Source organism: Antechinus flavipes, chromosome 2, assembly GCF_016432865.1.
Source record: "Antechinus flavipes isolate AdamAnt ecotype Samford, QLD, Australia chromosome 2, AdamAnt_v2, whole genome shotgun sequence".
Taxonomy (NCBI): Eukaryota; Metazoa; Chordata; class Mammalia; order Dasyuromorphia; family Dasyuridae; genus Antechinus; species Antechinus flavipes.
In genome coordinates, this window is record NC_067399.1 from 20,793,085 (window position 1) to 20,853,076 (window position 59,992).

The following is a 59,992-nucleotide window of genomic DNA, read 5'->3' on the forward strand; positions in this document are numbered from 1 at the left end:
TGACCTGGCTATAGGCCCAGAGTAGGGATTAGAACAGAAACCCATGTGTCTGTAACAGACACAAAGTTTGTCTAATCCCTGGCCCGGTTCCTGTAGCAGGGCCCACCTGTGATTAAAGTCTGCGCAGGAACATGCTACAGAAGTCTGCCCGTCTTAGACGCAGGAAGGAGATATCTGGGCTCCCAGACCCCGGCACAGGGATGATGCCTTCTTAGCATGCATGAGCCACGTTCACACAAAGTCTGTGAGGGTGTCTGTGAAGGCATTTGTTCTTTCAAAAAAAGAACTATGTTTACTATGGATTTAACCACCGCTTAATAAAAATTATATAACTATTAATAATAAAAAGAAAAGAAAATGTATTTAAAGAAATCAAATCAAAGAAGAACAGCTATTGTTTTTCTTACTGTCTTTGCCTCCTTAGTGTCCAGCACTGGCCCTTGCTCATGGTGGGGTTTTGATGGCTCCATAGAGTGGAGAGGTTGTTGAATTAAATTGGAACTATCTATAGGTTGCAACAAAATAAGAAAAGAAATACACATCTATACATCTATTTTTATAAAACTTTAACAAAATATGAACTTCAACAAACATTAAGTAGATACCATTTGTAAGATATTATACTTAGCCCTAGAGGAAAGAGGGGAAAAGGTCCCTTCTTTCAAAGGACATTCTGTTGTTGAATTCAAGTGACAAATGGTCCTCCAGTTTGGTTGGGATGTAGAATGCAAGAAGAAGTAAATGAGGCAAAGTGAAATCCATCTGGAATTGTAATTTGGAGTCATTTTAGAGGGCCTTGAATGCCAGAAGGAGGATTTGTAATTACCCTGAAGGCAAGAGTAAAGCCTTTCCTAGGTTCCTGGACTAGCTCCTCTAGTATGAGGGCTACTGCTTCTCTACCTTTGGTGTCCATTTGTCTCCTAGCTCACCAGCGGCTCCCAGAAGCTGTAGCATGTGCAGCAGCCACACCGTGGTGAACTATCTCGGCAGAGGTTTTAGGCTAAACCAGATCGAGGGTAGCCAACAGACCTTACACCCATCAGAGAGTTAAGGAGATGCTCTCGAGCACGTGAAGCCTTCCTCCAGTGGAATGAGTGGATAAGAACAATTTGTTCCAACACCATGATGGTGATGGAAGCAGGTGTTATGGAGTAAATGCTTCACTTAAATCCAATGCACAATTGAGAAAAGACAGCTTCCAGTAAGGTCATTGGTCTTCTTCAATAACTAAGAATGGGCAAGAGGAAGAACAAAAACTCTTAAAGGTTCTCCTATGAGTTTGATCTTAACCCTGGTATCCATTAGGAGGAACTTCACAACTGTCATGGACCTCAGGCCTGGACTTTGCTGGCTTTCTCTCCCGATTCATTTTCCTTGATGCTGGAGAAAATCCCAGAAATTGGCTTTCTGCCCTCCCTTAGTTCCCTGTCATTATTATTACTGTGACTATGAAAATCATCCCAAATGTCAACTTTTCTCCACCCCAGACAAATTCTACACTGCAATTCTTGTGATGGCATCAGATTAAATTTCAATTTTTAAAAAGAGAACAGTAATGAAGGTATATGCGGGATCACGGGCAGCAGCTCACTGGGGGTGCTTCCTGGGCAGAATAAGGTGTTAAAGTCCGCTTTTTTTTGTTCAAAATCTCCCCTTACTGCCTGAGTTCAGGCCTGTAACTTGGTTTTTTCTTTGTCTTGGCTCTAATGCCAACATGGGGCTGACAGAGGCCTCCCTGTACTATCCTGGCCCACCTGGAACGTTGCTATGGACTCCAGAGGAAACCCAAGGAAGCCTCCTCCAATTGTCTCTGGAGAAAAGAATGGATTCTCTTCTGGAGAGAGATAGGACAGGATTTAGAAATCTCTCAACTGGCTTGGTTCCTCTGAGTCTATCCCTTAGCACAGGCCAGTTCTCTGCAGCAGTGGCTGAGGAAGTGAAGGGACAATGCTTCCAATAGCTAACCCATTTCTTTCTTTTAGGTCAAATTGCTCCTCAAATAAGTGTCTGCTATCTTTCTTCCTCGATCCTGTGACTTGGGTATGACTGAAAGGCAGACCAAAGCCACTTCCGTCTTCCTGAGGCTCTGGCCTGGACACTAGGAGAAGCCAGCTGTCACAGCCTGGAGGGCCTCCACTTACAACTCTCTGGTTGGATAGGAGTGGGTGAGAGGGTACTCGCCTCGTTTGGTCCTGGCACCTGCTGGACCATGGAGGGAGGGGGAACAAAGCTTTTGCATTTCTGGATCTTTAGGTCGAAGCTGAAAAGAGGTCAACAACAACCTGGAATATGTGTGTGTGTGTGTGTGTGTGAATGTGTGTGTGTGTGTGTGTGTTTGTGTGTGTGCTTGAGGGCTCACATGTCAAAGTGAGCAGAGTTTCCTGTGTGCATGGCTGTGGGAGCGACTGGAATGATGGAACTGAGGGTATATGTCCAGAGGAAGTAAATGAAGATCTATTGAGGTAAATACATGAGTGAAGAACAAATAGTCCAGAGCTTTCTCTTCTGTCTCAATTTATAGGACAGGTGGAACAAGACTCTCTGGCTCCAGGTCCTTGTGAAAAGTGGGGCCCCGGCTCTGTCCCCACCTCAGGCTCTGGGAATATCTCTGCCCAAGGGGGAAAGAGCTTGAACACTCACTCTGAGCCTTGGTCCTGGTGCCTCTGACCTTGGGGCTTCAGTCTGACCCGGGAATCGTCCTGACACTTGTCGTGCCTCTGGGAAAGGGCAACAAGAGTATAAAGGCTTAGGTTATAATTAATTTGGAGACTAGAATGTCAGCTCCTTGTGTGCAAGGATTGTTTCATTCTTTGTTTTTCTATCCTTAGAAACTAGTACAGGACCTGACACAACAATAAAGGCCAGCATCTATGTAATACTTGAAAAGTTTGCAAAGTACTTTATAAACATTATCCATTTGACCCTCACAAAAGCTCTGGGAAATAGGTGATATTATTACCCTATTTTACAAATAAGGAGGTTGAGGCAAACATATCTTAAGGGACTTGCTCAGTCACATGGCTCTTAAGTGCATGATTTAAATTCAGGTCTTCTCAACTCTAGGTCCAGCGCTCTATCCACTAGACCACTGGCAATACACACTTGCTGATAATTAAACTCTTTATTTTGAGTCCATGTATACTTTTATATATGTTCTCCTTCTCCACTAGAACATAAGGACTTGTTGATTGATGTTGAATGTAAAAGTTGTGCACTCTATGCACAGACTCTGTGGGCACAAAAGTCATTTCCACTCAAGAAGGACGTATTAAATGCCAACTGTGTACCAGACAAAAGGCAGTATGGTGCAGTGGATATAAGATGAGACCAGAATGCTCTAGGCAATTCAAGTCACAGGTTCAAACAGAAAAAAAAAGTATGGCCCACATTGGAGGTTTGGTGTTGTAGGTACCAGATGAAAAAGGAAATAGCTCTAGCTTCAAAGGGGCTTATATTTTAGAGAGAGACCACACATGCACAAATAATTAGACACAAATATATGCAAAGCTGTGGGCTTCAGGGAAGAGGTGGCACAAGGAAGCTTGTTCAGTCTTGTTTTTAGCTCCACAACGTCTCTCACATTTGTCCCCCTCTCTCCGCCCAGCCAGCCTCTACCATGGGGTCTATCCCTCATCACTTCTTTTTTATTTTTTATTTTTTTTAATTTTTATTTAATAATTACTTTATATTGACAGAATCCATGCCAGGGTAATTTTTTTACAACATTATCCCTTGCACTCGTTTCTATTCCGATTTTTTCCCCTCCCTCCCTCCACCCCCTCCCCTAGATGGCAAGCAGTCCTTTATATGTTGGATATGTTGCAGCATCACTTCTTTTTTAATTATTTTTTTTCTGGTAACACACATACATTCATTTTTTAAACACATTTCCTTCGGAATCATCTCGGGTCCCTCATCACTTCCCACCTGGATTGTTGCAACAAGTTCTTTTCTGGTGTCCTTGACTCGGTTCCCTTCTCTCTCCAATCAATCCCTTACTTTCTTGTATTTCATTTTAGTCTTTTCGAGTCAAGTGCCACAGTAGACTAATCGCTGCTTGTTAAGAGAATTTATTGTGCGGAGGCTAACCTTGGGGCACTTCAGAGTGTTAATGGAATAAGTTGACCTATGCCTTTCCTGTAGTCTTTGAATGGTCACCCAAAGGCATCATGGGTAGGAGGAAGCCTTAGGATTTCCTTCTGGAGGAAGAGGAAGAGGAGCCCCAGCAGGAGGGAAACTTCTAAGTTGACTTATGCCTTTCCTGTAGTCTTTGAATGGTCATCCAAAGGCATCATGGGTAGAAGGAAGCCTTGGGATTTCTTTTTGGAGGAAGAGGAAGAGGAGCCCCAGCAGGAGGGAAACATCTAAGGGGGCCTGAGGGAAGAGAGAGAGAAGGCTGCCCGTCAGAATCCACTCTCTCCTCACCCACCCAGACTGACAGCTCTCCAGCTCTCCAAGCTAGACAAGAGCGAGGTTCCCCTGTCAGGGAGGCATCGCCCCTTTTTTTTCCCATGCCCTTCCTCCCCCCATCCAGGCAACCAAGTCTATGAAACTCCCAACTTCGAACAAGTGATGATCATTTTCTCCTGGAACTTCCTGGACCATATCCCGGGGAGGGGGCGGGGAAGAGAGGGCGGGGTGAGAATTATAAAAAGACGAAATATTTTAAAAATCCCAAAGCCAAGAGGCAGAACACTACCTCAGGGTGTGAACAGACGCGAACACACACTCTCAGGGGGCCAGGGTGCAAACGGAGACGCTCCGCCACGGAGGAAAAGCGAGAGCCCCAGGAGGCCGCCTGAGAGCCATCGGGGTGGCCCCCGGGGAGAGATGCGCACACAGGTGCGCACTCAGGGAAGCACATCCTTGCGCCTGCCGGTCCGGAGGCTCAGACTCACCTGGGCATCCCCTCCGATCGCTCTCATCTTCCCTCCCCCCAAAGCGCCAATGTAAAGGTTTGGACGTGTACACACACACACACACACACACACACACACACACACACACAGAGCCAGCTCTGGGCGGGCTACGTCACCCAGCGAGCTTTCCTTATCGGGACTCCCTGGCCCACATCCTGTGTCCATATTTGGGCATTTACGTCACAGCGCCCGGGCCGGGGACTCCAGAAATGGAAGCGGCCCCGGGAGGCGGAAGATCCGCGCCAGCCCAGCAGCCAGTATATAAGTGGGGGCTGCGGGCTGGGGGAGCCGCGCTGCACCTCACTAAACGCAAGGAGCCGGAGCCCGGACCCCTAGCAGCCGCTCCAGGGGGGGATCTCCAGAGCCCCCAAGCCCCACCACCTAGCACATCTCGATTCCCCAAAGCGCAAGGCTGGGAGGCAGGATCTCTCCGGCTGCAGGGTACTTGGGGGGAGCCCGGATCGTCAGTCCCCTACCTCCCAGAAGCGGGGTCCCTAGGGCCCCTGCTGAGCGCTTTCCCGTCCTTGAGGCCGGGGCCCCCATTCCGCCATGCTGAACATGAGCGAATTCTGCCCAGAAGCGCTTTTGGCCAAGTACCCCGAGGGATGCGTTGAGACCAGCCAGGAGACTTTGCGACAGGGAAGAGACCCCTCCCTCGCTGCCTTCCCAGGAGGTAAGGATACCCCCCAAAAAATAGAGATAGATAAGCTCCAGAAAGACGAGAAAGCCCTCTTTTCTCAGTGCGGGGCAGTGTGGGGGAGAGCCAGGTCTCGCAGGTGGCGGTAGCGGGGTGGCTGGCTGCACGGGTGGATGGCTGGTGCACGGGTGGCTAATGGATGGATGTGCGTATGCGTTAGCAACCGGGGAACCGAAGCATTGCTATGCACAGTGGTGCGGGAAAGCGGGGGAGGGCAGGTGGAGGCCGGCGGGGGTGGCAGTGGAGGATGGTCCCTTCCCCCCCCCGAACCCCGAGATCGGCAATGCTGCCATCTCTGCGGGCGCCCTTGCGCCTCTCGGGCTGCATCTGCGTGGGCATGCTTGTGCGTGTGAGAAATGTGTGTGCGCGTGGCCATCGTGTGCTTGCATCTGTGTCCGGGCCCGGAGGCTCGCTCCCACCCGGCCACGGGGCTGCAGACATGTCTTGGTGTGGCGAGCTTTCGCGTGACCGCCCGGAGGCACAAGCTTTTCGCGCAGGAGGGTGGGAGGGCAGCAGGAGTGGGACCTCGGGCTCAAATGCTGGCGGGGGCGACGCGGCGCAGCCGGGAGGGGCGTCAAGTCGGAGATGGGGGTCCCGAGCTCAGGAATCTGCGTAGCGGGCCCCTCCCTCCCCCTTCCCAGCTCTCCTCTAAAGTCCTCGGCCTTCGCTGCTCTCTCCCGGCAGGTGACTTCCTGAGCTCCACGCTGAGCGGCGCCTGTGACACGTCCGATTATTTCTTCTTAGAGGGTCCCTCTCCCTCACCCCAACCCGGCCTCAGTTACACCGGCAGCTTCTTCATCCAGGCCATCCCTGAGCACCCCCACGATCAGGAGGCTCTGTTCAACCTCATGTCGGGGATCCTCGGCCTGGCTCCTTTCCCCGGGCCAGACGGCGCGGTCCCTCGGGCCCCGCTGGACGCCCTGTACGCTGCTAGCCCGGACACTTCCCTGGCTGGGCCCCTGGATCTCTTCCCGACCGAGCTGGGCCCCGCCACCCCGTTTCCGGAGACGCCGTGGGACACCTCGCCGCCTGCGGGCACCTCCCCGCAGTGCCTCTACGAGCCCCAGCCGTCCCCGCCCGACGTCAAGCCGGGCCTCCGAGCCCCTCCGGTCTCGCCCGCCCTAGACGCCGCCCCGGCCTTCAAAGCCCCCTATGGGCCTTGGGACCTCTTGTCCGCTCCGAGCTATCTGCCCCAGGGCGGGTACCAGACCAGCCCCGAGGCTGGCTTCCCCCCGCTGGGCTCCAAGATCGAGGATCTGCTGCAAATCAGCTGCCCGGCGGACCTGCCCGGCCCGGCCAACAGAATCTACGGCGGCACCTACGATGCCTTCTCCCTGTCCGGCTCCAGTCAGCTGCCCTCGGGCGACTTCGGGGAAGGGGGCGAGGGCCTCCAGTCGGGGCTCAGCCTGAGCCCCTCCGGGGAGGGCGGCGGCGGCGGCGGGGACCTCCTAGCCCGAGCGCAGTCTTCCCCACTCAGCCTCACCCTCCCGGGCCCCGCCTCAGACTTCTCGGCAGCGCCACCGACTACAAACGATTTCCCCGGGGCTTCGCAACTCCCACCCCCGACGGCGGCCCAGTCGCAGCCACAGCCGCCGCCGCAGCCGCCGCAGCCCGCCCAGGCCGAGCCCCGGCGGAAGGGGCGGCGGGGCGGCAAGTGCAGCCCCCGCTGTTTTTGTCCTCGGCCCCACGCCAAGGCCTTCGCGTGCCCCGTGGAGAGCTGCGTCCGCAGCTTCGCCCGCTCGGACGAGCTGAACCGCCACCTGCGCATCCACACCGGCCACAAGCCTTTCCAGTGCCGGATCTGCCTGCGCAACTTCAGCCGCAGTGACCACCTCACCACGCACGTGCGCACCCACACGGGGGAGAAGCCCTTCGCCTGCGACGTGTGTGGCCGCCGCTTCGCGCGCAGCGACGAGAAGAAGCGTCACGGCAAGGTGCACCTGAAGCAGAAGGCCCGGGCGGAGGAGAGACTCAAGGGGCTGGGCTTCTACGCCCTGGGCCTTTCCTTCGCAGCCCTCTAGGCTCGGCTCGGGCAGCCCTACAGCGTCCTGGATGAGCGCGGAGCTCCGCACTCCGAACGGAGACAGCCTGATGTCAAGGGGTCAGATCCGCGACTAGCTTCGTCCTCGCCCCCCACTTTGAGCTGAGGACCAGAACCCCAAGGGTCCTCCAATCCCGTTCCTCTAATGGGTCCCGCCGCCCCCTCTCCCCTCCCCCTCTCCTCTCCGGACCAACGCCAGGAGGCGATCCGAATTTTGTTGGCTTTGGCCAGGGTCGCCACGAGTTGGTTTTAGCGAGCGTGCCCAGCCGAGGCCGGAGAGTTCAGCACCAGGCGGGAGGACAGCTCCTGGAGCTCCCAGCCCGGGAGCCCAGGCTCTCCTGCCAGGCACTTTCTTTACACAGACTCAGGACACGGACGATTGTCTTTTCTACTCCGGGCCCCACAATCCTTTACACCCCACCCACCCAGATGCGGGGAGCTGGCGGAGGGAGAACCTTCGAGCCTCCACTGGACGGCGTAGGGAGGGCGTTTCTTTGTACAGACCTGTCTGAGCTACCATCGGGTACGGCGTTCGGTTTTCTGGCTATTATTTATTTATCGATTTTGTAAAGCAGATGCTGCTCTCAGGCAGGTGATAAAGCTGTGTTTATTTTTGCAATTAAAGCGTTTGTGCAAAAAAAAAATCGTCCAGTTGTTGCTTCTTTCAATTAGCTGCAACCTGGCTCCTTCCCGACCATTCAGTCCTAAGACCCCGGATCCATTTCTGCCCAATAAAGGGGGAACTGTGGTCTGATAGGGATTTATCGAGAGCTCCCTCCCTCAAGGACTCAGGGAATCGGATAGCTTCCACAGCAGTCCACGGACTGCTGGTGGGAGCAGAAATGTAATAAAATGTACCAGCTCTTATGTAACTTATCATGGACCAACCTCATGAGGAATGGGTCGAGTGCTCTGCGAATTGGATCCCACATGTCCATCCCCTCTACATATATCAGAATGACATAGAACAATATGGCCTAGGAACTAGACTAATGGCTTGGGAGGCAGGACTTACGTTCAAATCTTCCCCAGGGATTATGCAAGTCACTTCATTTCTCTGAACCTCAGTTTCCCTATAAGCAAAATGAGAATAATAACAGCATCTACTCATAGAGTTGGTGTGAAGATGAGCTCTTTGGTTGTACATGAAGCAAAAGAATTTGCAAACCTTAACCTGAACTAGAAGTTGTCAGCCATTATTATTGTTACATAATAGCACATCCAGTCAGAGTGGTAGAAGAAAGGAGATTTTCTTCTTTCTTTTTTTTTTTAACTTTAGGAGAGATTGGAGCAACATGACATCATAGGGTGGAGTTAGTCTGGGAAGGTTTCCAAAAGGAGGTGAGCGCTGGAGTTGAGTTTGGAAGGAATCCAAAAACAAGATTTGGCAGCAGAGAAACAAGGAAAGCTGGTTTTCAAAGCCTTGCCAGGGCAGCTGGACACAGTGATGACAATATACCCTAAATGTAGTCTCTGCCACAGCCTTCCTGGGTATGTCAACAAATCAGGGGTCCTTGAAATGATATAAACGAAACCCCTCGATTTATGGACAATAAAATGCACGTATTTATTGCAGATAATAATGGTGACGATAACAAGAACTCCTTTATACGGCACTTGACCATTTACAAAGTTCTTTCCCAAAATGCAGTGTGTATTGTACCATATCATTAACCCCGTTTTGCAGATTTAGAAGCCTGGGGTATAGTATATATATATATATGACATATATTTAATACTTTATGATTAGAGTGTAGGGTTTTGAATGAGTGATCGGACAATACTTACCTGAGTATATATAAATGTTATAATATATACATAAAACATAAAAAGACAGTTCCTTTTTCTGGTTGTTTATCATTAAGATTCCAAGTGAATTTCCTATTTAATGTTTGGTTCTGTATTCCTGAAACCTTTCCGTCTCCTAGCCTTATGGTAATGCTGCTAGCTGACAACCTTTCCAGGGGTTTTAAGATTTGCAAAGCAGGAGAAGCGTGGAATAGATGTTGAGCTTGGAATCCAATAAAGTTCAAGTAGCAAAACTGCAACTTATTTCTTGGCTTTTCATCTGTAAAATGGGGATAATAGTAGCTGCATTGCTTGTCTCATAGAGAGTTGTAGGAAAAATGCTGTCTCAACTGAAAAGTGCCACATAGAGCTGTTTATATAATTTTTAAGAAGAGGGAATGTGGGGCAGCTGGGTGGTCCAATGAATAGAGCCCCACCTTGAAGTCAGGAGGACCTGAATTCAAATTTGGCCTCAGAAACTTAATACTTCCTATCTGTGTGACTCTGGGCAAGTCACTTAACCCCAATTATCTCAGCAAAAAGCAAAAAAAAAAAAAATTAGGGAATGGGAAGACTAGACCCATGGTTCCATAAGGCTATAAGGAACTCTCAGATGAGGAAAATCCCTCTCCCATTGCAGGTTGGCACTTCTCTACAACTTAAAGTCTTGGAGTTGTTCAAGGTCATATAGCATATATCATGGATGAGATTTCAACCTAAGTCTTCCTGGCTTCAAGTCTCTCTGTCCATTGTTATTTGTTATCTCTATCATTATCATTTTGTCTTCTGTAAAAATGAAGGGATTGAATTATAGCTTCAAAAGTCTCTTCCAGCCCTGACATTTTATAAGACAGATGAGATACTGGTCACTGGGAAAGATGGGCCATAGAAATAGGCCATAGGTTTGGGATACACTCTTGATCTCTCTTTCAAAGAGTTCCCTTAAGAATAATGTTTTTAAGCATCTGTTCTTCCTCTAAGCTTTACATTCAACAATCTTACAGGGATATAACAGGTGTTTAACATGATAGGGGTGGGAGGGCTGTTTCCCACAAATAGGAAGCCCCCCACCCTTCAGCTCTGATTCCTTATTACACAACTTCCATAAGTTCAAGAGTTTGTATTATTTGCCTTTCCATTCTGGTGCCAAACCTAACACACACACACATACACACACACACACACACATTCATTAACAACCACTAATAGAATGAATAGTTCACATTTATATATTTAAAGGTGCTTTAAAGGTGTGAAGAGAGCAGTGTGAATATTATTCTCATTTTACTAATGAAGCAATTGAAGCAACTGACTTGCCCAGAGTCACAGCTAAATATTGTTTAGTGCCAGATTCTAAAATCAGTGCTTCCTCCACTTTACCAGGCTGCCTCAGGCCTGATGAATTCTACAGTTACAGATAATCTACAGCTAATTAGTCACCAGAGACTAATTTCTATCAAAAAAAATACAGTCTCTTAAGATTCAAGGGAACTGGATGCTTGGCCCCTCCTGATGCGTTCCATGTTTTGTAATTTCTGGTGACACGTGTGTTTGCTAAATAAAGGCCATGAACAACCAGAATCTAGAGAGGTTTGGGGCCGGTCCCCTAGTCGCCATGACAAAGAGACTGTGTCAAAGAGGATTGGCCACTGAGCAAAGAGGCCCCCTACTAAGGAGGCTTATAGGAAGAGACAAAGCACCTACCACTCACTCTCTTTTCCCTCATCTTCCAAAACCTGGTTTGGGATTCGATCCGTCCTTACCTGGACTTCTAGGAGGTTACAAGAGGATTTTCCCTTCTTTTCCCCTCTTTATGAACAGTAGTGGCTATATGATAGAGAGAGAATGTTTTACTAAATGGAGCCAGGACTGGATCTCATCTTTCACTGCTTCTTCTGTTTCCTATATTTTCCCCGAGCACAAATAACCCAGCATCAATCCTGAAAAGGATATTCCTAGACTTTGTAGCTACCTCATGAGTTGAAGAGATCTAAATCCATTGAGAGATCTAGCCAAGACACTAGTGCCCAGTGGGAGGTGCTTCCCATACCTTTGTCTTGAGGAAAAGCTCATCATCACCCCCTCTACAAGAATGAGCCCTGGCTGGGCAGGAGCAATGGGTTTTGAATGAATGATCGGACAATACTTACCTGAGGAAACTGTCTGGTGACTTCAAAACTCTCTTGGAAATCTTTGCCTCCCAGAAAAGCATGAAAGTGTGTTTTAACTACTTGTCAATAAATATATTTGAGTCTTCTTTACTTTAAGCACTTACTATGTGGTAGAGGAAATAAAAAGCTATTCTATAGTGACTTGATATCTACTCAGAGAAAGATTAGTCCTCTAAATGGGTATCTGAAGAACTCAGAATCATATTCAGAAAGGGACTTCAGAGATCATGTAGCCTAATCTATACTGAACTCAGAAGCCTTTCAAGATATTTTTCGTATTTTTCTTTCATTCTTTCTTCTTTTTTTTTTTCTGCTGAGGAAGTTGGTTTAAGTGACTTGCCCAGGGTCACACAGCTAGGAAGGGTTAAGTGTCTGAGACTAAATTTGAACTCAGGTCCTCCTGATTCAGGACTGGTGCTCTATCTACTGCGCCACCTCGCTGCCCCACAACCTTCTTTTAAAAAACATATATGTAGATATATCTGTGCATGTATGTGTGTATATATATTTACATATATATGTATTCCTGAACTTATTCCCCATGCTAGAATAGCCTGTTCTCTCATCTCTAATAGAATTCTAAGCCATCCTGCAAAATCCAATTCAAATGCCCTTTCTTCTAACAAGCTCCCTCCAGTCCCCCCTCGATTTGTGATACAGTCGCCATTTTATCCCTCTTTCCCAGATACTTATTAATATTAATAATGCATTAATATAATAATATATTAATAACAACATATTAATATTATTAATGGTCACATTACCATTACCGACATGCATCAGTTAGCCCAGATCTATGAGCTCCATGTCTAATCGATACTACATATCACCACCAGTGCTCTCCCACCGAACCCTGGCCTCCATACACAGAAGGCACCTAATTCATGTTTGTTGAATTAAATGAAATCACAGAATTTCAAAATGGAAAAAACCTTGGAAACCCACCTAGTTCAACCTGTACCTGACCTAGGCACCTCTGAAAAAAACGGTCCTCAGATCTTGCAGTGGGACCCTTTGCAACCCATTCCACTTTCAGATAGCTCTATAAAGTTTTTTTTTTTTTGAGCCTAAATCAAAAACACTTCAGCTTAGTGGCTGCTTAGTGTTGCCTTTGGAGTCAAACAGACCAGGTTTAAATCTCCATCACTAGCTAACAGTTATACAGATTTGAGGTTTACAAAGCACTTGGCATGTATTATCTCATTTAATCCCCACAACAACCTTGTGAGCCGGATGCTGTTCTTCCACCTGCTTTTGGAGGAGGAAGATGCTCAGGTGATTCATTTACAAGGACTGAGATAAGGATGCAGACAAGCTTTTGTGACACCTAGTGGCCACTGGAAGCCATGTAGCTTCACATCCTCGGGGGTACCAGCCAAAACTAAGGTGGAGAGAGTGCAGCTGCAGGATTTTGTGTTTGCAGACCACCGTGAGCTCAGTGCGGCCCCGAAGCTGAGATGCACCCAAGTTTTGATCGATTATCTGCTCCTCGTGCTGATGTCGGTCCGACAATTAGCACCAAGAAAACACAGACGTTCCATCAGCCGGCACCGTGCCAGCGGAACCACTGGAGAAGTTCTGAGCGCTGTGGATAAGTTCACTTACCGTGGCAGTCTATTTTCCAGGGATGTCCACGTTGGCAATGAGGTTGAGACATGTATTACCAGAGCTAGCTCAGTGTTGGGGAGGCTCCAAGGGAAAGTGTGGCAGAGGAGAGGCGGTAGACTGACTATCAGACTAAAGGGCTATGATTGTTGTTTGCCTGTGAAACCTGTGAAACCTGGACCAGATCTGTGGCAGGAAATAGAACTGTTTCCTTTTCAATTTTTAAGGAAGATTCTGACAGGATAAGATACCAGATATTGAGGTCCTGTCTCGAACGAACCCGCCAAGCATTCAAACTCCACTGCGAGGAGCGCGACTCCGTTGGGCCGGCCACATCGTTTGAATGCCAAATGGACACTTGCCAAAGAGACGATTTTATGGAAAACTCATATGGGGAAAGCACCCACAACGTGGTCAGTAAAAGCAATACGAGGACGCTCTCCAGGTTTCTTGAGAATTCTAAAATTGACAGTATGACACGGCAGACACTGGCACAGGACCGCCCAGCGTGGCGTGCCCTCTTCAGAGGGCTCTATGGGCAAAGCAGAATGGAATTAGCCCAAAGCAAACATGAGATGCACAAAATTAGAGAAGCCCTGCCAATGTTCATGGGGGCTATTTGTGTCCAAACTGTGGCAGAGCACTCCAAGCTCTAGTTAGTCCGATCTGCCAGTCGGGCATTCCATGACTCTACAGTGATGTCATTTTGGAGAATGAAGGACCAATCTTTGCATGCTTGAAGATAATGATTAATTCCCCGTCCTGACCCTACAACCTCCAGTTTTCTGTTCTGTCGGGATTGCTCATATGCTACTTTTCCATACTGTAGAATTTCATGCAAGCATATCTTACATCGTGTGTGTGTGTGTGTATGTATATATATATATGTAATTTTTGACACTAAACCTAAGAAGTCACTGAGATGGGGAACCCCCTGGCACCTGCTCAGCAGTTTACTTACAGTCTTAGAGAGTTGTGTGGGTCACTGAGAAGTAAGTTCAGTGGTTTACTCAGAGTCACAGAGACAGGACCTGAACCCAGCATCTTACACAGTCAAGATCCTCAGGCTCACCCCTGTCACATATAAATGCATATACCTGGAAATTAACCAATATTATAGAATATGAAAATGTCCATTTTATAGAAATTAATAAAGGAACCATGTGATATAATCGAGTTCTGTGCTTAAGTTCAGGAAAGCCCAGATTCCTATCCTAACTCTCCCCATGAAAACCCTGGACAAATCACTTACCTTCTCCATTTCTTAGAATTCAGTTTCTAAGTCATTGAAGAAATCCCATTTGCTTTGCATAGATTACAGCACAGAATAGCTTACATTTGCACAGATCGTAACACACTAGACTTAGCCCTGGAAGGGATCTCATATAGGTTTTAGTCCAGTGCTCTCATTTTGCAAAACTCAATATACGTGTAGGAAAAAAGCATCCCTGGTCGGGTTGATAGAAAGGCAGGCTTGGTCAGAAAGACCTGGCTTCAAGGCCTGACCCTTACTCAGGTCCTGTGGCAAATCATTTCACCTCTCTATTTATGCAGGTAATCTCTAGGACGAGTGTTGTGATTTGCATTGATAGGGGGACTTCCATATAAATCACTGGTCCAGAGGGACAAAAAAAGCATCTGTATATGAATGCAAATGGGTATTGTCTCTTATTAAACTCTCTAGGGTTGGCTTCTGGATGTCAAAGTACTCCAAGACTTCCAAGATCCATGAGGTGGTCAACACACATGAGCTCAGGTTTTCAGGACAAGAAGTTCATCATAGAGCTAGGAGTCTCATAAAAATATCAAGTCACCCCCTTCCCCATTTGAACCCAAGTCTTTTGTAGTCAGAACCAGGGAATGTTTTTTCCGGTGTGTTATTTAATGCCCTTGTCATATGAGCAAATTATTAACGATCCTCCCAAATTTTGATGGGCTGGTCCTTAGCGTCAGCTTTCTGGGAAGAATCTAAGTTTTTCTATTTCCTATTTTCTATTTCTATTTTCTATTTCCACAGAAATGGTGTTCAAGTGATGGAGCCTCAAACAGGTCAGGTTCAGGTTCCGAGCTTCGGTGAGACATAAGGTTAGTCTTTGTTAGAAGTCTACCACTCAGGGGGCACCTCACAGCTATTTAACTGGAGAGGGTTAGAAGGGGGATGAAGGATTGGAGAAAGAGGATTCATTAGGAGGTGGGAAGGAGGGAGAAGAAAAAGAATTCAGAAGAAAAAGAGGGAAGGAAGAGGAGGAAGGAGGAGGAGGGTGAAAGTGACCGAGAAAATGGCAGTGGAGCTGGCCAAAGCTGAAGTGGGGGAAAATATAGGGGGGGGAAGAAGGAGGGGCCAAGGACAAGGAGAAATGGGAGGAGGAAGAGGAGAAGGAGGAAGAAGAATGCAGCTGAGAGCCCAGGAGGCAAAAGAGACAGCTGCTGAGGTTTGTAAAGAGCACAGCTCAGGATAGCTGGGTCTCTGTGGTTCTCTTTGTCCGCCTGTCTCTGTCTCCAGCTTTATATTTCTCTTTGTCTCAGCTATTTCTTTCTGTGGATGTGTAAAATGTCTCTCTGTCTCTGCATCTCTCTCTCTTCCTTCTCTGGCTTTATTTCTCGGTGTCTCTGGCTCTCTGGCACACACTAGGTAGGTTTTAAGATAAACACTTTTAGAGCCAGAGTTTCCATAACAACCAAGCGAAAGCTGCTTGTCTGTGAGACATGGCGTGGGCATGCAAACAAACACACACACACACACACACACACACACACACTGCACACAAATACGTAAACACTGTGAAATACACACAAAAATACATACAGTGAAAACACACAAAAATAGATACACGGACACACAAACACACCCAGAGTTCACAGGGACACCAAGCCCAGTTACACACAAATCAAATGCACACAGATGTGGCCATATGGAACCTTGCAAACCCACTTAAGGCACATACAGAGACACAAAGACACACCAATTGTGCACAAATACAGGCACACAGGTATACACTGATAAACCTGGCAGAGATACACAGATACCAAGAAACACAGCAATTCACAGGAACATGTAGATCCAAGACAACCGAGGGAAGGTAGACAAACAGGATGAATTATAAACAAAGAACCAATTCGACAAACGTTTATTTGACAAACATTTAAATAAGATATAAATCAGTATCAGATCAATCAGTTGATTGATTTGACCAATCAAAACTGGCCTTTACATTACAGCCAAGATAAGGGTAAATATTTTCGGAGAAATCAAATTTAGACAGGACCTTTACTTTTGGAAACCATGAGGCCCTTGAAGCTATTTCTTTTTCAACTAGTCCAGGGACACTTCTTAGAGGAAGGTAAAAATATCAGTTTGAGAGACAAGGGGCCATTATCCTTGGGTGTACACTATGTGGATCCTAGGACCTAAGCCAGGGTAACTAGGAATTAAAATGTCCCAATGGGCCAGAGGTAGCCAGATCTTATGGCAGTCAGATGTAATGATGGAAACAGAAATTCTCTTGTCTCCAAATCCTGGCAAGATCTAAGCCTTGGGTTTACTTGGCAGGAGGAAGAAGTGTTTATTGCATGAAAGCAAAAACCAGGAGTGAGCATGTCCGGTCATTGAGTGAAATCAGTGAAGAACACAAGGGAGTGGGAGATGGGGTGGGGAGGAAAGGGATCAAGTACAAACTGCCATGTTTAGTGTGTGAGGAAGGAAGGCCGTGTGGATGTGGCTTCTCAGAGCTCATTCAGTGTTAGACACGGGGCAGAGGGGATTTGACGGCCAGTTAGGAGCTGGCTTCCTCTTACGGTGGAATTGGCTGGACAGATTATGGGAGCCTTGCCTTCCAAAGCCGATCCCCACTTGGAGAACACAATAAGGAAAGAGCTCCAGGCGTCTCCAAGTGGGAAAGGAGCACTCAAGGAAAAATCAATGTCCCCACTCTGGACGTGAAAGCCATTGGCAACAAGTGGCACCTACCTGTATAAGTGTGTACATGCACATACATATTTGATGGGGAGAATTGCAGAACATCAGAAAGAATCTGCAGATCTAAGTTCAAATCCTGCCTGGGTGATCTCGGGGCAGATGATCTCAAAGGTCCTGTGTCTAGCCCTAAATTGATCATCTGAAAAAGCAGAACTTCCCAGCCTTTTGAGGATCCTGATCCCCCTTAGTAGTGGCTGGAAAAGCCCATAAACCGTGTTTTTAACTGCATAGCAAAATGCCTAGGATTATAATTGAAATACAACTATCAATTTTTTAAAACTCATTTTCCTGGAGGGACCCCAAATTAAGAATCCCTGCTGTAAAGAAGGGCAACAAAAGAGGATAAAATTAAAAGGTTGGCCTCATACTGGAAGGATAGGATCAAGAAGACTAAAGCTATGAATGAGTTGAGGATGGCAATCTAAGGACAAAACAAAACAAAGAGGGAATCCTTTTATCTAGACTCCCGGGAGGAGGGGGGAAAGCAGTAAATAAAGGATGATGGGAAGAAGATAGAATCACTGGATTCTTATTCGCTTCCACTTTCTCTACCAAAAAGATCAGTCTTTGGACTGGAAAGGACAGAACAAAGATGGTAGTTGGGGAGACAAAACCCAAGATAAGAAGAGTAAGAAGAGAATCTCTATCTATGTCCTTGAAGAATTCTAATCCTTTGTCCAAGATAAATCTTCTTTATAATTCATAAATGTCTGTTGAACAAAAGTGCCTACTAGGTCCAGAATCCATATTTAATATTAGAAAGAAAAGGCATTTAGAAAGAGTACACAATCCTTGACCATGGAGCTTGGATAGTAATGAAAGCTGACATTGATATAGCACATTGAGTTGAGAAAACGCCTTACTTGCATTTTCACTTGATCCTCAGATCCAAACATAGTCTTTCTTACTTAGGAAGCTCCAGTGGGCTCCCAATTGCCTCCAAGATAGATGAGAGAGAGTGAGAGAGAGAGAGAGAGAGAGAGAGAGAGGGAGGAAGGAGAAAGAGACAGAGACAGAGACAGAGAGAAATAGAGAGACAGAGAGACAGAGGGGGAGAATATATTATGAATAAATGAATATACAAACAGAACAAATGAATGGTTAAATGAACTAGTAAATAAGTGAATGAATAGGTGAATCAGTAAATAGATGAATGAATAACTAAATAAATAAATAATCGAATGGATAGCTAAATGAATAAATGATTTAATTAACTAACTAGTTAATTAATAAACCAAGCTCCTCTGTTTGGCGCTTAGAGCCCATCAGAATTGACCTCCAGAGCACCTCCCAGATTTGAAACACCTTCACCACTTTCCATGTATCCTGGCCTCTTTGTGTTATTCCTAATAGTCCATCTCTAGTCTCCATATCTATAGTCAAATTGTTATCACTCATTCCAGCCTGAAATGCCCTCACCCCATCTGGGCTGCTTAGAATCCCCCATTTCCTCCATGATTCTGCTCCCATGCCACGACACACACATACAGGTCTGGCCTACTTTCTCCCCATTCCAAATTATGCTGTATTTACACTGAGTTTATTTCTCTGGTTCACATTGTTTCCCATTTAGAATATAAACAACTTGCAGACAGGACTTATGATGGTTCTGCCTTTATATTTTCAGCACCTGGCACGTGACTAGCATATAATGGGTGCTCAATAAATTCTTTGACTGAATCGAATGTATAAAGAATAATAAAAATCAAATTTCTATCACACTTTCGGCTTTGAAAAACACTTTTCTTAAAATTCAGTGAGTTGGTTTACATGAGAATTAGTATTTTTATACAGGTGAGGAGAGAGGATTTGGAGGACTTATTTGCTATTCATTTTTTTGGCTGCCTTTCTGGAAGAATTAGGGGCAGGTGTCATTGCTGAGCCACTGTTAGTGAGTTTTGGAAGAATCTATAAAATGGGAAGAAGGGCTCGAAAACTGGAAAAGGGCAAACATCCCTGGCTTCAAAAGCAAAAAGGGTAGAACCTGTAACTTGAGCTGGATTTAAACTCCTGCTAAAATTCTAGAACATCTTATTAGAGGAAAGAAATGTGAGCATCTAGAAGCAGTGACCACAAAGAGCTAAGATGGCTCCATCAAGAGTAAGTCATGCAAAATTCACCTTGGTTCCTTTCCTGATAGGGTAACTAGACTGGCAGATGAGGGTAATCCTATAAATAGAATGTGCCTGCTATTTAGCAAAGTATGTTGATCTTTAAATTTTTTCAATTTAAAAATTTAAATTTTTTTAATTGATGAAAATCTATTTTCTCTCTCTCCCACTGAAAATAAGAAAGAAAAACAAAAAGCAATTGGTCTGTAATTGCTCTTAGATGGAGTCTGTTTAGGGCAGCTAGATAACCCTACAGTGGATAGAGCACCCACCCTGGAGTCAGGAGAACCTGAGTACAAATCAGATCTCAAACACTTCACTCTTACTAACTGCGTGACCCTGAGCAAATCACTTAACCCCAAATGCCTCTCGAAAATATGGAGACGTGATCTAGACAAGAGTAGAAATCGGATTGGATGACTGGCCTCGAAGACAAATCCTTAATGAGACTATGCCATACCGGAGTCCCTTTGGATCTGTACTTGACCCCACAGTGTTTGCCATTTTTATCAAAGACCTGGTCCAGCTGGCAAACTGTTCAAGTGTCCAGGTGTCAAACTGTCAGGAGAGAAAGCTACATGATGGATGACCAAATCAAGAGTCCCCAAAATCACAACAAGCTAGAATGAGTCAATCTAACAAAATCCAATTTAACAAGAGACGAGTGTAAAGTCCGATGGACGGCTTCAAAAAATCAACCTCACAAGTTCAAGATAGAAGAGGCATAGCCAGTGGCCAGGTTGTCTGAAGGGGATCTAAGGGTTTGATAGACTGCAAACTCCACATGAGGAAGAGGTTTGATATGGTAGCCACTGTGGCAGCTGAACTGAGTACCCAGGATGTGGGAGATAATCTGTGTGGGATGCCCTGGTTAGGCCACGTCTAGGGCATAAGGTTCATGGGAACATTTTAGAATGAATATAGTTAGGCTGGAGACTATCCACAGGAGAGAGCCCAGTTGGAAAGAAAAAACTGGGGATGTTTAGCCTGAGGAAGAAAAAGGAAGAGGAGACCTAAGGGGCACACAATATCGGTCCTTAAGAATGTGAAAGATTATCACATGTTTTTCTTGTGCAGCAAGATATGTATACATATATTGGGTTTAATATATACTTTAATATATTTAACATGTATGGGACTACCTTCCATCTAGGGAGGGGGTGGGGGGAAGGAGGGGAAAAGCTAGAACAGAAGGTTTTGCAAGGGTCAATGTTGAAAATTACATGCAGATGTTTTGTAAATAAAAAGCTATTTTAAAAAAAAAAGACTATCATATGGAAGAATGAGCTTTGTTCTGCTTGGTCCAAGAGGACAGAACTTGTAGCTATGGGAGGAAGTCAAAAAGAGGTCTTTGTAGGCACCATATTGGAAAAAACCATCCTAACAATGAGAGCTGTCTAAAAGCAGAATGCATTGTTTTGGGAAGTAGGCAGGACCTCCTTCTTAGAGGTCTTCATGCAGGGATTGGATGGTCGTTTGTCAGTGTTGTGGACGGACTCCTTGGTCTGGGACAGATCAAGCTAGATGTCCTCAGAGATTCCAAGATACTGTTAATACCTCAACACACAGAGAACGAAACACATCGGGACAAGAAGAGTTTTCCAAACTCACCAGGCAAAAGAAGAGATTTTTCCAAATTCACATATGTGGACTGTGAAGGAACATTATTCTGGCAGTTGACTGAAAGGTGTGTTGGAGGTGGGAGGCAGGGAAGCCCACTGAAAGAGTTCAGGAAAAAGAAGCGGAGTAAGGGAAGCAGCAGTGGGAATACTGGAAAATGTCTTTGACGCTCAATCTGCTTATAGCAAACATAAGAGAGCGGAGAATAATAAAAGCATAGAACAAAGAATATAGAATAGTATCAAAAGGACCTAATAATAGGCAGCATTTATACAGTGCTTTTAAGGTTTGCTAAGTGGATTCAATTGATCCTCACAAGAACCCTGGAGAGTCAGAGCTATTATCCCCATTTCACAGATGAGAAAACTGAGGCAAACAGCAATTAGCCGAAGTCAGGCTAAAACTCAGGTGTTCTTGTCTCCAGGCAAAGCCCTCTATTCACTTTTCCACCTAGTTGACTGTATTTACAGGAGAAATGGGAGAATTATTTTATTTAAAATAATAGAGAAAATGATCCACAAACTTAGAAACATTCTATGTTCCCATAATCCTATGTGCCAACTATTAATGCATCACTTGCTGTCTATGTCATGTAAGGATTTGTCTTTAAGAAACTATCTTGAAAGCCAATCATTTCATCTCTATCTGGCACTGATAGTTTGCTCATTGGCTTCCTTGTGACCCCATATATTTTTATTCTATACATATGAAAGTATTATTCAGAGAAGGATCCCCTAGGCTCCCCGGGGACTGCCCAGGAGGTCCAGGAGGAGCCAGGCTAGAGCCCCCAACTGGCCCAACTCCCTCGGTTCGAAGCTATGGAAATGAAGGCCCACAGAGTTGATGTAACTTAAGGTTACACAGGAAGTAAATGGCAGAGCCAAATCTGAAAGTCCAAATCTACCAGCCTAGGGAGCCTCAGGGCATTTGTAAAAGAGTGTAAGAGGCTGCCCGGCCCACGCCTGGGGAGCGCACTTGGGAGGAGCAGAAGGCAGAGCTGGGCCTCTGGTTGTCAGTTGCGGTGCCCTTTCCCCCTTTGACATGTTCCACTCTTTGGGGTAACGGGGCACCAAAGGGGGAGACCTTCCCTGCCGCCCACCCCACCGGCCCCCAAACATCCAGACCCCCAGAACAGAGAGCGGGCAGGCGCTAGAAATTCGGTCCAATTCGACTTATAAAGAGCCTACTGTGTGCCGAGCACCGGCTGACTGGTCCTAAAGGGCCAGGGTTCCTCGACAGCCCGTCCTGCAAGCCTTGGTTCGGGGCGCCCTCTGACGGTCAGCGCAGAGGCGCCGGCCCAACGGCGGTAGGCTCGGCAGAGTCCTCCACGTGGGCCAGGTACTTCTGGGGGGGTCACCTCACGCTCTCCGCTGCTTCCAAGGCAGTCCCGGCAAACAGTGGGATGGACAAGGACTGTGACCGGGAGGGAGAGAAAGAGAAGACCGGTCTCTCCTCCCCACCCCCACCCCGCCCCCGAGGAAGGTGCCTGCGGGAGCCTCCCCGCTCCAGGTGTTAAACACACCTGTACCCGGCTGGGAGGGGGGACGATCCGGGCCGGCACCTCCCGAAGGCCCTCCTGTCCCTATCTGATCCCTGGCAGGAAAGCGGGGGTCCGGAAGCGGCGCGGAGCCGAGCTGGAGCGGGGATGAGCCAGAGCTGGGGCCCAGTCTCGGACCCGGGCCAGCTCATCCAGATCATCGGCCCAGAACCCCAGTCCCAGAAGGGGCGGTTCCCGGGGCCCGGGGTGCGTTTCTAAACAGAGTCCCAAAGCGTCTGCCCCATGCTGACTTCCCCTGCCCGGGCTGGGCTTCTTCCTCTGCCTGGGGCGGTAAAGAAGGGGGTCCTGGCTTTGAGGGGGGAGGGGCGGAAGAGAAACAGAGACCCGCGCAAGAAAACGAGACCGCTTGAGATTTTGGTGACGGTCCCTAAAGAGGGGCAGCGGAGGTGGTCCACATCTGGAGCTGCCCAGTAGCGGGCGCGGGAGAGGGGGGAGAGGGGCAAGTTAGGGGGTGGGGGTACCGAAGGAGGAGGAGCTAAGAGGGCTCGGAGCGCCTGCGGGGGCGCAGCCTCCATCCCCACCCCGCCCACCTGCCTCACACCCCCATTGGTGTCGGCCCTCCTTCCCCCACCCCCCACCGCGGCCTGGCTCTCCCGCGCTGCCCACCTGGGAAGAGGATGTGGGCTATGGCGGCGCGGAGCCGAGCCGAGCCGAACCGGGCCGGGCCGGGCCGGTTCGGGCCCGGCTGAGCCGAACTCTGTGCTAGGAGGAGCTGAGCTGAAAGGTCGGCGGTGATGGAGACGGCGGCAGCGGCGGCGGCGGCGGCTGCTGCTGCTGCAGGGCGGGTTGGGCAAGGGAGGGGGAGGGGGTTCCGAGCGCCCTGCCCCCCGCAGCCCTGACTCCGCCCCTTTCGCCCCACTCCTTGCACATTCCTCCCTCCCATCCTCCTCCTCTCCTTCCCTCCTCTTCTCCATCCCTCCTCCCTTCTCCATCCTTCTCCATCCTCCCTCTTTCACCCCCCCTCCTCCCCGGCGGCGCATCTGTCTGGGCGTCCCTCCCTCCCCCGGTGCAGCCCCCGGCGGCGGTGGCGGCGCTGTCCGCTGCGGCTCCGCTCGCTGAGAAGACAGGCTTGGCCGCCTCCTCTCCTGAAGGGAAGGGAGGTAGAGGCAGGAACGGCGGCCGGGGACCTGAGGAGGGCAGGGCAGGCGCAGGTACCGGCCCCTAGCGCGGACGGACAGATCCCACGCCTGCGGGGGCTCGGGCCCCCAACGGGGTCCCACCTCTGCCGGCCCCGACGAGGTAAGTAAGGGGGAACCGGCGGCTGCGGAGAGGGAGGGTGGGGGACCCAAATCCCACCCGCGCCTCTTCCTCCTTCCTCAAGATCCCCCCGGCACCGTAGCCACGGGCCTGGCGCGACCCGCTGCTCTCCGGAGGCTGGAAGCTGGGGGCGGGCCTGGCAGTGCGGGAGGGAAGGGGTTAATGCTCCCTGGGCGGAGGAAGGATTAAAAAGAGAACGATCGAGGCTCCAGAGGCTGGGCCTCCCCTCCCCCTCGGCCCCTGGGTTGGGGACAGATGGGGGGAGGGGAGCATAGGACGGGATTGGGGAGGGGGCGAGATTTGGGGATGGAGGAGGGGCAAAGCTGGGCCCATCCGAGGGCCCTGAAGCCACCGAAAGGGAGAGGGGAAGGTTGAGGCCGCGTGGGAGAGGTCAGCTCCATTCCTCCCCACCCAGCAGTCCTCCTGATCTTCCCCCACCCCAACCTGCTTCTAGAACGGAGGGGGAGGGGCCGAGGCCGGGCTCGGCACCTGTGTGTGTGCATCCGACCGCGAGCGCGGGGGCATCCGCGCGCCGGGGGAAGGTTGCTTGCACCGAGCTGGCGGGCTGTGTGCACGTGTGGGGGTCAGGCGGTCCCGGTCACCCGTGCAGCTTGGTGCGTGTGCGCCCCGGGCTCCGCGAGCGGGGCTGCCCATCTGCGGGCTTGGCTCCGAGGGATGTCACGGAGCCCCTCTCGCCACACTCCCCAGTCAGGGCACTCGGTGGGACTCGGGGTTGCGTGAGGCAGCGGGGGAAGCGGACTAGGATCTCCGTGTGTCTGGGGGCGGGTTTGAGGCTGTGTGTGTGTGTGTAGTAGATCAGCCCACCCACACACCCCTGGGAGAAGGACCCCTGGAGGCAGGGGCTGGATAAGTGGACCCAGGGACCTTGCAGGAAGACACAGGATGTTTGTCCAGTCCCGTGTTCCAGGAAGGAAACCGGGCTTACCAAAGGTTGTCAGCCAATGACCCCTTAAGACCAGGCCCCAGTCTGTGGTGGGATCTGAAAAGCCGCATGGCTTGGGATGAAATTCTAGCATCATCCGTTGGCCAAGAGCGGGTAGGAAGCATTTGCTGTTGTCAGGGCGCCGATCTCTGGGGGCGCAAAGTGAGGTGGAAGCACGGTGGCCCTCCCGGCGCTTCCATTCTAAGGGACAGCTGACATTACCATTGTTGTGCACAAGATGCAGGGGATGGTGGGCTCTGAGGGCCCCACGGGGAGAAGAAGCATCTGAAGTGAGGGAGCCATGGAAACCAAGGGCAGGTGTCGGGAGAGAGCGATCCAGTTAATGCCTGAAGTCCAGAGGCGGATTGTTGCGCTTAAGGAGTAACAGCTGTGGCTGGATCGCAGCATGAAGGAGGGAAGAAAGCGAAAAGGGAGGAAGGAGCCAGGTTGGGAAGAGCTTTAAATAATTTGATCCCGGAGGAAGAGGGAGCCCCAGAACCTCATTGAGCAAGGGACTGACATGGGGAAAGGGATGATCTAGAGAAATCCCTTGGCAGCTAAATGGAGAATGAGTTGGAGCGTTAATAGTAATAATGAAGAGAGTTCTCATTCCTTGGGGTTTCCTGCCTGCCGGACACTGTGCTGAGCCCTTTACGGTTGTATCTCGGTTGGTTAGGAAGTGACAGTCAGAAGACTCTTGTAACCTAGAGGTTAAGAGGTGATGAGGTAACTGAGTAGGAAAAAAAGAATACAGGAGATATTGTGAAGGTGGAAATGACAAGAATTGGCAAAGAGATCGGATTATGGAGCGAGTACCAACGGGGAGTCGAGAAGGATACCCAAGTTGTGACCGTGGTTAACTAATAAGATGGGGGCGCCTTCAACAATCAAGTGGGAAGAGGGGAGGGTACAAGTGGAAAGATAACAGGTTCTGGTTTGGACTTGTTGGGTTTAAGATGTCTATAAGGACAATTTGAAGTCAAAATCCGGCTGGTGGTGTGGGCCTGGAACTCAGAGGAGGGATTGGCTGTGGATCTATAGCTCTGGGAATTCTCTGTATAGAGAGGACAGAGAAAAGAGCACTCAATGGAGCCTTTGGGGGACTACCCATTGGTTTAGAGGACTTGACCTAGATGAAGGTCTAGCACAAGGAGCTTTCACAGAGGTGGGAGGGAAAGTAGGAGAGAAAACCTAGACTGGAGAGTCTCCAGGAGGAGATGATGATAGACAGTGTACAAGGAGCCAAGAGATGGAGAAGATTGAGGATGGAGAAAGAGCCATTAGATTTAGCCATTAGAAAATCATCGAGAGCTTTGGAGAGAGCTCTTTTAGTTGATGAGGTCAGTGGGAAGAGAAAGCGGACACACCTCGTTAGTCTCATGGGTTTTGTCTAAAATGAAATGGAAGTTCGTGCTCTCTTGCTGAGCACTAAGCCCAGTATACAGTAGGTGTTTATTAAATATTGAATTTATATCAGAAATTAGTAGGACCTAATAGAGTTGAGTTAGGGGGGAACACCACGCCTGGAAGGACCCTAGCCTCCAAATTTCCCGCCTTCAATTCAGTTTCCCATTTATTAAGCCCCTACTGTATGGGAGGTCCTCTGCCATCTAGTAGGGGAGATAGGGGTTCAGGAAGGACAGACATTTGCCCTAAAGGGCATTGTTATCTAGTTAAGAGAGATTGGACACAAATGTGACTAATTATCATATGAAAGACACCTAAGTGCTTAAAGACAGGACTTTCTGAGGGCATCATCATAAAGGGTACCAGGGAAGCAGGACCTAGAAAGGCCTCATGTCCAAAACTTGGGCAGCTGGTCGCAAAGAATGCGTTACTTGGAGTTAGAAAAACCAGCTTGAACTCTGCCAGCTGCTTGACTCTGGCCAGGTCACTTATATTTCTCAGCCTCACTTTACTTTTCTGCAAAATATAAAAACGTCACCTACCTCTCAGGTATTTACAAAGGCCAAGTGATATTTTTGTGCAAACCTTCAATAGCTAGCATTGACAGAGGGTCTGAAGGTTTGCAGAATTGCCACATTTCCGTGTTTCCTCAGTTGGTCCCCCAACCTTGACAGGTAGGTGCTATCATAGTGCCTTAAAGAGCCATATACATATTGGCTTTTGAAAGAATGAAGAAGAATCCAAAATGTGGTCCTTAGTGAGCCCGTGTCGACTTGGGTTGAAGTGGATAGACAGCTGGCTCCACTGATAGCATCATGGGATCAAGAGAAGTCAAGAAAGGCCATCAGTGTCTTGGTTGGATCAGAAGTGATGGACTTGCCCAGAATGGACAGTGGGATGGGGAGGGAACACCTGAATCTCACAAGACTGCAGATCCACTGGAGTCAGCTTGGAGGGGGGTCTCTGGTTGAGTACTTAAGGAAACTAACATGGCCTTAAGTTTTTTTCATTTTATTTTTAATCAGAAACTTAAATAAAGACAATAGAGGGCACATTATCAAAGTTTCAAGTGACTCGAGAGTGAAGGGATAAACATCATATTGGGTGACTGTCAGTTTCCAAAGAGATCTCACCTGTCCTATTATTCAGGCTAGAACAACAGGATAGATCTACTTTTCAATGTAAAGTTCTACATTGGGTTCAAGAAATCATTTTCACCAAATCAAGTTTAATGGGATCTCAGGTTGAATAGCTGGGCTGGGGCAGGGAGCGGGATTTTAAAGATCATTCGATCTCATCTCCTCATTTTAGAGATGAGGAATTTAAGACCAAGAGAGTCTAGGAGCCCAGCTCCATAAATCCACCAATCATACAAGTAGTCACGGAGCAGAGATTGAACTCATGGACTACAGAGTTGGGGTGTTTTCCAAACATTGAGTAATATCCCACATAGGAGAAGCCTGGCAGCCAAGGAGCTCATGGCCTTTTCAGCTGCATTCACAAATAATTGTCAGGGTGGTCCGGTGGATAGAACAGGAGAGCTAGAACCAGAAGACCCAAATTCAAATGCAGCCTCAGATATTTACTAGCTGTGTGACCTAATTTCTATCTACCTCGGTTTCTCTATCTGTAAAATGAGGATAATAATCATACCCACCTCCCAGAATTGTGAAGCTAAAACCAGATTATATTTCTATATGTGTGTATGTGTCTTAGCACATAGTAGGTATGTTTCCTTTCTTCCTACTATGTGCCAAGCACTGTGCTTATTGCTGTAGATATAAAGAAAGGCAAAAGTATTTTCTCCCCCAAAGAGTTTACATTATAATAAGGGACTTATACAAACAAATGTATTGTATATACATATATACAAACATACAGAATAAAGAGGCGATAATTGAAGGAGAGAAGGGTTAGGGAAGGGTCCCATTCTGTCCACTAGAATTTGGTGCCTACAACTGTGGCCCCTCCAAACCTATTCCCCAGAAGCTCCTGGTCATGTGTTGGCCCAGAAGGGGGATGGGAAGGTGAGCTTGGGAATGTAAATGCCCATGGCATAATAAAAGTAGGAAGAGGTAGGGGTTTGAAAGGCAGGGGCTACTGGATGACAGGACAAAAGAATTGGGAAGGTGCTAAGTTAATATGGAGAAATTTAGCCCTTTTACAATAAAGATTTGGGAAATCAGAGAAAGCACCCGTACTATAGACCGTGGAACTATCTCTGCCCAATATTAATAAAGGAGAAATACTGTGGCTTTGAAGTGAGAGCACCTGAGTTCAGATCTCAGCCTGGATACTGAGTGACCTTTGAGCAAGTTGACTCACCTCCCAGGGTCTCAATTTCCTAATGAGGGAATAGACTTCTCAGGAGCTGGTTTGTGAGGTGCCCTCCAGCTCCATCAAGAATTCTTTCCGTTTTTTGGTTCCTGTTCCTCCATGTCCCTACCTCTCTCTGCCTGTGCCCCAGGCTCTGGGCGTCCGCCCCGTGCCCGTTCCGTGTCCCTGTCTTGGTGTGTCTGTGTGCCTCGGTCTCTCCGGCTTCCATGTTCCCACCCACTTTGGACATCTGCCTTTTCCTTCCTTCCTTTCTCCTCTCCCATCTCAGCTGATCTCAGGCAGCTGGGCCTCCCAGAGAGATGTGTAAAATCCTGACTGAAATATCCTGAAGGATGATTCATAGTCATTCACTATCCATCCATCCTTCAGCAAAGGGGAGGGCGGGCTTAGGCTTGCTCTGCTTGGTCTCAGAGGCCAGGACCAGAAGCAAAGGGCGGAGGAGGCTCAATGCAAAGAAAACTTCCAATAATTGCCTCTGATGGAGAGTGGGAAGGCTTCTTCTAAGCAGAGACTTAGCAGGGACACTAACAGGTTGACTAGAATGGGGATTTTCAGGGACAGGGAGATGATACAGTAGTTCAGGTACCTTCCCTGAAGTCAGGAGGACCTGAGTTCAAATCTTTCAGATCCCTGACATACACCAACTTTATAAATCACTTAAACCCATTTCCTTGAAAAAGAAAAAAGAGTGGGAGTTCCTTTGGTGTGTACCTGTTCTCATTAAAATTCCTGATGGAAACTCCTTGAAGGCAAGGATTGACACCTAATACAGAGTAAGTGCTTCATAAATCCTTTCTAGGGACCTCTTAAGAATGCTAAGGAAAGAACCTTAGTGATCAACGAAAAGAACCTACTTATTTTATCCATAGGTAAACTGAGACCCCAAAAAGTGAAATGATTACCCAAAGTACAAAGAGTAAATAGCAGAAGACTTCAAATCTAGTCTTTCCTTTACACCTTTTTATCCTATCACCTACAAGCATTAATTAAGCACCTGCTGTGTGCATTATGATAGGCAAGATGGTTGTTGTTGAATTATATATGTCATTTCTGATTCCGTGATCCCATTTGGGGTTTACTTGGCAAAGAGACTGGAGTGGTTGGCCATTTCCTCCTAAACGAGGAGGATTAAGTGACTTGCCCAGCATGAGAGACCTAGGAAATGTCTGTGGGTGGATCTGAGCTCATAAAAATGACTCTTCTTGGTTCCAAGCCCAGTGCTCCGTCTACTTTACTACATAGCTGCCTGCTAGACACGATCACTCCTCCATATGTCTGAGGCCCTTCACCGTGGAAGGAGTCATGTCCAGACAGAGAAGGGCATCCCTGCGATAATCTGGGAGCCAGACCCCCATAAGTGTCTGTCAGCATCTGGGGGCTCCCTGTCTCCCCTGACAAGTTCCATTTTGAACCTGAGCTTCATGGGGCCTCGGAGATGGCAACCAGAAATGTGCTCTATCTAGGAAATCAGATAACCTAAAATAAGCACACACATACACACACACACACACACACACACACACACACACGCATGCACACACCCTCATTCTCTGATAGCCATGTTCCTGAATGGTTTCATATAAACTAAATGTTTATCATATAAATCCTGGATTTTAGGGAATACCCCGTATTCACTCATTGAATTGGTGGCCAATAAGTATTTATTAAACATTTTCCACACGTTGGACTGAGAGTTGAGGATACAAAGTCAAAAACAGTCATTTATTCATTGCTTACTGGGAACGGAGCAAAGTTTAAATGGAGAATGCGTTTGGCCCATTAGTGTTTAGCCTAAGAGGGAGCTAACACACAAACTGTATCTGACTTTCTACGCTGCTGTGTTAGAGAGGCACAGATCATACTGTGTTCTGTAAGGATTTGGAGTAAGCTGTTCTTACCAATGGGGAAAAATCAAAGAAATCTTCCTGGAGAAGGGAGCGTCTCAGGTGGATTTTAAAGGACGGGTTTTCAGTGGAAGGAAACAAACTTTTGTTAAGCACCTATTATGTGTCAGACGCTGTGCTCAGCCCTTTACATCCATTATCTCATTTGATTTAGAAAGCAAAAAGATGGCGTTTTTGGCAGAGGGAGGTGCATGAGTAAAGAAGGGGGACATCAGCGGGTGAAAGTTCAGGGGGAGAAGGGAGGCAGGTTCTGGACTTCACTCACTAGAAGACAGAAAGTCACCCTAGCTTGTTGGTTAGAAGAGCAACATGATCAGATTTCAAGCACCATAGAATTAGATTTGGAGTTGGGAAGGAAGTTCTAGGTGTTCTTAAGCTGGATTAAGTGAATTTGTGGAGTTTTAATGAATATCTTGTTTTTTATTTAAATATAACTGAGTTTCCTTGTAGTCCCATAGATTCTAGTTTATGCATTTGGAAACATTATTCTGAGAAAGGTCCACGGGCTTCACCGGCTGCCAAAAGTGCATCTGGATAATGCCAGACTCCTCTTTCCACATTGACTCAGTTTCCTCATCTGTAAAATGAGCTGGAGAAGGGTGTGGCCGACCGCTCAGTATCTCTGCCAAAAACCCAAAGGGGACATGAACAATTGGATGCGACTGAAAACAACTGTGCTATTTGTAAATGAGGAAACTCAGGCCCAGTGGGATGGACTAAGTTGCCCAAAGTCATCCAAGGAGGGAATGGAAAGAGTGAGATTAGGGGCGGCTGGATGATGCAGGGGAAGGAGCAGCAGCCCTTAAGTCAGGAGGAGCCGAGTGCAAATCCAGCCTCGGACGCTAGACACTTCCTGGGTGTGTGACCCTGGGCAAGTCATTTAACCCCAACTGCCTCAGGAAAGAAAGAAAAGAAAAAGTGAGATCGGCACTCGGTCCCTTTGGCTCCAAACCATCCATTTTCCTGCTCAAATTTGAGACGGAGGGAGTGGGAGGGGAGGGGGGACGTCGGGAGGACCTGGAAGGGGCCCTGGGGAGCACAGGCAGCTCTGTTTTAGGGGACCCCACGGGGCGGGATCAGAGCTGGGGTGGTGAGAGGAGCCGTTCCAGCTCCGTGGCAGTGAGAGCTTCCTCACGCTGTCCAACAATAGCCTTGGCTGCCTCTCTCTGCGGAGGATGCTGTCCCCGGCTGTCCCCGGCTGTCCCCGGTGCCTAGAATGCATTGCTGCGGCACCTCCCCCTCTGGGAACCGGAGTCCGTCCCCCTCTCCCTCCCACCCCCCGCCGAGACTGCTCACAGGCTGTGGAGGCTCTGATTAAGCCGAGGGCCCCCCATCCCCCCCCCATCGCTTGCTATTTTAACCATACGTGGGCATGTGTGTGGTTATTGTGGGCATGTGAGTAAGCATGTGCACATATGTGTGTATGCATTACATGTGTGTGTTACGTGTGTGCATGTATTACGTTGCGTGGTTATTGTGGACATGTGAGTAAACATGTGCACATGTGTGTGCATTACATGTATGCATGTGTGTTACGTGTGTGCATGTATTATATTGTGGCGTGTGAGTAAGCATGTGCGCATATGCGTTGTGCATTACATGTGTGTGCATGTATTGCATTGTGTGGTTATTGTGGGCGTGTGAGTAAGCATGTGCACATATGTGTTGTGCATTACATGTGTGTGCATGTATTACATCGTGTGGTTATTGTGGGCGTGTGAGTAAGCATGTGCACATACTGTGCATGCATTACATGTATGTGTACATTACATGTGTGTGCATGTGTTGCATTGTGTGGTTATTGTGGGTTGTGGGTAAGCATGTGCACATACTGCGTATGCATTACATGTGTGTATTATGTGCATGCGTTACATGTGTGTTGCATATGTGTGCGTGTATTGTGTGCTTGTGTGTGTTACATGTGTGTGCTGTATTGCACGCGTGTGCATGTTGTGCGCCCCCCTTGGAGCAGCGTTCTAGCCCCGGGGAGGTGTCTCTCCACAGAAGCCTCAGGGGTCCCAGGTAAGCGGGCAGAGAGGCTCCGGACCCGGCAGCTGGGGGAGGGGAGGAGGGTCCCGGCCGGGAGGGGCCCGTGCAGAGAGCGGCCGGCCTGCGGGCGGGGATCGCGCGGGGAGGAAGCACTTCTCTACCACAAGGTGCACAGGCTTCCTCGGGCCGTGGCCAGGAGGCAGGAGGTGAAAGGAAGGACGGAGGCCGGAGGGCCGAGGGATGCTGGTGCCGTGAGGAGGGGGGTGGGGCAGTGCTGGCGCTGTGCGGGGGGATGAGGGGGAGGGGGGATCTTGGGTGCTCCCTTCGGAGCCGGGGGTCAGCCTGGACTTCCTGGGGGGGCAAAGAGAAGCTTTGGGGGGAAAACAAGAGTTCCCACAGGCTTGTGAGTGTGGGAGGCAGATGTGAGAGGTGCCAGATTTGGAGTCAGGACTCACAGCCAGGACATATTATTTTACCTCTGACTCCGGGCCTCAGTTTCTCCCTTTGTAAAAAGGAAGAATTGGTGAGGGCCTCTTACAAACCAAGGCCCGCGGCATCAGGACAAGAGTCCGGTCTGAGAGACAGGAGAACCCGGATTCGAATCCCATCCGGACACTTCCCAGCTGTGTCTGTCCCTCAGCCCCAGTTTTCTCATCCGTAGCTGGGGATAACAGTAGCCCCCGACCCTAAGGAGGCCACTGTGAGGTGCTGTGCACAAAGGGCCCTGCAGACTTTGGAGCATTTGCTGCGTGGGCGGAGGGGCCCGTGCGGGCTTTCCCCGGGAGCTGGGAAGGGGCTGGCAGGCCCCCGGGGCAGGGGTGGTGGTGGGGACCCTCCCAGAATCCCCCACTCCTCCTTAAGGAGGCTCTAGAGGAGCCTCGGGCTTCCATCAGCCTCAGAGAGGGGTCAGGGCCTCAGGAGAACACCGCTAATTCTGCTTTTCTCTTCCAGCCGCTCTGCCCAGAAGCCGGCCCGATGCCCCGCGTCCGCCCGGCCCTTCCCGCTGGGGTGCCCTAGCCGCCGCCATGACCGCGCCCTGAGCCCGCCCCGCCCCTGCGGCTGACGGGGCGGGGCTGGGGGCAGAGGGCTCCCCCAGGGTCGGGGTCATGGCCTCTCTGGACCTGCCTTACCGCTGCCCCCGCTGCGGGGAGCACAAGCGCTTCCGGAGCCTGTCCTCCCTCCGGGCCCACCTGGAGTACAGCCACACCTACGAGACCCTCTACATCCTCTCCAAGACCAACAGCATCTGTGACGCGGCCGCCGCCGCTGCCGCCGCCGTCTTCCCCCTGGCGCCCGATCCCACCGCCATGTTGGCCGTGCCCGGCGCGCGCCGGGACGTCTTTGAGAGCACCTCCTTCCAAGGCAAAGAGCAGGGGGTGGGGCCCCCGGCCCAATCCGCCCACCACCTGCACCACCACCACCACCACTCCCCCCTCCCTCGCTTCCCCGGAGACCTGGTGCCCGCGGGGGTGTCCTGCGAGGACCTGGGGGAGCCCGGCCTGGTGCCCACCACGGCCCGCTACGCCCTGCGCGAGATCGAGATCCCTCTGGGCGAGCTGTTCGCCCGCAAGTCCGTGGCCTCCTCGGCCTCCTCCACGCCGCCCCCCGGCTCCGGCCCCGGCCCCGGCCAGGCCTCGGCCTCCCCGGCCTCCCCGTCCCCGGCCGACATGGCCTACGAGGAGGGTCTGGCCCGGCTGAAGATCCGGGCGCTGGAGAAGCTGGAGGTGGACAAGAGGCTGGAGCGCCTGAGCGAGGAGGTGGAGCAGAAGATCGCCGGGCAGGTGGGCCGGCTGCAGGCCGAGCTGGAGAGGAAGGCGGCCGAGCTGGAGAAGGCGCGGCAGGAGAGTGCGCGGCTCGGCCGCGAGAAGGAGGAGCTGGAGGAGCGGGCCTCCGAGCTGTCACGCCAGGTGGACGTCAGCGTGGAGTTGCTCGCCTCGCTCAAGCAGGACCTGGTGCGCAAGGAGCAGGAGCTGACCAGGAAGCAGCAGTGAGTGAGGCCGGCGGGCACGCCCGCATGCTTCTGGGGGCTCAGGGACGTTCTGGGGCATTCTTGGGTGTCCTTGGACATCCTTGAGTTCTGGAGCATTCTGAAGGTTCTGGAGCTTCCTCAAGGTTCTCAAGCATTCTGGAGGTTCTCCAGCATCCTCGAGGTTCTAGGGTGTTCTTCAGTGTTTTAGGGCATTCTTGAGGTTCTTGAGTGTCCTTGGGTGTTTTCAAGGTTCTGGGGCATTCTTGGGTGTTCTCAGGCGTTCTGGAGATTCTGGAGCATCCTCGAGGCTCTCGAGTGTTCTGAAGGTTCTCTAGCACGTGGCTAACTGTTATGGGCCAGAACTCTGAACTGAAAGGAAGGCTCCCTCCAGAGACCCCAAGGAAACCTCAACAGAGAAAATTACATTTTAGAGAAGAACATTACATTTTGGCACTCAATATCTCCCGCTTTCTTTTGTTTTAGAACATAGGTGGTCATGACCTCCCTGCCTTCTCAAGCAGGTGAGAACCCCCAAAAAGAAGGTGACCACGCCTTCCCGGACTGCTTAAAAAAGGGATGAAAACACCATAAAAAGAAGGTGGTCACACCCTCCCTGACATCTCCGGAAGGGAGATGAAAACCCCAAAGGAAATAGAAAATCAAATCAGATTAGCAGGTTTCTGAAGGAGCTTATTTGAAACAGGTACACATAAATCCATCAATATGGGAGGCATTACACATAATAAAACACATAAGCACATAGCAATATAACACAGGCCTGGTGATGTAACAAATAACATGAATTAACATGAGAATTTACACATGTCCATAAGTCCTAGAAATAGTCCAAAAGGAATCCATTGTCCACTAGTTCATGTGCCGGGAATCCAATAATTCCTGCAAGTTTTGAAGTCCTGCAATAGTCTCCTCTCGTGTTAGGGAATCCAGTGCTTCCTACAGATTTTGTTCTAAGATCTTCTCCTTTGTTTTGAGGTTTTTCTCTTCTTCTGTCTCTCTCGGATGGACAAGGCGAATACGGCTCGTTGGCACCCATCTGATTCCTTCTCCACCTGTGGAGATACAAGCAAACCCTCTTCCCCAAGCAGTTAGCCTAACTCCCTTCTGTTTACCACTTTGGGGATTTCTCCTCATCATCTGGCAATTACATTGGAGCTGTTTGCCCTGGACACTGCCCTTCTGGTGGGTTAAAAAGCCTGTATTCTCCCCAGTTGTAATCCCTGCTGACTGATCATGGAATCCCTTTCTGCCATGTGATGGCTTTTGGGCTGATAGATCACATCAGAGTCCTGACCTTCTAAGGGTGTAACCTCAGTTCCTATCATGCCCCACCTCTCTTGTGTATGATACCTTGGAGCTGGGCCCTGCCTCTCATTTCTCTGGGTCAATCTACATTCAGAGGCCCAGTGAAAGCCTCGGTTACATTTTGGACATGGGGTTTGGGGTTTTATTCTCTCACCCTGTCCTCTCACTCTATCTCTGTATCTACATTGGGCTCTCACATGTCCAACTTTTCCACACTGAAAACATCGACGAGTTTCTCTTGCCAAAAGGGACCCTGTCTTTCCATGTTCATCATAGTTTGGGCATAAGCATTTGTGCCCACTGTGGCACAGCGTCTTATGATCTCCTCCAAAGGAGCATCTCTGTCTAGTCCCCATATAATTCTTCTGCAAACCTCATTGGCATTTTCCTTTGCCAGATGTCTGGTCATTATTTCTGTGGCAGCATTCTCTCCAGTGATTCTTATTACAGCTGTTTGCAAACGTTCCACAAAATCTGCAAAAGGTTCATTGGGACCTTGCTCTATTTTTGTGAAAGCTTTACTTCCATCCTTCTGTCCAGGGAGAGAATTCCAAGCTTTTATCGCAGCCTTAGAAATTTGCTCATACACTGTTCTGGGATAATAAATCTGTTCTGAACTCTCTGCATACTGACCTTCACCAGCGAGTTGGTCAAAAGCGATTTGTCCAATAGCTCCTGTTTGCCTGTTGCGTTGGGCTTGAATCCCACATAATTCATGATGTTCCACAAGCCACAACAAATTTTGTCCCGATTCTAAGCATGTCCTCGCTATGGATTTCCAGTCATTCGGGGTTAGGACATCATAAGCCAAACTATCTAGTAACGTCTTCACATAAGACTTAACATAAGAGGATGCAGGCCCACAAAGAGTGCAACCTTGTTCAAATCCTTGATTTTTTCCAAATTAAAAGGCGTGTATCTTCTCCTTTTTTGACCCAAAGAGCCAAGCCCTTCAATCACAGGACGTGCATTTATAAAGTCGGATCCATCCTCTCCTTCCTTTTTGCCGTAAGGCACTGGCCTTTTCTGGTCTTGCCATATTCTGCTTCACAGGAGAAGCTGATTGTGTTTCTGCCCCTCCCCCTCCCCAGGAAGGGTTAATGGGGGGGAGGGTCATGTCATGGGGCCTGCCCTGATAGGTTCTACGGTGAAGCACCACCCCCAGAATCGCACTTACCTCCCTTCTTATCTGATTCTTCTGCTTTTCACCTAGCTCAGTTGGCTCCTCCCCCTCCTGCTCTTTCAGTGATCTGCTGCAAAATCCTAACCAGATCTTGGCTTTCCGTCACCCTGACAACGCTCTCTACACGTTTTCCTTGAATTGGAAAAGAAGCTGAAGTGTTACTTTAACCCTGAACAAAGTTTCCTTGTCTAATTTCTGGGTCGAGGAGACTTTTCCCTGAGATCAGGGTCGGGCCTGCCCCACGTCGGGGCGTGATGTTCTTCTCTAAAGCGTAACTTTCTCGGTTGGGGTTTCCTTGGGTCTCTGGGGCAGCCGCCCTTCCAGGGCAGAGTTCTGGCCCATAACAGCCAAAGCCCTCATGCATGTGTCTGAGCGGGGCTGGAGCGAATGAGATGAGACGGAGGGCAGAGGGTCCGTCTGTTCCACAAGCATTAATGAAGCGCCGACTGTGTGCAGCACTAAAACGGCCCCGGCCTCCCGGGGCCAGGAGGTCCCGCACGGGTCGCTAGGCACTAGGTAACAGGCAGCCTGGAGGCCGGTGCCATCAGAGGAAAGGACTCTTACAGCAGATGGAGAAAGGGCCCAGTGCGAGAGGAGAGCGGGGTGCGAATCCTGCCCCTGACTGTCCTGGCTGGTGCCCTCCAGGGCAGGTAGGGCCCAGTGGCAGGGAGAGCAGGGGCTGCTCCATCAGAGAGCTTTTCCCGACGTAAGCGCCAAGAAACGGCCCCTGGCGATCTGTGCAGCCGCTCCTGGCCCCGGCCTCCGGACGCCGTGATCCCAGACGCCCTTCCCTTGGGGGTGCTGGGGGAGCCAGGAGTCGGAGGCAAAGGGACTCGGGGGGTGACAAGGCCCTTGGCGCGAGGGGATTTCCAGGGGTCACAGAAGTGGGGGATGCTGGGGGGCCGCAGGGGAGGGAACCCTGAGGTCAGAGGGAGAGACCGCCCTGGGAGAGGGTGTCCGGGGTCCCCTGGGGGCGGGGAGGGCAGCCAGCCGCCTTCTCGCCCCCAGGGAGGTGGTTCAGATCGACCAGTTCCTGAAGGAGACGGCGGCGCGGGAGGCCAACGCCAAGGTGCGCCTGCAGCAGTTCATCGAGGAGCTCCTGGACCGCGCCGACCGCGCCGAGAAGCAGCTGCAGATCATCAGCAGCAGCTGCGGCACCACGCCCAACGCCAGCCTGGGCCGCAGCAGCGTGCCCGGGACCAAGGGCACCGGCAGGATGGTGAGTGCTCCGGGCGCAGGGACAGGAGCGGCCCCAAGTCCCCTGCGGCCTTCCGAGGGGGGCACCCAGCGGGGCCCCCGGGGGCTCCGAGCCCAGCCAGCCCCCCCCGGGCTCCCCTTTCTCTGAGGGGTCTGAAACCTCTCCCCGGGGCTCCCCTTTCCCTCAGGCACGGCCTGTCCCCCCAGCAGTCTCCCTGGGGGTCCCCAAGCCCAGCCATTCCCCCGGGGGCTCCGAGCCCAGCCAGCGCTCTCAGGGTCCCTGAGCCCAGCCAGCCCCCCCGGGGGTCCCCAAGCCCAGCCATTACCCCGGGGGTCCCCAGCCCAATCATCACTCTCAGGGTCCCCGAGCCCAGCCAGCCCCCCCCGGGCTCCCCTTTCTCTGAGGGGTCTGAAACCTCTCCCCGGGGCTCCCCTTTCCCTCAGGCACGGCCTGTCCCCCCAGCAGTCTCCCTGGGACCAGAAGCGGCTCCCTCTGTGGGGCCTCTCCCAGGCTAAGCAGCCCGGGCCCAGGTGGGCCAGGAAGGGGAGGCTGGGGTCCCTGTCTCTGGGGTTCCCGTCTCTGGGGTTCCCGTCTCTGGGGTCCTCCCTTCCCTCAAGGAAGAGGCTGAGCAAGGCCTGTCCCAACCTCCTAGAGCTCCTAGAGAGGGATGGGCCGGGGAAGTGGGGGCGGGGGAGAAAAGGGGACCCACAGGGGGGGAGGTGCAAAGGCCTGGGCCGGTGGCCTGGGAGGATTTCATGGAGCTCTCTCTGGGTCTGTGTCTTCCTCTTCTTTCCCTCTTGGTCCTTCTGTTCTCTTCCACTCCCTCCTTGGACCCTTTCAATCTCCACCTTTCTCTTCATTCTTCTGTTCCTCCCTTCTTCCTGCCTTATTTCTCTCCCTATTTCTCTCAATTCTCCCTTTCTCTCCTTTCTTCCTCTTTTCTCCAATTATTCTTTCCTTCTCTCCCTCTTTTTCCTCCCCCTCCTTCCTTTCTTCTCTCCCTCCTTCCTCTCTCCTCTCCCTCCCTCCTCTCTTCTCTCCCTCCTTCCTCCCTCCTTCTCTCCCTCCTTCCTCTCTCCTCCCTCTCTCCTTCCTCTCTCCTCTTTCCCTCCTTTCTCTCTCCTTCCTCTCCTCCCCTTCTCCTCTCCCCTTCTCTCCCCTCCACCTCCTTCCCTTTCCTTCTGCCATTTGATCTCCCTCCTCTCTTCCCTTCCCTTCGTTCTCTCCCCCTCCCGGCCCTACCCTCTGACCCCCCACAGCGGGACCGGCACTCGGGGCCCATCATGCACAACACCTACGCCGTGTCCAATCACCGCTCCTCCTCCAGCACAGGGTAAGCTCTTGTGACCCCGGCCCCCGCCCGCCCTCGAGCGCCCCTCCCCCACCCGTTCCCCCCCAGCTTTCCCCCAGGAGGAGCTGCTGACCCCGCCCCCCTTCTCCTCGGCACAGCCTGCGCTGACCCGTCTGCTCCTCTCTGGCCGGTCTGGGAGGGCTTCCTGCAGGAGGGGACGGGGCGGACGTCGGAGCAGCGGCTCCCTCCCGCCCGGTCCCGCTCACGGCTCCGGCCTTTCCCGCCCCACCAGGGCCTCCAGCCGCGCCAAGGCCTTGTCCCAGAGCTCCGGCTGCTACGACAGCGACACCGCGGACCCTTACCCCCCGGAGGAGGCGGCGGCCGGGGACGGGGCCGGCGGCGCGGGGGCCCGGGCGGAGGGCGGCGCGGGCTTTGAGAGGCCCCAGGTGCCCCGGAGCTCGGGCCTGAGGCGCCAGGCCATCCAGAACTGGCAGCGGAGGCCCCGCCGGCACAGCACCGAAGGGGAGGAGGGCGACGTCTCGGACGTGGGCTCCCGGACCACCGAGTCTGAGGCCGAGGGGCCCTCGGAAGCCTCGGCCTCCGGCCCCACGCCCCCCCGGGCCCTCAGCAGCTGCCGCCTGTCCGGTGAGTGCCGAGGCCCTCGGGGGCCCCAAGACCTCGTTTCCTGCCCTGTCCCTGGGGCCGCCTGGGGTACAGTGCAGAGCCAGGGGGGCTCTCAGGCCCGCGTTTGCGTCCCACTCCTGACCCCTCCCGCTGTGTGACGGGGGCCAAACGCTCCCGGGGCCTTGGTTCCCCCTTCCCTAAAGTAAGGGGGCCGCCCCAGACGGCGCCAAGGGGCCTCCAGGCCCCTCTCCCACCCCCAGGAGACAGACCTGTCTCAGCTCCTCATCACCCGGCAGAGAAATGGCTGCTCCCATTAAAGAAGGGGGAAAGGGACAGTGAGAAAGTGGGGGACAAACCTGGCTCCTGCCAGTCATTTAGGTTCCAAAATCAGACTGTGAAGAGACCTCCTCGGCCACGCGGCTCAAAGTTTCTTGGCCCCTGGTGGTCCTTCCTCTCCACCCCCACCTCCAAGTAAAGGTCCCCAGAGGGAGCGGGATCTCCTCCCTTCCTGCCAGCGCTGCCCCCCAAGCCCTGCAGGGGTGTCCACGGCCCAGTCCCTTCCTCCCCCAGCGCCTGACGTGCCCCTCCTGTTCCCGCCCAGCTCCCCACCACTCCCGTCCTTGCCTTCTCCTCCCCGACCCCGTGCCTCAGTTTCCCCGCCGTGCACCCCGCTGACACTGTGTTAGGTCCTCCAGCCCGCTCAGAGGGGGGCAGCGGGCGGGGCCGGCAGGCTGACGGCGGCAGCCCCTCGCGCTCCAACGAAGTCATCAGCCCGGAGATCCTGAAGATGCGGGCGGCCCTCTTCTGCATCTTCACTTACCTGGACACCCGGACCCTCCTGCACGCCGCCGAGGTCTGCAAGGACTGGAGGTTTGTGGCCCGGCACCCCGCCGTCTGGACCCGCGTGCTGCTGGAGAACGCCCGCGTCTGCTCCAAGGTACGGCCCACCCCCCACTCCCCTCGCTCTCCCCTCCCAGCCCCCGCTGCCCTTTGTGTCATCTCCATTTCAGGGGACAGTGGCCGCCAAGCCAGCTCCACTTTAGTCCTCATTATTCAGCTGTTTCTAATCCCTTGCTGTATACAGAGCAATGCACCTACTGTGTGTAAGGCCTTCTGCTTTTTCAGCTGTTTCTAATCCCTTGCTGTATACAAAGCAATGCACCTACTGTGTGTAAGGCATTCTGCTTATTCAGCTGTTTCTAATCCCTTGCTGTATACAGAACAGTGCACCTACTGTGTGTAAGGCCTTCTGCTTTTTCAGCTGTTTCTAATCCCTTGCTGTATACAAAGCAATGCACCTACTATGTGTAAGGCATTCTGCTTATTCAGCTGTTTCTAATCCCTTGCTCTATACAGAGCAATGCACCTACTGTGTGTAAGGCCTTCTGCTTTTTCAGCTGTTTCTAATCCCTTGCTGTATACAGAGCAATGCACCTACTGTGTGTAAGGCCTTCTGCTTATTCAGCTGTTTCTAATCCCTTGCTGTGTACAGAGCAATGCACCTACTGTGTGTAAGGCCTTCTGCTTATTCAGCTGTTTCTAATCCCTTGCTGTGTACAGAGCAATGCATCTACTGTGTGCAAGGCCTTCTGCTTTTTCAGCTGTTTCTAATCCCTTGCTGTGTACAGAGCAATGCACCTACTGTGTGTTAAGGCCTTCTGCTTATTCAGCTATTTCTAATCCCTTGCTGTGTACAGAGCAATGCACCTACTGTGTGTAAGGTCTTCTGCTTTCTCAGCTGTTTCTAATCCCTTGCTGTATACAGAGCAATGCACTGCACAGGGAAGGGGTGGAGAGGGAGGTACAAAGTCCATTCAGGTCACTGTTGTTAAGAACCCACTGTAGGTAAGGCATTCTGCTAAGCTGTCTAATGGTGGGATTGGACACTGACAAAATCACTGTAATATCCATTATTTACACAAAATTCCCAAAAGCGATGACTGAGCAAACAGCTCTCGCTCGGGAGTCCCTAAAATCCTCAAGGATAATATTCACACACGTCAAAGGCGTCCTCGACGCAAGGCTTGAGAAACGGGCCAACGGTGGTTACCAAAACCCCTGCAGCCGGCCGTATTTTTATGGTATCCCAGCTGACTAAAAGGCTCAGCGTGTACAACATCCCATCGTGTCTCGCTGCTTCTGAACTGTTTTTACAAAAGCCCTTGATTCAGAAGAACAAGCTTCTCCAAGATGGCGTTTCCCGCGGATACGGCAAAATCACCTTGAGAGACCTGACTTGGCAAAGATCCTTTGGGTCCGCCTTCTAATCATCACTATCATGAGATCGTTCTTGCCATCACCGCGGAGACGATCTAACCAAGGCGAGCTCCCTGAGGGGGGGAGGTCCTCCAGATGCTCCCGTTTGCAGAGGAAATTGTCCCCAATGAGCCAATGGCAAGAACGTGAGGTGGAGTTTGATCTAGACCCAGGAAACACCAAGTGGATGAAAACCACCTGGGGTCCGTGTGTGTTATGTCTAATGTGTAACTGGGCGTTCGGTCCAGCTGGCGCTTGCCCGTCAGAACCTGCCCCGTAAATAAACTCGGCATCAGGACAAGGAGACAGGCTCATCGTTGAGAACATGGCACCGGGACAAATTGTTTTTGCCAGTTTTCAAATAATGGCTCAGCCCTTTCACTGACCGAAAGTTCCTCCGTAAAGTAAAGAGCCGTCTCTTTCATTTCGTTATTCTTCTGCGGGGGCTACATGGCTTTGGATCATGGGATTCCTCGGTCTCTGAAGAGCTAACGCTTCGTGCGTGTAACGTTCACAAACTCTGGGGACCCTCTCTCGATTTCCCACTCCCGTTGCTGAAATGGTCCCCCAAGACAAAGGTTGGCTATGGTCCCCTCGCAGGGGTGTAATGGAGCTCTTGAGGGGCTACGGAACGACAGAGCTGACAGCTTGAGCCCCCATTCTGGGGTGAAACTCATGAAGCTTTATCACTTAACCACTTCAGAGCCTTTTGACAAAGGGATATTTTATGAGAATTTCCAGGGCGTTTCTCCCTAGAGCCAGGGGTGGGCTAATTAATGCCTTTCCTGCCTCAGTCCCTGGAAGGAGAGGGCGGCTTAAAGTAGCTACTCTGCGCATTTGCCCCCTCAAGAGCATTTCTGCAGAAGGAGCGGGCTTGGCCCCTGCAGCTGATGCTGTGATGGGTCCCAGAGCTCCCAGACTGGGAGAGGTCCGCTCTCCCGGCCTTGCCAGCCCATGACGTCACGCCTCTTTCCAATACTCCCCCGCCTCCAAGGGAGAGAAAACAAGAGACAAAGAACAGAGGGCCACGTTTGGGGCCACGTGTAGCCCAGGCGGGGGGACTAACGTCTGAGATCTCGCTCCCTTCCCAGAGGCTTAAAGCCCGTCTCCCCTTAATTGCAACCAAACAGGAAAGAAGCCAGGAGCTGCCCTCTCGGGAGACAATGGCTTTCCTCTCGCTTCCAGTTCGGCAGCTGATCAGAAGGCTTTTTCCTCCCCTATGGTTAGTGGTCCAGAAAGCAGACGCGACACTCAAGCCCGCACCAAAATCACAAGCCAAATACTCGGTAAAGGCCGGGATTGGCCGAGCTCCCACCGTCGGGAAAGAGAAAAACTTGTGCACAAACAAAATGAATGCAACTGAGAAGGGAAGGCGTCAACTGGGAAAAACTCCTGCTTTGTTTGTCTTTGATATGCGATACCACAGTTATGTAGGAGTGTATGTATGTGATATGTGGATGTTATATAGGCATGTATGTGTCATAGAGCAGGGGTCCTCCAACTTTTTAAATAGGGGGCCAGTTCCCTGTCCCTCAGACTGTTGGAGGGCCGGACTACAGTAAAAACAAACACTTTGTTTTGTGGGCCTTTAAATAAAGAAACTTCATAGCCCTGGGGGAGGGGGATAAACATCCTCAGCTGCCACATCTGGCCCACGGGCCGTAGTTGGAGGACCCCTGCTAGAGCTATTATGTATATGTGATATCACAGCTATATAGGGATGTTTAGACCATTAACATCAATATAGTTCTATGGACAGCTAACATAAATATACGGTGCAGTAGATAGAGCATTGGACTTGGAATCAGGTCAGATCTACCCTGTCGTTACTTACTCGTTGTGTGACCCTGAACAAGTCACTTAACCCCGTTTACCTCAGTTTCCTCATTCATAAAATGAGCTGGAGGAAAAAAACAGAGAGCCACATTAGTATCTTTGTCCCCCCCCAGCCCCAAATGGGGTCAAGGAGATAGGAACTGAAACGACTTGAACAGCAGCATTAACGTAGAACTCCGAAGCCGTCCTCTGATAGATAAGGGGTCAAAGGGTGTCAGCAGTCCTGAAGACTCTGGACGACCACAGGAAAGGATGCCCCGAGTCACCCATCGGGAAACGCACATTAATGCGGCTGGGAAGTCTCACTCACACCCGCAAACTGGTAACGAGAAAAGGTGAAAATTGTCCGTTGGTGGAGCTGGATCCGGCCAGTCCGGAAAGCTGTTTGGACTAAAAGCGGGTCTCCTCTGAGCCAGAGGTTCCACTCCGAGGAGGGCGTCCGTACAAAGGAGAGAGCCACACGCACCAGGATATTTACGGCAACGGTTTTCTTGTCGGCAAAGGTGGGAGACAAAGGAGACATGGACCGCGGAGGGGCTGAATGCGTTGTGGGCCGTGGATGGAGGGGCTGTTGCTACCCTGCAAGAATGGGCGCTTGTGATGAAGGCGGAGAGCCATGGGAAGCCCTGCGGAGGTGGTGAGGAGTTAAGGCAGCAGAGCTGGGAAGGCAAATGACTTTCAGGAACACGGATCGGTTACGGCTAAGGTTCTTCCTGGCTGTGTGGCCCTGGGCAAGTCACTTAACCCCAATTGCCTCAGGGGGAAAAAAAGAGACTAGATGCTGTTAAATGATAATGGCCAAGCTTGGTCAGAGACAGAAAGAAAAGTTGCAAAGGAGGGAGCACAGTGGGTGGGGAATGCTACAGAGGATCCCAGACTTTTTCAATGGAATAATAGTTGGAATGTTTTTTTTTTTTTAATTCTTTGTCATGAAAAATGGCTCTCTACAAGCAGATGGGACGGCGGACAGAGCGACAGGAGTCAGGAAGATCTGAGTTTAAATTCAGGTGTTTTCTGGCTGTGTGACCCTGGATGAGTCACTTAATAGTTTAACTGCCTCTGTTTACTCTTCTGTAAAATGGGATAAAGAGAAGGAAGAGAAAAACAGTGGGAAGTCTAGATGTACCCATCTGTAAAATGGGGGTGATAACAGCACCCATCTTCCAGGGTTGTTGAAAGGATCAAATGATATAATAATTAGAGTGTTCAGTACAGAGTAAGTGATTAATAAAGGCTTCTGCCATAGTTCCCTCTGTAAGAGAGAAGGAAGGAGGAAACAGTGGGAAGTCTAGACATCCTAAAAACAAAAGATATTAAGAAAATTGAAAAAAATTCAAAGCTTTTACCTGTTTTTGGGAGGCCAGCATAATTCCCATAATTCCCCACCTGTCCCGAATCTCCTGCCTCCCCTCCCTCCCTCCCCCCGGCCTGCCCAGCTGAGATTCTCTATCATTCTCCGTCCTGTGCGGAAGGAAAGCTTCTGTCCCCAAGTAAACTTGGGAGTTGGAAACTTCCTGATCTCGGGTCTGAGCGCACAGTAGGTGCTTGATCAGCGTCTGGGAGTGGACTGGTTTTCCCACCTTCCTCTGCCTTCAGCCTCCCTTAGCCGGCGGCGGGTGTGTCCGGGCCCCCAATGTGGGACTCTCCTTCTCACCCCCAGTTCCTGGCGATGCTGTCCCAGTGGTGCACCCAGACGCACTCCCTGACGCTGCAGAACCTGAAGCCCCGGCAGCGGGGAAAGAAGGAGGGCAAGGAGGAGTACCTGAGGAGCACCAGGTGGGGCCGGGGGCGGGGCCCTAGGGGAGGGGCCTGTCAGAGGCCCTGGTCGTCCGAGTAAGGGGGGCCCATCTTCAGTCTAATCCAACGGAGCATTTATTAAGCACTTAGTGCGTGCTAGGAACTGTGCCAAGTGCACAAAATGTGTCACTACTCTTACATACTACTCCGGGAGGATACAATAGGGGAGATAGGAAGGCCCGAGTTCAAATCTTGCTGGCTGTGGGACCCTGAGCAAGTTACTTAAGTTCTCGGTTTCTCCATCTGAAGAATGGGATAATGATGGCACCGACTGGGCAGAATTGGGGGGAGACCAAGTGAGGTAACTGCTTTATAAGCCTAAGCCCTGGCCAAGTTCCATTATCACCATCAGGACGGTGAAGGTCCCCCGGGAAGCTCTGCCCGACCCAGGTCCGGCCCTTTCCCCATTCTCTGCTTCGCGTCCCCGCCCGTTCGCCCATCCCCAGGGGGGCTCGGCCAGGCCAGCCGAGCTTTAGGTCCCCTCCCGCCCAAGTCCGGGAGCCTCTAACTTCCTCCCTGTAGAATTAAGCTCCTCAGGGTGGGAACTGCTTTTTGGGCCCTGGGAGCTCGGTCCTTGCACGCCGAGGAGACTTGCTGGGCTGGCCCCCGGAACGGGGTGGGGTGGGGAGGGGGGCCCACTGACCCGGCCGCTGTTCCAGGGGCTGCCTGGAGGCGGGGCTGGAGTCCCTGCTCAAAGCTGCCGGCGGGAACCTGCTGATCCTGCGCATCTCCCACTGCCCCAACGTCCTCACCGACCGCTCCCTCTGGCTGGCCAGCTGCTACTGCCGGGCCCTGCAGGCCGTCACCTACAGGTGGGTCCCCGGAGGCCGTCCTGCCCAGCCAGAAGCTCCCGGAGAGCCTCTCCGACCCCGATCCCAGCTGGCCCGGCTTACCCTCGGGGTGCGGTGAGAGGCAATGGGCTCGGAGGCGGGAGCCCCCCGGTCAGGCGGCTCGGTCCTTCTGGGCTTCGGTTTGTGTGTCTGTGGAATGGGAATGAGGATGTCTGCGGCTTTCTCCACGGGGTCGCGGTGAGGAAAGGCTCACATTCACACACACACACAACCCGGCCTCCTCCCTTCTTGGCAGGTGGGGACCTATGGGTGAGGAATGGGGCATTTGCAGAAAGCGTTTGCCAGTTTGCTGAATCACGTTTTAAAGTTTTTCTCTTCTGAGTTACAAGGGGATGGCTCGCTGGGGAGAAGGAGGAAATGAAAGGGAAATAAAAACGGACACCAGAGTGACCACCTGGAAACCGCCGCCCGTCTGCAGCCTCCGAGGGCAGAGGGGTGGAGGCGGCCTCGGCTGTGGGGGCCCCCGGGACCCTCACTCTCCTCCTCTTCCCTGCAGGAGCGCGACGGATCCCGTTGGCCACGAGGTCATCTGGGCCCTGGGGGCCGGCTGTAGGGAGATCATCTCCCTGCAAGTGGCCCCTCTTCACCCCTGGTGAGTGGGGCCGGGGGCCGCGGGGGCTCGGGCAGCTAAAAGCCCCAGGTGGCTCCTCGGAAACGGGGGAGCGGGAGCTGGCGCAGGACCTGACGGCCGGGCCTGGCTCGGCCCCCGGGGGCCGCCCCTCCTCTGCGTCCTGCTATCGATTCATGGGCCCGGCCTGTGCTGTGGGGGGCCCTTGTGGAACAGACTGAAGGCGGAGCAGCCAGGGAGCGTCCCGGAGGCACCGAGGGGTCCCCCTGAAAGGGAGGACTGGGGAGGACTCCCGCGGCCCCTCTGACCTCCCTTCTTGCTCCCCCCTTCGCTCCCCCACCCTGTCTTCTAGCCAGCAGCCCACACGCTTCAGTAACCGGTGCCTGCAGATGATCGGACGCTGCTGGCCCCACCTCCGAGCCCTGGGGGTAGGAGGAGCGGGCTGCGGGGTGCAGGGCCTGGCCTCCCTGGGTGAGTCCCCTCCCGGACCCCCGGGGCCCTGCTTCCGCGTGGGGCCGTGAGGGAGGGTCTGCGGGGGCCGGGGGGACCCTCGGAGCGGGAGCGCCGAGGCCGTGGCTTAGCGCGGTGGGAGGGAGGGGGCCGGGGAGAGCCTAGTGGCTCGTTCCCAAGGGAGAACTTGTTCCGGCTGGGCCCTCACTGAGAGGCTGGAGACCCGCCCGGCCGGGGAAGGGAGGCTGCCGAGTCCCCGAGCGGGGGAGCCGGGAGCCGTCGCTCAGCCCTTCCTCGGCCTCTCCCCCCAGCCCGGAACTGCATGAGGCTGCAGGTGCTGGAGCTGGACCACGTGGCGGAGATCACCCAGGAGGTGGCGGCCGAGGTCTGCAGGGAGGGGCTGAAGGGCCTGGAGATGCTGGTGCTCACGGCCACCCCGGTCACCCCCAAGGCCCTGCTGCACTTCAACAGTGAGTCACGGGGAAAGCCCCCGGTCAGCGCCCCCCCACACACGCACTCGTCCTGGTGCAGCCCCCGCCGGCCAATCATGGGCGGGGGGAAGTGGGGGGGCCAGGGCTGGTGGGGATTAGCAAGCTTTGCACCTGGGGGGGCTTGGGGTCCAATAGATGAATGGACAGGTCAGTGAAGGAGGAGGGAGGGAGGGATGAGTGGAGGTGAGGATGAGTGGGTAAGTTCATGAATGAATGGGAAGAGTGGATGCATTCGTGCAGGGAGGAAGGGATGGACGGTCGCATTCGTGAATGGAAGGACGGCCGGCCGATTAATGAATGGCTAGGACGATAGTTGGATTAATGAATGACAAGATGGGGGATTAGTGAGTGAGGGGACTGATGAGCGGGTGGGTTTGTAGGAAGGACAGATTAATGAATGGCTGGCTGGAGGGATTAAGGGCTGGAGGAAAAGATGCACGAACGCGCCACTTGCCAGCCCTCCATTAGCCCCCACACAAACCCCAGCCCTCCTTTGGCATCTGAGTCTGGGCGACGGCTGTCAGGGCACAGGTGGGCTCCTGATGTCTGAGAGGGACGCCCCCCATTCACCAGGCTCTGGGTCAGGCCCAGCCAAGAACCGCCTCACCCTCTCTCCGCCCCAGGTGTTTGCCGGAACCTCAAGTCCATCGTGGTACAGATCGGGATCGTGGACTACTTCAAAGAACCAGGGAGCCCCGAAGCCCGGAAGCTGTTTGAGGAAATGGTGACCAAGCTCCAGGTGGGGAGACTGGGAGACCCTGACGCCCCCCAAGCCATTTTCTGTAATCGGGCTGGCACAGGGCTCGCTTCTGGTGTGGGGCCTGTAAAGCCTGATCCCCCAAATGACAGGAGCAGTGGGGGAAGAACAAGCGGGGGAACAATTCCCAGGAGAACCCACCCCTCATTTTCTAGCGAGCGGGTGGGACGGCCTTCATCCGAGGGCAGTCTGAGGTTCCGGAGCCTTCCAGACTAGTGGGGGAAATTGGCCGGCGGGCGTTTATAAACTCCTAGAGGGGAAGCCCTCAGGGAGGGGCCCGTCTTCCTGACCCAAAGGCCAGGGGCCTCGGGGAGTATCCATGTTTAGAGCATGGTGAGATGATGGAAGGATGGGGGGAAAAAAAGGAGTGGGAAGGGTGGCAGGGCAGTGAGGATAGTGGGGGCAGCAGGAAACACAGGTGGGGCACTTCATGGACCCCCCAGCCCGGGCGTCAGTACTGTGAGGGACTCCGGACCCCACGTCCTGCACCCGAGGGCTCGCTCCCCTCCCCCACCTGCTCCTCCACTCTTGTTACTGTATCATCCTGTAGACAGATGGGGGGGGTCCCCAGTGACCTCCTTTTTTCCCTTCCTGGACTTTCCCCCGACCTCCTTTTTCCCGACCCATCTGCGGCGTTTGCCATTCACGGCCCGTACCCCGTCCTTAATACCCTTTCCGTCCCTTTGGCCACAAACCAACAAGTGGGCGTCCAGCCCTTGACCGAAGATAGCTGAGGAGGAGGATGCCGTCCCCTGCTCCCTCACCCCCAGAGGCAGCCGTTCTCCTTTGGATCAGCTCTTTTCATTAGCAGCCATTGCTCCTCCTTCTACCCCCAGGACCAGAGCAAGCACTCCGTCAGGGAGTGACTCTGGACAAGTCACTTAAGCACTCCAGGCCTTAATTTGTTCATCTATAAAATGGGAGGGTTGAACTAGCTGGCTTCCGAAATCCCCCCAGATCTGTGACCTTCCCGGGCCCCCCGGCTCTACTCGAGGTTCCCGCAAACCTGCAGATCCTTCCAGATTCTTAAGTCCCAATGACTGGTTCTTTCCTGAGACTTCTCAAGTACCGATTGTACTCCTTGCCAGCCACGATCCGGTGCCCCCTGACCTACTGTTAACCATTTCACATAGCAGATGCTCCTGCCGAGCTGGGCCATTCTCTTCATGCCATCGAGGCCTCCATCCCATGAATGAACCTTTCCCACCCAGAAAAGCTGCTTACCTGTGCTAGGTCTGTCATCCTATCGGCTTGTAGCTGGGGTTCACCCCATGTGCAGGGCTCCGAGTTCAAATCCAGACTCGGACACTTGCCAGGTGTGTGCCTCTGTTTCTGGGAACATAATAGAGAGATAACACCCAAGGGCATCGTAAAGATGAGGATCAAATGAGGTAACATTTGTACAGCACAGTGTGGAGCACACAGTAGGTGTTTAATAAATGTTTGTTTCCTTCCTTCCTTCTCTTACCGCCTCAAGGATACTGAACAGGCAGTATCCAGTGGTTACCACTGACTCTTACTTCTGGCCAGAATACGTTCTCTTCTTTTTCTTCAGATCCTAAAATTATTTACATCTTCCTCTCCACTTCTGCGTACTTCTCTGTATCACGGCCGCCTTGGGCTTTCCATGATTTCTGGGGAGTCTGAGACTGCCGGGGATGGGTACAGCCACGTGGCGTGACGAGAAGGCTGGTCTGTTCCAGGCTCTGCTGGCAGGGAAAAATTTAAGGTCGCAGTCCCCCAAATCAAGCCTGTTCTCTCTTCTTGTTCGTTCCTGAAGCCAGCTCCTTGTCCACTGACAGTGTGTATTTGGATACATACACTAATAGTTATAATAAGAGCTAACACTTACACAATGCCTACTGTGTGCCAGGCACTGTGCTGAGGGCTTTTTAATGAATATTATGTCACTTCATCCTCAAAAAATCTCTGATGTGCTATTATTATCCCCGTTTTACAGATGAGGAAACTGAGGTAAACAAGTGATGCCCATAAATGTTGTAGAATATACATATGCTCACTTACAAAAATGTCCGTATAGATGGATGGATGGATAGATAGATAGAAAGAAGGATGGATAGACAGCCAGATAGAAAGATGGATGGATAGATAGGTAGATAGATAGAAGAATGGATGGATGGTAGAGAAAGAAAGAAGGATGGATGGATGGATAGATGGAAAGATGGATGGATGGATGGCTAGAAAGAAATAGAACTAAAGAGTTAGATAAACAAGAGAGCAAAGACTCCTCTTTTTTTGGTCTTTGCACATGCAGCATCTCACAGAGGGCCCGGCACAGAGTGTGACCCAGAGCCGTGCTTGGGCAGCTATTTAACAAGGACCCGCTGATTGGCAGATTGGCTCCTCTATACCATCATCAGATAGTTCATGTGCCCTACGCCACTGAAACATGACTGGTTCCCTTAACATTCTTTGGGGCCTACTATCAAAGTGTTGGGCAGATAAATCTATCTTCTCCTTGTGCCGGAGACATGAAATTCTGAATTTGAATCCTGCCTGAGACCCTCACTGTGTGACCCTGGATAACTCTATTCTGTCTGCCTCAGTTTCTTTATCTGTAAAATATGGCTATTAATAGCACTTGCAAACAAGTTTCTATTTCTTTCTTCCTTTTTTCCAATAACAAAAACCACCAGCTGCCTAACAGCCTGGGACACCTTGAACCCATGGCATGGGAGACCGATCCCCTTCAGTCCTTTCATTCAGTGCCTCGATATTCCCAGACTTTTCCCATTCCACTCCCAAACTGTGAGACTTTTAGATGGCTCCATCAGCTCATACTTCTCTCAGCTGGTCCTTCAGCTCCTCCCTGTCCCAGAAGGCATTTTTCCACGGTCAATCCTGCCACGATCTCGATTTGTTGAAGCAAACCGAAGTTGATCATCGCTCTTTGGGGTACGGAACCCCCTCACCCAGGCTGGGATACCGCACCGGCACCGACCATGAGCTTCTTCCGTTCTCCAGGTCCTGGAGCCACTTCAGCTTCCCCGGCTTCACTGTCAAGGTCGGGGAGCCCGTGCTCCCCCAATATCTGCCATCCCTGCTGGCTTCTGTCTTTCTTCGCTCTCCCAACATGAAGTGCGAATTGCCAACTTTGATCCCTATGAAGTTCTTGTTTTTCTTTAAAATAATATCATGGTTCTTCTCTAGGTGAGGTGCAGATTTCTCAGGGAGGTTTTCTGGAGGCAGCCTTAGTTTCAGTTAAGAGTAAATAATCATCCAAAATGCAGCCAGGTGATAAAAGTTCAGATCTTTTATTGTCTCTAATATAGCCCGGTTAGCTTAGAGGCCTCTCTCTCCGCTTGGTTCCAAGAGCTCCCTCTGAATGTCTCCAAATCCAAGGGTTTTGTCCTTTAGCCTCCAACCAGCACAGAGATGGAATGAATCTCTTGTTTCCTTCACTTGGGGCTCGGCTAGCTTTCTGGTGAGTCTTTCAGACCAGCTTGGTCTCAGTGGGGGAAGTGCAGGAGCCCAGCCACTACAGTGGTGTGAGATGAAGATGAATCTGGTTGTCCACTGAACTCTCCACTCGTAGCTTTATCCTCTGAAAACTCTTCGTCTGCCACCAGCCAGCCAAGTGGAAAATATTCTGCCTTGCCTCGGAGAGAGGGCTTCTGGGGTAATTCCGCTGAAATCTGTCAAAGTGCTCTCTGTCTGCACCAGAGTCGCTCCTCTCCAGTCCAGCTGAACTCTCCTCTGCGACCAGCCAGCCAAGAGGAAAAATGTATTCTGGAATGGCTGTCTCGCCTTATATGTGAATCTTCTGAGAGAATGGGATTATGGGTTTTCTCCCATAGTGCTCTCTGGCCCAAAGAGCTTTAAGGGAGGTGTGAACTCCCTTGAAGTTAGAAAGTTTACTTTGTGAAGCTGGCATACTTGTGAACTCCAATGAGTAAAGGTGTGAACACAAGCCTTGTATTAATTAGTTCTACTTAGTACCTTGTTTCAGGTTCTGGCCAAAATCTTCTTGTAAGATTAGATCAACTCTAATTAGTTAGCAGTTTGTAAAGATTCCAACATAATTTGACTGAATTCTCCCCACTGGGCCTCTGCTTTCTTCTTATATACCAGAGAGAGGGATTATGGGTTTTCTCCCAGAATGCTCTCTGGCCCTAAGAGCTTCAAGGGAAGTGTGAATTCACAGAGTAACAAAGTTTACTTGTGAACTCCAATGAGTAAAGGTGTAAACACAAGCATTGTATCAGTTCTACTTAGTACCTTGTTTCAGGTTCTGGCCCAAAACATCAACTTTAATGAGTTAGCAGTTTGTACAGATTCCAACAGAGCCCCAACTTAATTCTCCTAAGGTTTTGCCCCCAAAGTTGGTCCAGTCGATACTGACTGATAGCAAATCACAGAATTCAGAGTTAGAAGGAGTCTCTGCAGCCATAAATTAAAGGAATCAGTACTAAAATATCAATCCAATGGCCATCTGGCCGGGGTTCGTACCAGAGACGGTCGCTGGCTCTGGACATCACAGAGCCATGTCCATGTACCCTTTAGGGAACTTCAGATTCCCCTATCTATGGCCCCAATATGGGCAGTCCTTCATACCCGCGCATTTGCTGCCGCCCCCTCCTCCAATATACTGATAAGGCATCTTTTGCATATCTCACAGAACAACTAAAATACAGTCTTCGCTACCAGCCCACGGGGAAGGACATTCAACATCGTCGGTCTTCATGTTCTCCATTGAGCCCTATGAGTTAATAGAAAAAGTTAAGACACGGCTTGGTTTTGAAGTCTGAGATGCTCCCCTCCCCAAACCCTAAGTATTTCATGCCGGTGGTCTAGCAGATCTGTTTCTGGTGGCCATTCAATGCCTAATTCTCCTTTTGAAGGAACCCAGTTCCATGTAATGGGGAGGGGGGGAAATAAATTATCAAATAATTTTTTTAAATAATGGACTATAGCCACATAGGGCCATCCAGTTCACATTTTGTACCCGGCTCGGCTAGCCGAGTCTCTTTATTTGCTTCTGCGGTTCCTCTTCTTGCATCAGGATGCTCGGAAACCCCGTTTCCCTTCCAGGAGAGATGGCTTTTTGCTCATGGCTTTCCTCGTACTAACAAATTGGCTTTCTAGCAGCCAAGTTCCCATTTATTCGACAAGCGTGCATTAATGGCTCTATGAGTAAGCTTCCGGCTTGGTAGATTTGGGCGCTTTCCCAGATACCGGGTTTTTGTTTGGGTGATGCTAAAATCCTAGATTTCCCTATTTGTGTCTTCCCTCCTACTGATACCTTCAAAACCGGTCCCTTGATGTCCTCAAAATTGGGTTGTTCCCAGAACAAACTTCTGCTGGCTCTTCTTAGTGTAGACTTGTCTTTTCTTTAATAACGATTTCATTTCCCTTCTGGGCACGAACGGGACTGTGATTAGAGGGTCCGAATGGGATCTCTCCACTTTTCCTTGATGGCGAAAGCACTTTGTCATAAAAATCCTTCCAGTTTTCTTTGTTTCTTATCCTCTTCGTGATCCTTAAGTCAGATCTTTCACCACTATTTTCAATCGTGCTCATCTATTCATTCTTTCTCTGGAAGATTTTACAGATGTGCTTGTTTCTCTGATTTCTACTCCATTCTAAGCCCCGGAGGTTCAAAGAAAGGAAAAAAAACAATTATTTCCCTCAAGGAGTTTCTATTCTAATGAGGGAGATGACACAGACATAATGTAAGGAAGGGAATTACAGAGGGAACAGCAGCAGCACCCACTGACATCCAAAACTGCTGAGGCAAGTGGGGTTAAGTGACTTGCCCAGGGTCACACAGCCAGGAAGTGTGAAGTGTCTGAGGCCACATTTGAACTCAGGTCCTCCTGACTTCTGTCTGATGTCTGGGCTCCTGACATCTGGGTTGATGCTCTAACCACTGAGCCCCCTAATTGCCCCAAGCACTTCCTAAGCAGGCCTGGGATCCTTCAGTAATTACCCAGGTTTTTCTGTGTCGGTCCTCTACCCCTTCTCATAACTGGGATATGTGTTCCAGCCAGGACTCAGAGGGTCCCTCAGGCCTAGATAGGACTGCTCCCCTGAAAATCTTTATTAGAATAGTGCCCTGTCTCGGTGCCTTTCACCAATGGCTCTGTATCTATATTTGCTGGAGCCGACGCTTTTACCATATCATGATCCAAGGAAGATGATTCATGAACTACTCCAGGTGAGGGCCAAGGTTGTGAGTTTGAACGGGGGCTTATCCTGGGTTCAAATCCCAGCTCTTCTGCTTACTCCCTGTGTGATTCTGGGTAAATCACTTACATTTCCGGCCCTTCATTTTCTTCATCTGAAAAATGACATTTTGGGAACAGTTGGCTTCCGAGGCCCCTTCCGCCTCAAGATCTAGGTAGGGCCCTTCGAAATTCTTCTAGCAAACATGGCCTTCATCGATCTCTTCCTTCACCAGAAGTCCCCGGCCTTCCTTATGAGTAAGTCCCAGTCACTTTCGTCATTACAGAGCTCGCCAAAAGAATTCCTAAATAGCGGTTACCAGTTGTTCCCATGGGACTGTCCTGCTGTTCCAAGCAGCATATATACGTGTGTGTATGTACATACATGCATATATACATAGTACTGTTACTCTCTCTCCAACCATATATTCCACAGCTTATATTTTTCATCTCCCCCCCATCCCATCCCAGCACATCATTGTTCTCTTAATGAAATGTCATAAAGTGACATAAATGTCCTATTTGTCACAAATGTCATAAAAATGTCAATCCTAATGAAAAGTCCCTTCCCCGAGCTTAGTACCACGGCAGGTCCCCGTAGCTGGGGCAGCCCCGTCCCACTGTAAGCCGGACGCTCTGTGCTGGAGATAAATGGGCCCGAGTGTTTCGACACCGCGCTGTTGCGAGCTGTTTTCAGTCGCGGGTCCCCTCGGAAAGCCTCCTGCTCATTGGTGGCCCTCCATGGAAGCCTGCACTGAACAGGGCCCGCCAAATGGAGCTTCCAGAGAGTGCGGCACTCCCCCCTCCCGCAGGCGGCACCCCCAGAAATCGCTACTCAGTTCGACTTCCACTCGAAGCCCCCACTGACGGCGTCTCGCATTGTGAGTGGGCAGAAGACAGTCAGGGAAAGGGGGTGAGAGGAAATCAGTTCACAGGAAGAGTGGCAGGGGAACATTTCTCGGGGTCCTTCCCCACCGGGTGGGGCACGGGGCAGCAAGCGTGACCGAAGCATCCCCCAGGCAGCTCAGGGATTCCCCAGAACCCCCCTCTGCTGGGCCTTGGGCCTGCGCCCCGGAGCTCCATCCTACCTGTTGTCCCTCTCAGGGGAGGTCATATTGTCGCTGCCTCCACTTGGGAGTTTTCTGAAGTTTTTACCTTGGGCTCTCTGGCCCAGAGCCTTCCTTCTTGTGATTCAGCCCCAGAATCACATCAGCCATCCCTTCCCCGCCAGCCATCGCTGGGACAGGAAAGCCCGGCCCTTTGATCTTCATAAGGGCAGACACGTGTCGGCTCCCACACCTGACTTTCCAGGAGCCCGGGCCGGGCAGCCACTTGTGGCCCCCCGCCATTAGTCTGTGTTTGAAGGGATTGAGGGCGCCCCCTACACCTGGAGCCCGGTCCCGAACCACCACCTAACTCCAGCAAACCATTTCAGGGGCTGCCTCCCAACAAATGTCAAAGGACCTCGCGCTTCTCCCCCTGAAGGGCTTGCAGCTTTCCATGCCATTGAGAGCTATCCAGGGGACGGACACGGCCCACAGTGCTCTGGGAAAAGCCGCTCTGTGTAGGCTGCATCTCAGTCCGAAGCAGGGCTGATCTGCTTACAGGGCAGATGAACAACAGCCCACCCCGACCCCCTGGGTGTGAGTGTGGGGGGTGAAAACCCCTTTAAAAAGTACTGAAAGCACAACCGATGTGGAAATGTGTCTAGGAGATCTGTTGTTAAACATATATTGGATTCCTTGTTTCTAGGGAAGGGACTCAGGGGAAGGGAGGGAAACAATCTGGAATACGAGATTTCAAAAGGGTGAATGTTGAAAACTATCTTTGCATGTAGTTTGAAAATAAAAAGCTATTATAAAAAAAAAAAAAGGTACTAGACAGATAGAGTCTGTAGCAGAGCTTTTGCCTTTTGGGGGTCCCGGACTCCTGTGGCATCTGGTAAAGCCCAAAAAGCTCTTCTCAGTGCTTTTAAATAATAAAATAAAATATGTAGGACTGCAAAGGAATCCAAGTAGACTGAAATGCAGTTCTAGAAATAATAAAAAGAATAGAAAAATAGTAAGAAGGAATCTAAGTAAACTGAAATAATTATTGAAATAATAATAAAAAGTAAATAGACATGGAAAAATAGGAAGGAATCTAAATAGATGAAATAGTTATTGAAATAGAAAATAATAAAAAGGAATCCAAGTAGATTGAAATAATTATCGAAATAAGTAAAAAGAAATAGAAAAAAAGTAAGGAATCTAACTAGACTGAAATACAGTTATCAAAATAGTCAAAAGAATAGAAAAATAGGCAAAAGAAATCCAAGTAAACTGAAATAGCCATCGAAACAATCATAAAAAGGAAATAGGAAAAGGAAGGAATCTAAGACTGAAATATAGTTATCAAAATAAAAATAGAAAACAGTAAGAAAGGAATCCAAGGAGACTGAAATAGTTATTGAAATAGTAAAAAGTCAATAGAAATAGAAAAATAATAAAAAAGAGTCCAAAGGAATCCGAGGAGACTGAAATACTTGTCAAAAAATCAATTTAAAAATCAATAGAAATAGAAAATTAGTCGAAAGGAATCCGAGGAGACTGGAATCGTTCTGGAAGGAGGAAGAGCAAAGCTGATGGGGCTCCGGGAAGGCCGTGGTGCTCTGGGTGAGGAGGTTGCTGGGAGGCAGGGGAGGCCCCGCCGCCCCAGCCCCCTTCTCCGAAGCCTCGCCTCCCCGGGCGCCCTTTGGCCCAGGGCACCGAGGGCCGGCTCACCCCGAGCCGGGCCCGGCCGGGACTTCCCGGAGAGCAGAGATAACGCGGCCTCTCGTCCCTCCCCAGGCGCTGCGGCGGCGGCCGGGCTTCTCCAAGATCTTACACATCAAGGTGGAAGGCGGCTGCTAACCCCGGCGGGGGGGCCCGTGGGCACCCCTCCCCACCCCTCACCCAGAGGCCTCCAGCAGGCAGCTCCTCGGACAGCCACCTACGGACGCAGGTTTGGACTTGCCTCGGGGGCCGGCTGGCGGACGCCGGGCTCGGGCCGGGAGCTCCCGTCTGAACTGGGCCGGCGGCGGAATGCCAGCTGCCGGGGAGTCGATGGCTTGGGGAGGGGGCTCGTTTCCTTGAGACCCTGGGGCGGGCGCCCCCACCAGCCACCGCCTTCCTCCCGGCCCGAGGAGAGCCCCAGGGCGGCCCCCCCAGAACAGGGAGCTCCAGTCACCAGCAGAGGCCGGCGACGCCCCGACCCTGTCCTGGCTCCTTCCTTCAGGGGCTCCTGCAATAAACCCCGACTGTCTCCCTCCGAGCCCCCTCCCGGGCCGCCTCCTGTAGCTGATCTGTCCTGGCGGCCGGGGCCCCCTTTCCTGCTCCCATCCTGGCTGGTGGAGAGCCCGGGGGGCGCCCGCAGGAGGGGGGCGGGGCTGGGGCCTGCCTGGGCCCCGAGGGGGAGGGGCCGCTCCAGGACCCGGCCACGTGAGGCTGGGGGCGGCCAGGCAGAGATGACAGAGTATTTATTTCTGTAAGAAGAGACGATGCAGAGATTTTAAAGCAAAGTTATATAATGTGCATGTTTCTGAGCTCTCCGCTCTAGACCCTGGCCCTGCCCTTGACCTTGACCCTTGACAACACACACAAACCCCTCCCAGGAGGCTCCTGACTCAGGGGAGGCCCGGGGGTCTGCAGGAAAGGGGGCCTGGGCAGGAAGCTGCTGATACCCCCCCCAACCCCTGTGCACCCTGGGGAGGGGCACTCACAAACCGGCTGTTTGGGGATACATTGGGATATGGCCCAGGGAGAGGCAGAGGGGGGCTGGAGGAGCTCAGCCTGGGCCTGGACTTGGGCTCCCCACCCACCCACACCCGGGCCCTGGGGGAAATGAGGCTCCGGATCCAGGCTTGGGAGAAGCTCGCTGGGCCCTTCGCACTGTCTTCTGTCCTGTCTCTCGTTTGTGTCTTTGTCTCTGTGTCTCTGTCTCTCTCCCCTCCCCCTCTATCTCTGTTCTCTGTCTCTGTCTCTGTCTGTCCCTCCCCCCCCTCCCTCTGTCTCTGTCCCTCCCCCCCCTCCCTCTGTCTCTGTCTCTCCCCCCACCCCCTCTATCTCTGTTCTCTGTCTCTGTCTCTGTCTGTCTCTCCTCCTCACCCCCTCTGTCTCTGTCCCTCCCCCCCACCCCCTCTATCTCTGTCTCTGTTTCTCCCCCCCCCCCCATGTCTCCCTCTCTCTCCCTCTGCTCGGGGAGAGCTCAGACCGCAGACACCGGGCGCCCTTGTTCCTCGGAGCAGCAGGAAGTCAAAGGCCCTGGGTTTGGGCCCCCATTTACCATCGCTGTGACCTCGGACAAGTCCATCCCTCCGGGTGTTTCCCCACTGGGGAAGGGGCTAGGAGCGAATGGCAAGTCCCAGCTTCAGGAAATGTTTCTGATTCTCGGGGGACAAGGGGAGGGTCCCAGCAAGCTCCTGGTGTCCGGGATCCTGACTCCGAAGCCCCGGCCCCCGTCCCCACTTGTTGGCCGCCCGGCTCCTCAGAGCGCCCCCGAGGGCCAGCCTGGCCGGGTATCCTCTGGGGGGAGCCTTCAGGCCCCCTCGTGGTCCTTCCTCTGCCTCAGTTTCTCCGCTCGCCTCCCCCTCCACGTGTCCGCGTCACCACCCTCCGCCCTGCCCCGCCCCTCCCTGCGGCCTCCCGGAGGCGGGGCTAGGGGGCGTTTTCCTCCCATCCCTGGCCTGCTTCACCCCTTTCCCAGAGAGTAGCCCCCAGCCCGGCGCCCCCTGGCGGGCTGGGGGGAGAAAGCACAAGGCTCCCGAGTCCCCGCCCCCTGCCTGGGGGGTCCCCGACCCCCTCCCGAGATGGCAGCAGGAGCTCCTGGCGGCTGGTTGGGGTCGGAGGCCCTGGGCCCGGCGGGACCTTGCAA

At 51.6% G+C, this 59,992-nt stretch overlaps 2 protein-coding genes across 3 annotated transcripts; both read left to right on the forward strand.

Moving 5' to 3' along the window:
* Positions 1 to 5,117: 5,117 nt before the first annotated feature.
* Positions 5,118 to 10,040, forward strand: EGR4 (early growth response 4). Its single transcript, XM_051974262.1, has 2 exons — positions 5,118 to 5,592; positions 6,301 to 10,040. Exons 1-2 carry the CDS (start codon positions 5,469 to 5,471, stop codon positions 7,635 to 7,637), a joined length of 1,461 nt encoding a protein of 486 aa, XP_051830222.1. The 5' UTR covers positions 5,118 to 5,468; the 3' UTR covers positions 7,638 to 10,040.
* Positions 10,041 to 23,235: 13,195 nt separating this feature from the next.
* Positions 23,236 to 59,133, forward strand: FBXO41 (F-box protein 41). 2 transcript variants are annotated; one of them, XM_051974263.1, is made up of 13 exons: positions 23,236 to 23,725; positions 33,275 to 34,310; positions 37,807 to 38,017; positions 39,256 to 39,329; positions 39,580 to 39,932; positions 40,598 to 40,848; positions 45,664 to 45,779; positions 46,460 to 46,612; positions 47,148 to 47,243; positions 47,572 to 47,690; positions 47,981 to 48,139; positions 48,784 to 48,899; positions 57,931 to 59,133. In XM_051974263.1, the coding sequence occupies exons 2-13, from the start codon at positions 33,430 to 33,432 to the stop codon at positions 57,991 to 57,993; spliced, it is 2,592 nt and encodes an 863-aa protein (XP_051830223.1). In that variant the 5' UTR covers positions 23,236 to 23,725; positions 33,275 to 33,429; the 3' UTR covers positions 57,994 to 59,133. The 2 variants fall into 2 exon arrangements, with proteins under 2 accessions (XP_051830223.1, XP_051830225.1); XM_051974265.1 differs by having other exon boundaries at positions 23,237 to 23,725; positions 40,607 to 40,848.
* Positions 59,134 to 59,992: the final 859 nt, after the last annotated feature.

Coding starts and splice junctions, on each gene's coding strand:
- EGR4 (XM_051974262.1), top strand. CDS start 5,469: ATGCTGAACATGAGCGAATTCTGCCCAGAAGCGCTTTTGGCCAAGTAC. Junction 5,593..6,300: donor CCTCGCTGCCTTCCCAGGAG/GTAAGGATACCC, acceptor CTCTCCCGGCAG/GTGACTTCCTGAGCTCCACG.
- FBXO41 (XM_051974263.1), top strand. CDS start 33,430: ATGGCCTCTCTGGACCTGCCTTACCGCTGCCCCCGCTGCGGGGAGCAC. Junction 38,018..39,255: donor CCAAGGGCACCGGCAGGATG/GTGAGTGCTCCG, acceptor GACCCCCCACAG/CGGGACCGGCACTCGGGGCC. Junction 40,849..45,663: donor ACGCCCGCGTCTGCTCCAAG/GTACGGCCCACC, acceptor TCTCACCCCCAG/TTCCTGGCGATGCTGTCCCA.